At 33.3% G+C, this 72089-nt stretch overlaps 3 protein-coding genes across 4 annotated transcripts; 1 reads left to right on the top strand and 2 right to left on the bottom strand.

Annotated features, from left to right (window-relative positions):
• Positions 1-41795: 41795 nt before the first annotated feature.
• On the top strand, positions 41796-45543 carry LOC139862230 (uncharacterized). Of its 2 annotated transcripts, none has more exons than XM_071850797.1 (4): positions 41796-41952; positions 42784-43043; positions 44106-44557; positions 45164-45543. In XM_071850797.1, exons 1-4 carry the CDS (start codon positions 41837-41839, stop codon positions 45431-45433), a joined length of 1098 nt encoding a protein of 365 aa, XP_071706898.1. In that variant the 5' UTR covers positions 41796-41836; the 3' UTR covers positions 45434-45543. The 2 variants fall into 2 exon arrangements, with proteins under 2 accessions (XP_071706898.1, XP_071706899.1); XM_071850798.1 differs by having other exon boundaries at positions 41841-41956.
• A 4762-nt stretch (positions 45544-50305) lies between these two features.
• On the bottom strand, positions 50306-53941 carry LOC139861124 (F-box protein At2g32560-like). The gene is made up of 5 exons (XM_071849424.1): positions 52666-53941; positions 52495-52574; positions 52222-52400; positions 51399-51473; positions 50306-50699 (listed from the first exon to the last, which is right to left on the bottom strand). The coding sequence occupies exons 1-5, from the start codon at positions 53404-53406 to the stop codon at positions 50512-50514; spliced, it is 1263 nt and encodes a 420-aa protein (XP_071705525.1). The 5' UTR covers positions 53407-53941; the 3' UTR covers positions 50306-50511.
• A 768-nt stretch (positions 53942-54709) lies between these two features.
• Positions 54710-57709, bottom strand: LOC139862261 (pentatricopeptide repeat-containing protein CRR2, chloroplastic-like). Its single transcript, XM_071850835.1, has one exon. It carries the CDS (start codon positions 57657-57659, stop codon positions 54753-54755), a length of 2907 nt encoding a protein of 968 aa, XP_071706936.1. The 5' UTR covers positions 57660-57709; the 3' UTR covers positions 54710-54752.
• Between the last annotated feature and the right edge of the window lie 14380 nt (positions 57710-72089).

The following is a 72089-nucleotide window of genomic DNA, read 5'->3' as shown; positions in this document are numbered from 1 at the left end:
TCCACCCCGAGTCATAGGGTACATAGGTGAATCTAGACTACAACCGGCATATAGACTGCAGTAGGAATTACTTGACTATTTGTGCATTTATACTCGAACTCTTCTATGATATCTAACTCGTATTCGATCTTGATCTTATGTTGATAAATTTTGTTGACGCGCCACCTTGACTTTATGAAGTAATGTTAAATGCACATGAGAATCAGGGTAATATAATTTCCGGGATTATATTACGGTGATTCACATGGACGTTCCGACATTATGACATAAAGAATTTAGGGCGAGTCAAGGAAAATTTTCTCCCTATCCTTATTCCATACTCCGGTTAGTATTGTTGAAAATACTAACCAACGATATTCTTGTGTCTTTAAGGAACAATGGCTCCTCGTCGTGTACGCCGCAATGAAACTCCCGAACAAGCTCTCGAACGGATGATAGCTACCGCCGTAGATGCGGCCATGGCCGGTCACTCATCCAACAACAATAATAATAACAACAACAACGACAACAACAATAACAATGGAGCCGGAAACTCAAACGAGGGATGCTCCTATAAAGCTTTCATGGGGTGCAAACCTCACACTTTTGATGGAACCGGGGGACCGGTCGTGCTCACCCGATGGTTTGAGCAAACGGAAGCCGTCTTTAGTATAAGCGGTTGTCGGGACCAAGACAAGGTCAAATACTCCACTCACACTTTCTCCGGAATTGCTCTAACATGGTGGAACACCTATGTTCAATCGGTAAGTACCGATGAAGCTCATGCCCTCTCTTGGGCCGATCTAAAGGAAAAGATGATTGTTGAATATTTTCCGCGCGAAGAAACCCGAAAGCTTGAGGAAGAACTAAGAGCTTTGAAAGCGGTCGGAAACGATCTTAAAGCTTATAATCAACGCTTCGCCGAACTATCCTTGATGTGTCCTAATCTTGTTAACCCCGAATATCAAAGGATTGAGCTCTACATGCTCGGTCTTCCAAAAAGCATCAAACAAGGGGTGATGTCATCCAAACCCACTACTCATCAAGCCGCTATGAACATGGCTCGCCAACTAATTGAAACGGTTGACGAAATCGTAGTTCCGGCACCTAAGGCCGAGGATAAATCAGGCGGCAACAAAAGAAAGTGGGAACCCTCCCAATCAAGCAACAACAACTTTGCCAAGAAGCCCTTCATCCCCAACGACAAGAAAGGTTATACCGGACACCTACCGTATTGTAACGAGTGCTACAAACATCATTTAGGTGAATGTGGCAAACCATTTTGCTTGAAGTGTCAAAGAAGTGGCCATGTAGCCCACGATTGTAGGAATACCGCTCCCGTCGCCCAAAAGGAGCACAATGCACCCAAGACGGGTGTTTGTTTTGAATGTGGCCAACCGGGTCATTTTAGGAGTGCGTGCCCAAATAAGAAAATCAACCCCAACGCACGCCGTTAAACTTTCAACATCAACGCCTAGGATGCCCGAGACGACGATGGACTAGTCACGGGTATGTTTCTTCTCGAAATTCTCGCGTTTCATGTTTATTCGATTCGGTCACCGTTAGACGTTTTATAAACAAGTCTTTGACTCGTGCTCTTTACATTCCACTTTTTCCCCTAGATACTACTTAGACGATTTAAGTGACCAACGGAAAAATATTGTGTGCCTATAAATTTTATTGGAGGATATACATTAAGACTTTTGACTTGACACCTATAGAACTAGGGAGTTCGGAACATATTCAAAAAAAAAAAAAAAAAAAAAAAAAAAAAAAGTTTCCCCATCGTCTTGTATAGATTATTGTGAACTGAGTAATTTTCGGTTGGAAACCGATACCCTCTCCCTCGCATCCATGACCTCATGATTTCTTGCATGAATCCCGTGTGTATTCCAAAACGACCTCCGTTCCGGTTATCATCAATTGGGGGTTAAGGGAGACGATGTCTCCTGAGTCTTTTCCGAACTCGCAACGTTAGTTGTAAATCCCTCTTAGTACCATTCGATTTATCCAAGGCTCGTCCGTATTCATGAACCTCCTAAACCACGTATGCAACTTATCTAGACAAATCTGTTATCACATTTATAGATGACATCTTAACTTATTCGAGTAAAGAAGGAAAACGAACAACATCACCATCTTACGCTCGAACTTTTGAGAAAAGAGCAACTTTATACCAAATTCTCCGAGTGAGAATTTCTGTTGAACGAAGTCCAATTTTCTAGACCATGAAGTTAATGGTCAAGGCATTACAATCAATCTCGAAATCAAGCCACACGTGATCATGAAACTCTCTCAACTCAGACTTGTATTCGTAAAATCTTAGAACTCGCCTGTTATCACCGAAGATTCATTTCTGACTTTTCTCGTGTTACCCGACTTTTAAACTCGTTAACTCACTAAGGGAAAACTTTAAACCTCCCCGTGTTCGAACCTTGAGCGTGATTCTTCACACCAACATTTCTAGTTAAAATCGTATAGCAACAGATGGAACTCAAACATGGAAATATTTCTACATGAACGCCGAAAGGCATACTCTCTCGACTCAAAAATTAACGTAACTAAAATTCGTTATTTTGCACGAAGAAGTCGAATACTAAATTGTGGATCCGATCAATTTTCTCGTCATCACGTACCACACTACACACCTCTGATATTTCACCGTTACCGTCTGATATTACTGGAACTTAAGATAACACACAATCCAATGATACTTCACTCTTCTTTGACTTAATGTCATTGTGTTCCTGATAATCGGCCAACTATTATTCAACCCCGAACTATACAATTACGTGTACTATCTCGTTTCTCTTTCAGGCTTCATTTTTTTTTTTTTTTTTTACAACTAGAGGCACGTTATGGCAACCTCGAGATGTAAGCTCATCCTATTCAAAGTCCTCATTTCACTCCTATCCTCATCGCTCGCATTTCCGTTAAGGAAACTCCTTGTAACATTTCTCCATGGATAGAGAAACTCCTCATATTACATTAGTATTCGCCACGAGGGTGAATAGTCCTAACGAACATTTTTTCGAACCCTAACTAACTTGTTCAAACGTATCTTAAGAGATTCTATTCCAACACGGTGTATCCTTGTCAAATATTCCGTATCGAAATACTCGTTTCACTTCTAGTTTTACAAGGAACCTTGGGAACCCGCTTAGACATGAGTACCGCGTATCATCCAAAACCCGACGGACCGAACAAACATACAATTTAAGACTTGAAAACCATAATACGAATTTGTATTACCAACTTCAAATTTACTTGAGGAAAGTATTTTCCTTAACCGAATCCTCATACTACAATGATTTTCATTCGAGTTTTAACGTCACACCTTTTGAAACCACATGTGACCGAAAACGTCATTCTCCTTTGTCGAACCAAGTAAACGATGATCAATTCACCGGGGCCGAGGTTATTCATGAGCAACCGAGAAAATTTATTCATACTCAGGTAAAATCCTACGCGACTCGTAATCACCAAGAGCTACGCCGATGTTAGACGTAAACATTTCAAATTCCACGTGGGAAACCGCGTCACGTTAAGAGTCGCACCTTGGAAAGGTGCAATCCGTTTCGGGAAACGTAGGAAGCTAAATCCGCGATATTTTGATCCTTTAAATTCTTGGGGTGTTTTGGACCCGTCGCTAACCGTTTAGACTTTTCCGACTCATTTTGGGTCTCCGTTTATCCTACATTCGATGTATCAACTCAAAGACGTGTTTTGCGAAACGAGAACTTGTTATCTCCTTTGATGAACTCACTATCGACGATAACCCTCACTTCCTAGGAGGACCGGTTGAAACCATAAATCGTGAAGCCAAACCTTAAAACATCGTATGATCCCGACCGTCAAAATTCGTTGAAATACCCTAGAACGTACTTCTCCCTCACTCGTAGAATTGGCAACGCAAGATCTCGAGGAAGAAACAACGACTACTACTTCCAACTAAATTTCGGGACGAAATTTCTTTTGAGTTGTGGATAATGTAACATCCCGCGTTTTTCCGTTAAATTTAATTTTAACACCGTCTTTTTTTTTTTTTTAAACATAATCTTTCGTATTTAAATTAATGGTTTCCGTGAGTAACGTTCATTATATTCCCGCTATTTAATTTTGACATTCACCCGTTTACTCGAGCGTTTTAAAAATATTCGATCGGTTAAATCCCGCACCCGCTTTGAAACTCGAGGGACCGGAGTTGCCAAATGGGCAAACTAGTTGACTAGGTCAACTAGTCAACCCATTTCTCCACCATTTCCATCATCTCCCTCTCTCTCTTTCTCTCTAGCAAGAACACACACAAACCCCAACTTCATAGAATCATCATCTAAATTCGGATCGGGAAGCAAACTTCAAAACAAATTACTTATTCGTGATCCTCTCATCATCCTCTTCGATTTGGTACCAATTTCATCCATTTTGGGTAACATTTCTAAAACACTAAATTTCTCTAAATTCGTTTTATATACTTGAAATTGTGTTAGTTAGTGTCTATGGCTCGCGTGTAACATGAATATATGTTTTGTTTGCTCGATTTGTGGTTTGGAGTAACTAGTTTGAACATTTGAAATGGGTGTGCTAAATCCTTGATTTTGGATGAGTTAATGTTGTTAGATTGTTAAAGTGCATGTTTTAATTGTGTTACTAGTATCTTTAGCTTCGTTATGATGTATAGGTTGATTAAGGAAACATCAAACTCATGACTATTGATTTTTGTGAATTTTCGTTAGAGTTTGATAAGATTTATATGAACTTTTGATGTATCAAATACTATGAAATATTGTTGATAAGTGTTTTGTTGCAATGTGTGTTTGATTACCTTCGAAACGGCATATCATACATGTAAATTGGTTACCCGAATCATGATATGCGTTTTTAGAACTTGAACCTTTGATTATGAACGTTTAATGCGGCTTTGGGTTGTTGTAAGTGTTGAATTACTTATTGAAATGTGTCTAGTCGTTTTCTTCGTCAAAATACCTTTCCAACGGTGTATGATACATGTTTTGGTTGTTTGCGGATCATGAATTGAGTTTGTTTGGTTTTTGGTTCGTGCACTTGTGTTTCAGCAAAACAGGGTCTGTATACTGATCTGGACGCCGTCCAGACTCTGGGACGCCGTCCAGCCCTTTAGACTTGGACGCCGTCCAGACTCTGGGACGCCGTCCAGACCTTCAAACTTGGACGCCGTCCAGACTCTGGGACGCCGTCCAATTGCACTATCAGATTCTGTTTTGCTTGGTCAATTTACGAAAAATGTTTGCTATGCTATGGACCTCCGATTTACATGAAACTTGTTCTAACATGCTCATATATGATTAAAAACCTCAGAAAAATAGTTCGGGACCCAACCCGAACGTGTTGACTTTTTCGTTGACTTTGACCGACCAAAGTTGACTTTTTTTGCCAAACTTAACCAAATGATTATGCAATCTTTCTAACATGATTCTATACTTGCATCTTGCATGAAACTTGACAATTTGATTCACATGCTATATAATGGAGTCGTATTGAGCCATAGGACTAATTGAACACATTTCACCCGACCTTGTGTCGTAACCGGTTAATTGATATAACTTACTTGTTTAGGTCAAGGCTAAGCAACTTTCATGCACACGTTTACTTTGTGAAGTACATTTATACTCGTGCACTCGAGGTGAGATCATAGTCCCACCTTTGCAAATACTTTTATACTTTTAAATCGTGGGCTGAGAAACATATACTTTATATACATTTATACGGTTTATACTTTCATACTTTGGATACAAATGCGAATACAAGAGCAAAGATACAGACGAGTTAGAACAAAAGTCCTCAATCCAATTATCATTAGTTCCACTTGCAGGGTGTAAGTGTAAGCGAGTGATTATGTTGTGTGGCCATACGGGTTTAACGAACCCTCATTCAGACGGTTCGCTACCGTTAGTGGATGAAATATAATTTCAACGTGCATAGTGTATGTTCTAACACTATATTCGAAATTCAGAGGGAAGATTCAGTTAAGTTTTGGTAATTGGGTGCTCGTGATACAGACAACATCCTTTGGGATGTATACGCTTGATATTCACTTTATACTAAATCTTGTGGTTTACAAACACATCTTTAGAGATGTATACGCCTTGATACTAAACCTTGTGATTCAAAATATACTTTTACAAATACATTTATGATCTCACCAACGTTTTCGTTGACAGATTTCTATGTTTTTCTCAGGTCTTGCACGATATGTGATACATGCTTCCGCTCATTATTTGATACTTGCATTGGATGTCGGGTATACGTGCATTTCATGGAGCGTCTTTTGACTTTACTTTAAACTGTGTCGCCTGGATTTCAATCGTACTTATAACGTTGTAACTTAACTTTTGGTTGAACAATTCTTGTAAACTTTGAAACAATCTTTGTTTTGAAATGAAGGCGACATATTTTGGTCAAACGTTATCTTAAAGACTTATAATCAGGTAATGGGACCCACGTAGCCGACGCCGTCACTTGACGATTTGTCGGGGTCGCTACAGATCTCGAGCATTAGGATTGTGATACACTATGACCTGACCTAGCTTGATAGACATTTATTGACCAACATATGTTCTCTAGGTTGAGATCTACGATTATTTGGTAATCCGAGTTTCGATCACATTTTGGTGAACGACTTTATATGCTGCTAAGGTGAGTTTCATTTGCTCCCTTTTTAATTGCTTTTGCAATATATATTTTTGGGCTGAGAATACATGCACTTTATTTTAAACGCAATGGATACAAGTACATACTAAATTCTACACTGAGTTTGAACCGAAAATCCCTTAGCTTTGGTAACTAGTAACTGCCAGTTATAAGAACTGGTGGGCGCGAGTAGTGGTATATGGATCCATAGGGCTTGACATCCCCGTCTGTTCCAGGTATAGAAACTCTAGCCTGAACTATAAAACAGACGTATGCTATTTGAGTTTAGTACACGTTGGTTTGCGTGTATTGTACATGTTGGTTGCATGTATGTTAAAACAGAGATACTTATTATATATACGTTAAAGTTTAGTTACCAGGGTGCTCAATCTTGTAGAATATTTTGATAAACGTTTCTGGATGAAACAACTGAAATCTTGTGATCCACCTTTATATACAGATTATATGAAGCAATAAAAATATGAACTCATCAACCTTTGTGTTGACACTTGTTAGCATGTTTATTCTCAGGATTCCTAGAAGTCTTCCGCTGTTTGCTTATGTGTTAGACAATCTATGTGCATGGAGTCTTACATGACATATTTTTCAAGGAAACGTTGCATTCACCAAATCATCACCATGTATCTTATTTTGACTGCATTGTCAACGGAAGTATTATTGTAAACTATTATTTACAGTGATTGACTATATGTAGAAATCATCAGATGTCGAAAACCTTTCATTTAAATATTCATTTATGGTGTGCCTTTTTAAAAGAATGCAATGTTTACAAAACGTATCATATAAAGGTCAAATACCTCGCAATGAAATCGATGAATGACGTGTTCGTCCATATGGATTTGGAGCGATCGTCACATAAACCTTGCTACAACACTTATAGGCAATGTACCTAATTGTAGAGTAGTGTAGTTTCAGATTTTAAAATTTTAGCGTGTGGGTTTCAGATTTTAAAATTTTAGCTCAAAACTTGCGGTTTTGTGTCACCCACTTGCTAACCTTGTATTAGGAAAGCACACGTCCAGTTTACTTGTCCCGTATATTACCTTTCAGTAAACTTCCGGCCGGTTGTAAAGGAAAGCGATGAACAAGAAACTGTTAAGGCAATGTCCCATGACATGCAGATAATTATGGTCAATAACGTGTCGGATGTAATTACTATCATTTGTAGGAGAAATAGTAAAGATCACCCCATAATTTTTCAGTCTGGCACAAGGTCCTGTCTTCGACCATGTTATGCAACCACCGTTCTTACGGTTGACACCCGATTTGGTTCAGGTGACCTAATGAATTCCGTTGAATTCTCATGATTTTACGTTCAATGGTAATGAACGCATTGAAAATAGGTTTTCAAAAAACAAATCGGTTTGTAATTTTGATCAAAATATTTTCTCGTTCAAGCTCGAGTTTATATATCATTGAATTCCATGAGTTTGTAATTCTCAATCTTTAAAGTCAATCTCAAGGATTGAGTAATATCAGGCTTAAAAGCTGATTTTTAATCTTTAAGGAGATTATCCTTTCTGGGGGTCTGATTCATTAGTCTTATTAAGCTAATTTGCACGGCGTCCTCCCCATTTTACGAGATAGATCCTCTCATGGTTAGGATAAGTCTGACCACATGGCGACCATGTTTGATGCTGAGGTCCGTGGATTTCCTGCTGATTTTAGAGATGACTTCTAGATTTTTCGTCAACCTACAGCTGGTCTGGACGACAACTTCTTGACCTAAATCAAGAAGCGTGTGTCTTTTTCGGAAGACTTTACTTCCTTTTAATGATGGAATTGATTCATCGTGTAGATCCATCTTTTCATTCATTTATATTCCAATTTTACGGGTAAAACAGTTAATTTAGTCCAAAACAAAAGCACTTGCAATAACTTTACAGAAACATGTGATAGGTAGTTTTTAATTGAATAACTTGGTACATTCTCCCCACAATTGGCTTTTATTTATTTCTTTCTTTGCCTTTTTATTCTCCTCTTTTCCATTTTAAATGAATTCTAGCGTTTTGGGTTGTTTCTCCATTTATGTTCTCTCCGAGGTAACAATAATTTTGGCACTAACACCTAGTTTTACCATTCATAAATATGTATAAACATGATTTTGAATTCATTTAATTAATAATTTTTCAAAATTTCACAAAATTTTGGCAATTAAACCCAGTGTAAACCCGAAAAAATTTATAACCCTTCCCAACACTTAAGATCTTGCAATGCCCTCATTTGCAAGAAATCAGTAAAATATTAAATTCATGAGGGTGATTAGTGTAGAAAAGTGATTAAAAATACCCAGTTTGTAATTACTAAGCTCGTCAAATGAAAGATGGCGCGCCTCATCGTTCATTTCTTTTGTTGTAATTTCACATTTTTTTTCGTCTTATCGTCAAAATTAGTAGTTTTTGCTGAACTTAATGCCAGTCTTTGAAAGTGCGATGTTTTACATAAGATAAACTACAAACATATAATATATATATATATATATATATATATATATATATATATATATATATATATATATATATATATATATATATATATATATATATATATATATATATATTTTATAAAACCTTTATTTATTAAAACAATTTAAATGAATAATTTTTTTAAAAAAAAAATTTTGTTTCCTTTTACTTTAGGTAGTTTCGGTATGTTTACCTAGTCCGTCCCTCGACAAAATTTAAAATTTGTCGTTTTTAAAGCGATTGTTTTAAAAGCAAAGATTTTTGGGTTTTTTAATTTTTTTGGTATACTTTAGATCAATAAAATTAAAAATAATGATAACAAAATTTTTCGCCCCGCCCTCGGATAAAGCAATTTCGGTTCCATGACCTAGTCTTCAACTTACGATGAATTTTAGAAATCATTTTTTAAACTTAATGAAATAAAGTAAATTTTTGTTTTTAAATTCACACAAAACATAAATTTAAAAAGCGTATTAATTTCATACAAACCTACAAAACAAAATAAAATTCAGAATGGGGGGAAGAAAACTAGTTCTTTAGTGTCTGCTAGTGGAAAAGACCAATCGAATTCCATTCTCGGAACTATACGAGAACAGAACAAATAACTCTAGACAGCATTATTTCTTAGAACATTTGAATCTTCCCACACTTAGGTAGCTGTGGTTTTGAAATTGTGATTAACTTCATTGTCAATTTCTTTTGGACCATAATCAACTTGCATATCTGTGACTTTTGCTTTAAGCCGTTGGTCGGATTCCTGTGTAATATCCACAAATTCAACTAGTTTCGCTTTTTCTTTAGGCGATAGATTGGATACTAACCGGTTACATAACTTAAAGTTCCCCTTGGTTCTAGCATCGCAAATCCGTTTAATAAGTTTCTTCATTGAACTATTAATAACGGAGTCATTTAAACAGGTAATGACTAAAATAAATAAATGGACTTAATTTTAAAATATGGGATTTTTCTGGATAAAATTATCCATAACTGTTTAGCAATGGACACACCCTGTGAAAAGCGTCGGTAGAAGGAAACAAGAAAAGGCTACTTTTACTTTACTGTATATTGATCATTCAAGTTACATGATTGATTACTTTATAATTATTATTATTATTATTATATATTATAATTAATTCTTACTAGTATTAGATGAATATGAATATGTAAGTTATATATACATATCCTGTGACTTGCACGATTAACCATTTTCCAACCTTATGTGTTGCTGTAGGTTGAGCCACCCAAACACCTTCGCAATTGATCACTAACACCGCCATCCTTGCAGTCAATAATTCGGCCATCATCCACAACCTTCCACCCAAACTCCACCTTTATCGTAGAACCCTCACCATTAACGAAATCACCATACACCGCTGCCACGAACACCACTCTCATCACTACCATCTCTCTCTCTTGTCTTATCTCTCTCTTCTCTCTCTCTCTCTCTCCAAGGTTATACGTATATATACGGTACATATGCATATAGTGATATATACACAAAACCCACTTCACCTCCGGCACCCTCACCACCACCTCTGCCACCGGATCCACTCCCACCACAATCTCAACTAACCACCATATATCTCTCTCTTCTTTTTTTTGTTCTCTTCTTTGTGAAACAAACCAACATCACCTCAAACCACCACGTCAGGCTCTTTTATTCTGCTATAAAATTTATGTTTCAATCGATAACCATCACGAACAATCCTTCTATTTTGATCGAACACCACAACTGAACGGTTGCTCGATATTTTCTGTTTACGGCTGCAGCTACTGCTACTGCCATTCCTATTTCTTTTAACTGTGATCGATGGAATAAAAAGGAGATGATGATATACTGTTAATATTATGACAATGAAGAATAATGATGTGTGGTGATACCAGAGAAGCTATGATGATGATAATCATGGTAATGATAAAGATGATGATACGATTATGATAATGGGAAGATGATGAAGATGTAGTGTGACTGATGATGGTGACGATGAAGAAGGAAGAGAAACAGTGATGATTTTCTTACGGGTTATATAAATATGAGTGGGATATATAACAGATGTGTAACAGCAGCTTGAGTGGTTTGGAGGTTGTGTTGAGAAGCGAGAGGTCGCGGGTTCAATCCCCGGCCATGACAAAATCTTTTTGTTAAATTAACAACAGATATATTGGGCCGCCAGTTTCGATGTTGAGCGGGAAAAACTGATTAGTAACTGGGTCGTAAACCTTGTTGGACCGAGAGCCATATCCTTTGTTACCCAATAACAGAAATTTAGTTAAAATATTATAAGGTGATAGTTAAAATAGAAATAAATGAGTAGCTCAGTGGTTATGGGTATTAGAGGGTGGGCGAGAGGTTGCGTGTTCGATCCCTGCTGGTGGCATTCTTTTTCTTTTAAAACCTACTTACATGAGGTAGTTTTTCTTTTATTACTATTATTATTGTTATTATTATTATTATTATTATTATTATTATTAATATTATTATTATTATTATTATTATTATTATTATTATTATTATTATTATTATTATTATTATTATTATTATTGTTGTTATTATGGTTATTACTATTATTAATATTACAATTATCATTATTGTTATTACTATTATTATTATTAATTAGTAATATTAATAATTAGTATTATTATTAAGTGTAATTATTATTATCATTATCCTAAATATTATCATTTACTTAGTTATTGTTAAAAGAATAAGTATTATTATTGTTATTATGAATACGATTAAGATTATTGTTATTATATATTCATTAATATTAATATTATTATTGTTATCTATATCAACATCAGTAAATGTAGTTTTATTTAAAAATCTTATAATTATTAATACTATCAATATAGGTAATACTATTAACAATATGATTATGATTATTATTATTATTATTATTATTATTATTATTATTATTATTATTATTATTATTATTATTATTATTATTATTATTATTATTATTATTATTATTATTATTATTATTAGGAGAATGATACAAATTATTATTATTTTCATTAATATTAGTACTTGTATCATTTTATAATTATTAGTATTATTAATTATTAATATTGACACAAGTATCATTGTTAATGTTATCATTTTCATTAATACGATTATCATTAATGAGCACGGTTATTATTAAAAATTTATATAATTACTGCTAAAAGTATCAATACCTTAAATCTATATATTTTTAAAAACTATTATTAATACTAACATTATTATTAGTATGAAAATTATTATTATTATCAATATGATTATTCTAGTGTTATTATAACTAGTATTTTGTAAACAAAAAGAGTAATCATATAAAAATACATTTAACAACCATAATTTAGATATACTGATACTATTATCTATCTAAAATGTACAAAATGAAAATATAATAAAATATATAAGTTATTAATATAAAAATTTTCACTAATAATAATAATATAAATAATTGTTCGATTACAAGAATATGTTTTAATACATATATGAATGATATAGGTTCGTGAATCCGAGGCCACCCCTACATTGTTCAGTTTCGACATATGTATTTTTACTATAAAATACAATAGGTGAGTTCATTTGCTCCCTTTTACTCTTTACATTTTTGGGACTGAGAATACATGCGCTGTTTTTATAACTGCTTTATTAAATGCTTTTGAAATATATTTTGAACTGCGAATACATGAAATGATTTTATAAATGTTTGACGAGATAGACACAAGCAAAACATTCCTCGAATGAATTATTATGCAGACAGAAGTTCTGTGGATTATTATTGAATTAGTTGGACATTATAATTGCCACTAATTGTTGTGAATATTTCCCTGATTATTATTGCTTAGTAACCTAAGAATTAGAATCTGGTATGGCCCTAATTCACGCGAATCCTAAAGGTAGCTACCGGGTTTAACACCCCCACCCATAATGTTCACTAAACGGAAGAGCTAGTGGGCGTAGTGTTTAGTACTTCGAGGTTTATATATTATACAGACGAGATGTTCTGTTTTTGGGGATATTATTGATGTGTATTATATGTTAAGGTCGGTTACCAAGCCAAGCAATGAATGAAAAGTGAATGTTATGTATCGAGAGAATGATTTTATACACAGGTTATGTGTATGATATTTTTGTACACGAGATATGTGTACGGTTACTAAGATTTATGAAAATGGTTTCGTACACGAGATAGGTGTACTGTATTTAAATCTTGTGGTCTATCAAAATGATGAATTTTATTGTTTTATGATAAACTTATGAACTCACCAACCTTTTGGTTGACACTTGAAAGCATGTTTATTCTCAGGTATGAAAGAAACCTTCCGTTGTGCATTTGCTCATTTTAAAGACATTATTTGGAGTCAATCATCGTAATGGGACCATATGTTGGCGACTTCGTCCAGATGGATTAGGATGGGGTATGACATGTGGTATCAGAGCGGTGGTCTTAGCGAACCAGGTCTTGCATTAGTGTATCTAACTGATAGTTGTTTAGATGCATTAGTGAGTCTGGACTTCGACCGTGTCTGCATGCCAAAAGTTTTGCTTATCATTTCGTGTCGAAAATTACCTGCTTATCATCCTTAGGAAATTACCTGCTTATCATTCTTAGTCTAGACACGTTTTACTGCTTTGACTGCATGAATAGTGTATAGACAAAATTCATATCTTAACGTATCTGCTAATTCATATCCTAGTGTATCTGTTACGGTAGATTTGCCTGACATATGCCGTAAATTCCTCCGTAATCTACGAAATCTTTTGTTCTATATATATAGATATTCTATGTAATTAGAATACCATCCGATAGCCGAAAATCATTCATATCGAAAAATCCTTTACTCAATCTTATGAAATGGAACTCGTCACTAGTTCAAGTTCTTCGGAACCCGACAGCTATTCTGACATCAATGTTCACCTAAGCTCCGGAAGCAACGTCACCAGAATGAATCAACCTATCAGCCATCTCCAATTCATCTGATGGGTTCGTAGTTGACTTAATCAATGGAGACGCGAAGAAGGCGATCCTTTTCACCAACCGAATTTACCTCTTGGCGATGAACCTGAAGCACTTACCGGTGAACCTGTCCGAAACACCATTTTCACCCTCATTTCCTGAATATCTCACCACGATTATATTCTATCTAAACTTCTAAACCTTATTCATCCGCTCGTTCCGACCGACAATCATCCCGGAATAATGGAAGAAGTCAACGAGCTTCGCGCCCGAGTTGTAGCCTTGGAAAATATGGTGCAAAACATACCAGCTTCAGCAATATCACCGGCACCAACAGTACCATCCGTAACAGCACTCGTACCATCAACAATCCATGCCTCAACATCTCATTTTGTACCTCGAGTATAATCATCGTTCTACGTATCGTTCTACATCAATTATCTTCGTTCTTCATGGCGATTATGCAATCTCTAATGTTTTAGAGATTATGTATTCTAGTTCTAACGGTAAATCAAATGAGATTAATGTTATATTAACTCAATAAATCTATGATTACATCTGAAGAAAATATATATATGTAAGTATATTTTCATAAAGATTGTAATTAAAATTTTTTTCATACAAACGGTTAATGGTGAAAATATTTTAACGGGTAAGTAATACTCGAGGAATATTTAGATTTCACATTAATAAGTTACACTGTACATTCTTCCAATTTGATTCAACAGTCATTTACTATCTTACTTACATCCACCGATATACGTATCCGTCAACATAGAGTAACCATTTTCATTCAATTTCATATTTGGATTTTGACTTCTCAGAATCCAACAAGTGGCATAATGAAGAAAACATTTGACAAAATAAAATTTGTTAGAAACAAACAAATTAACTAAGAGAAAAATTTTGTTAAGAATCCACGCTAACTGTTCCTAGCTAACTGATTACATTTTAATTTATCGCAATTTTATTTATCGTCATTTGATTTCTGTTATTTATTTTACGCACTTTAAATATCGGGACACGTATACAAGGTTTTGACATATCATATCGACGCATATATATATATATATATATATATATATATATATATATATATATATATATATATATATTATTTGGAATAACCATAGACACTCTATATGCTGTAATGCTTGAGTTCGCTATACAGGGTTGAGGTTAATTCTTAAATAATATATATAATTTGAGTTGTGATCAAGTCTGAGACATGTATAACGGGTCACGACACGTATTAATTAATTCGAATATTATATATTAAACTATATAAGAATTTTTGACTTGCTAACTATGGACTACTAATATTGGACATTTAAAATGAATTAAAATATTGATTATAACATATGAAACTAAACAATTTCTTCAAGTTTGCCACTTGATTTCATCTTAAACCTCATTTGTATCTTAACAATTACAATCTGCATTCAAACCTTTCATGATTCTTGAAAGCACCTCAATTGAGAGGATGAACCAACCGCACTTCATCTAAGGAAGAAAAGATCGATACATATAGTTATGCACCTAAAAACACTCGGAACCTGAGTAAACGTTTAACATGTATCTGGGTTAGCTCCTCTGGTGTTGTTATTATCAAAAATAACTTTGCATTACCTCTTCAAATTAGTCAATTTTGTCACGGCGCCAGCAAATCAACTTCGACTTTCATTCAGATTAGCTTTATTATAACCTTGATATAGAAGTTTGCCGTTCGTCTTCGTTACCGGAGAACCTTTTTTATTCCACCATATTACCATCAGCGTTTAATCATCTAAAAACACAATTCTCCTGAAACCACCTCGGATTGATAACCGATAATTCAGATATCGTAGCATTAAATGCAGAGGAAACAGAAAAATTGTAGATGATCTAAACGGCCAAAAGTTTGATGATAAAGAAGGGAGTGTTAGGAACGCTCGATAGAAAAGTTAGTACTGAAAAACAGATTGAGCAAACCATGAAGGAGACCAAGGCCAAATACAAAGACCATACCATATATTCAAAGAATCCAAGTAATTCTGGATCCGATGAAACCTTCAACGAATATCTTACTCCGTACCAATGTTAAAATCTTGCGAAAAATCTTTCTTCATCAACCATCGAACTTAGAAATTCCAAAATACCATCGAAAATACCTTCGATACTTCTGAAGATATTTTCATAAATATTCTCGTCCGAAATTATATACCTCTTCGTGCTATCTGTAATACATTATATTGGAAATTTCTGTAAAATCTAAGTATAAACTATGAATGAATTCTGAAGTAGTGTTGGGAACTGAAGCATGAGTTAGTATAATATAATGACACTTGATTAACATGATTATATTACAGTAAGTCATGTTGAGTTTCTAATGGGACGTGATGATTCACATATCATAACGTCATCATGTACCATGTTACACGACTCTTACATTCAACCTAATCTCCAAACATATCGAGAACATATCTTCCTGATAATTCTATCTTTCTCTTGAAATTCTGGTAATTTGACAAATCAAGAACGTACCATTACAATCTCTCTTAGAACATTAGCCATGTTCATTTGCAACTTTATACCTACGAATTCTGGACCATTACTTGTTGTATTTAAAATCAAGGAAATAAAGGTATAGAAGTGATGAAGATAATGGAACGGTAGAAGTAAATTTATAATGGAGTATCCGACAGGGCAATCGAAACAGATTATCGCATTTAATCAAAGCAGATTCTAATTTCCTTAAATCCCAATGAATCAGATCTTATAGATTTCGAAGATTATCTCTAAATCCCTTGAATTCCGGAATTCAAATCTGACTATGTCAAAAGTTAGAACAAATCTTTATTTCATTCATTTCACTCTTTTGTGACAGCTCCACTCATACGCTTCAAGTAATCGAATCGTTTTATCTATAATAATCAATAATGATAAAACTCTATTTATCAACCCATATACGTCATGAAAACATTTTTATTGTTAGCCATGATGATCCCACCCAAATTTCGGGACGAAATTTCGTTAACGGGTAGGTACTGTGACGACCCGAGAATTTTTGATCAAATTTAAACTTCATCTTTATATGTTTCCGACACGATAAGCAGAGTCTGTAATGTTGAAATCTTAAAAAGTTTGAACTATTTTCATATATTCATGTGACCTTCGACTGTTCCCGATGATTCACGAACCATTGCTTATAAATATGTGGATATATATAAATATGTGTATATATAAATATATGTATAATATATATAATAACATGAACATTAATAAACTATTATATACATTTATTGTTATAAATAAATATGTAAAATAAAATACATTGTATTAAAAACTATTATTTTATATATAATATATGTATATTTCTTGTATATATATATATTGTTATATTTAATTTAATTATTTAGTATATATTTATTTGCGTAGTAAATGTTGTTATTTAAAACTGTTTATATATATACATAGTGTATATTAAATATAATTAATTATGAGCTTAAATGGTAAATGTCTGTAACTTTCGGTTGACGTTTAATTATATTTAAAATAGGTCTAATATATATATATATATATATATATATATATATATATATATATATATATATATATATATATATATATATATATATATATATATATATATATATATATATATGAAGTTTTATAATAAAAGTTGGTCCAAAATTTGATTAAAAAGATAATAGTTTTGATAAGATTTTTTTTACCTTTTCAATCTAAGTTTTTGTACTCCGTATATATAAATTGGAACAGAAAATAAATAATTATCGAATCTTTTTGATCAGGTTTCAAACAGGTAATGACTGAAATAAATAAATGGACTTAATTTTAAAATATGGGAATTTTCTGAATAAAATTATCCGTAACTGTTTAGCAATGGACACACCCTGTGAAAAGCGTCGGTAGAAGGAAACAAGAAAAGGCTGCTTTTGCTTTACTGTATATTAATCATTCAAGTTACATAATTGATTACTTTATAATTATTATTATTATTATATATTATTATTAATTCTTACTAGTATTATATGAATATGAATATGTAAGTTATATATACATATCCTGTGACTTGCACGATCAACCATTTTCCAACCTTATGTGTTGCTGTAGGTTGAGCCACCCAAACACCTTCGCAATCGATCACTAACACCGCCATCCCTGCAGTCAATAATCCGGCCACCATCCACAACCTTCCACCCAAACTCCACCTTTATCGTAGAACCCTAACCATTACCGGAATCACCATACACCGCTGCCACGACCACCACTCTCATCACTACCATCTCTCTCTCTCGTCTTATCTCTGTTCTCTCTCTCCAAGGTTATACGTATATATACGGTACATATGAATATAGTGATATATACACAAAACCCACTTCACCTCCGGCACCCTCACCACCACCTCTGCCGCCGGCTCCACTCCCACCACAATCTCAACTAACCAGCATATATCTCTCTCTTCTTCTTTTTGTTCTCTTCTTTGTGAAACAAACCAACATCACCTCAAACCACCACGTCAGGCTCTTTTATTCTGCTATAAAATTTCTGTTTCAATCGATAACCATCACGAACAATCCTTCTATTTTGATCGAACACCACAACTGAACAGTTGCTCGATATTTTCTGTTTACGGCTGCAGCTACTGCTACTGCCATTCCTATTTCTTTTAACTGTGATCGATGGAATAAAAAGGAGATGATGATATACTGTTACTATAATGACAATGAAGAATAATGATGTGTGGTGATACCAGAGAAGCTATGTTGATGATAATCATGGTAATGATAAAGATGATGATACGATTATGATAATGGGAAGATGATGAAGATGTAGCGTGACTGATGATGGTGACGATGAATATAACAACCCTCACATTTCCATACTTGAATTGATTAATTTGCCCCTAGGGTTGTTATCCATACGTAATATATGATTAAATTCGACGTTGATTAAATATTTATTTTTAGTCAACACGTTTTGTTAACTAAAGTTTACACAAATTATATAAAATAGCTTTAGTTAATATTAATATTAATGTGTATTATATATAAAACTATAAGTAACATAATAATTAATTAAATGATAAGTTATTTTTATCATTTTTTATATTTTTAACATATAAAAAAAATAAGATTTTTTTTATAAATTAAATAATGAGCCCATGAATTTTGACTAAATATTTTCAAAGACAAAAACTTATTAAAAACATTTTTAACATATTTTCTTTTTTTTTCAAAATTGGCACATTTATTTTATTATATTTTTTTTTTCTTTTCACCAACTATTTTTACCTATAAATACCAACCTAAAACTCATATATTTTTTCACATAACTCCTAAATATTTTTCTCCAAATTTTGAAGAAATTTGAGGTACTTTCTTTTCCTTCTTTTTATTTCATTTTTTTCTTTCGGTTTACATAAAATAATATATAAATCGGATTAAATAGTTAAAAATCATTAAAATTAGTAAAAATAATTTTTACAAATTCTATTAATCACATATAAGTTATTAAATTCGAAATATTAATTTATATATTGTTCTATATATTTATTTTTATTTTTGTTTCAGTTAGTATATATATACTATAAATCAATAAAAATTAGTATATGTACTTAAAAAATGGAAAAAAAATATTTTCATAACTTTAAATTAACATAAAAAGAATATTAGAATTGAAATCAAAATTTATTTACTATTTTATATATATATTCTATATTTTAATCAAAACCACACACACACACACACACACACACACACACACACACACACACACATATATATATATATATATATATATATATATATATATATATATATATATATATATATATATATATATATATATAAAATATTACGATCAATAAGAATTGTATAAAAATTAGCTGGAACTATTAAGGAACATGTGAAAATGATTTTTAGAATTTTTGGAATATTATTTATATTTAATTACGAATTACTTATTAATTAAATACGAAAATTATGAAAAATTCGTAATAAAATATTAAACAGTAATAAAAATAATTATATTTTTTTTTTTGAGATTACTATATTTTTATAAACAAGCAAAAATTATAAAAATTAAATAAATGGGTCGATTAGTATTTAAATAGAATTTACTTTTGCATTATTCTAAACCGATAGAAATAATAAAGAAAATATAAAATAAATACAAACGTGTATTAAATCTATTTTTATAAAATTTTTATATGATTAGTAGCATCACTAGATACTGTAAAAAAATATAAAAATTAATTTTAAATTGTTTTTCCTATTTATTTAATTATAGGCCGATTAGAATAGTTAAATAATTAGAAAACATTAAATAAATAATATTTTGATATAAAATTTGATTTAATAATTTTTATAACATTTTTACAGAATATAGAACCTGTAAAAAATATAAAATTATTTATTTAGGTCGATTTGATATTTATTACCTAATTAACTTTGATTTAATCTAAATCGAGAACATATGCAAAGAAAAATTGAAATAAATATAAAAACTTGGAAAAATTATTTTTGTAAATGTTTCTAATGATTCATATACCTAACTAGAGTTATAAAAATTATGAACGTAATTTTTAGGTGACTAATGGAATTAATCAACAAATTAAATCGTATATGTATATAATTCGGCTAAACTAATTAAATACATTAATATTATATTGTTACTATTATTATAAAACATCAAAATAATACTTATAATAACTAATTAATTCCTTTCCCTATTATATTGGATATTATTTATATTGGATATTATTTATAAACCTATGAATTTCACTCAACCTTTTTGGTTGACACTTTAAGCATGTTTTGTCTCAGGTGATGATTGAGCTAGCTGCTACTTGCTTCTAGATAATTGATGTATGCTTTGCTGCTTGCATGGAGTCCATCATTCATATTTATCATGTTATTTAGACATTTCCCATTTACTGTACTCTTATGATGTAAAACTTTGAATAATGCTTTCGCTGTTTATTTAATAAATAAAACGTCTCATTTAGAGTCGTTCTCGCTTATACACTTGTGTTATGATATTAGTTAGTCACAGTTACCCCCGGTTCCATTTAGGGGGTGTGACAGATTGGTATTAGAGCATGATTGTTATAGAGAACCAGGATTGCATTTTATGTGTGCCTTATGTACTAGTTAGGGTACCTTAGCAATCTTTAGGACTATAACCTTTCATGCCTTAGTTTTAAGTGCTTTTCCCTTATATCTTACCTCGTGCTTTTATGTCATCCTTAGAATCATTCTAGTTCTCTTTCCTTCTTTCTTTTAGGATGCCTAACCATAATCCGATCATCATCTCTGACTTCGAAACTGAAGGATCAGTCAAACGTAATCCGATCATCATCTCTGATTCTGAAACTGAAGGATCAGGCAACTCACTAACTTACGCACCTGCTACTCCACTTGCATCACTAGTTTATGTTCCGACTACACCGCCTGCATCACCAGTCTATATGGCCGCTACTCCACCATATTCACCACCTGCTGGAGAATCCCAATTTGATGCTGACTATGATGGAGATGATGATGAAGAAGAAATCATGGAGGAAATTATTGAAGAAGAAGAAGAAGAATCTGAACTCGAGAAGGAGTCTGAGCCCATTGTTGTCTTAGCTGCCTCTCAAAAGAGGAAGGAACCTGAGACACCTATTGTTGAAACCCCTAGTCCCTCCAAGAGACTTAAACACAACTAACTTAGTTATAAAAAAAATCAAGTGTTTTTTCATATAAAGGCTTTGCCTACTCATCGTTTTCTGTGTAATAAGGATAATTTATCCATTCGTTATTAATAAAAGTCAAGTGTTTGTTTTTAAAAATCTTGTCTTATCTCACCATATCTATATGTGTGTGTTGTGTGATTATTATGAATCATAATTGCAAACTTATATTTCTAGCACCATAACTCTTCAATTAATACTTTATTTATGTATTAAAGAAAATGACTAGTGGTGCGCAACCAACGACAACAACACTATTCCCAACATCACTCTCTATGCCGAGCAATTTCAGATACTTTTAGCTGCCGCCCAGGGCAACTACAGCAATGGCAACAACGGTCAACAGAATCTCCCCAAAACTTGTTCATACAAGGATTTCTCAAACTGCAAACCTCCAAGCTATAAAGGAACTGAGGGACCGGTTGAACTAACTCGGTGGTTCAAAAAACTTGAATCAATTTTCCGGATGTGCAATTGTGCCGATGTTGATGGCGTTAAGTTTGCTACAGGATCTTTATCTGGCGGTGCACTGACTTGGTGGACCGTATACTCTCAAACTGTGGGACTAGATGCTGCAAATGCCATTCCATGGACTGTCCTAAAAAGAATGATGACGGACAAGTATTGTCCGAGAAATCAGGTCCAGAAAATGGAAAGTGAGTTCTGGGAACTCAAGGTGAAGGGTACTGACATTGAGGCTTATACCAACCGTTTCTTAGAGTTGGCTACATTGTACCCCGACATGGTACCTACAGAACACAAGAAGATTGAACGTTATGTTGAAGGTCTGCCTGATGAGAGTCAGGGTAATGTGATAGCTGCTGCTAAGGAGACCGTCGATGGTGTGATATTGATGGCTCAAAATTTGGTAATGGCGAAAAGAAGGAAGCTCGCCACTAATAAGCAAACTGAAGTAAAAGCTGCTAATAATAAAAGAAAGTTTGAGTCTGCTCAGAGTTCGGGTCAGGGTTCAAATAAAAGGGTTAGTGATGCTACAAAAAGTGGTTATATTGGAACAAAGCCGTTATGTAATCGTTGTGATAAGCATCATCATGGGAGGTGCACTGTTGAGTGCAGTAGGTGTAAGAAAATTGGCCACTTAGCCAAGAATTGTAAGGTTGCGCTGCCTGCAACCAACACTCCAGCTGCAAAGACTAATCCAACCGTGCCTACTTGTTACGGTTGTGGGGAAGTTGGTGATAGTGCTCCAAATGAACATATATTTAGTAGCAATATCCTCCCAATATGTAAATTATTTAGTTGTAATTGTCCTATTTTAAGTTGTAATCGTTTATATTAAATAAGTGCGAAGACAAAAGGCGAAAACGACGATTTGAAGACGCAAATGATCAAAAAGCTCAAATGTACAAGATACAATCCAAGTGGTTCAATTTATTGATGAGAAACGTCTAAAAATGACAAAAGTACAAGTTGCGGAACGCAAAGTACAAGATATTAAATTATACGAAAGGACGTTCAAAAATCCGAAATCGGGACCTGAGCCAACTATCAACGCCCGACGCAACGGACCAAAAATTACAAGTCTACTATGCACAAGAATATAATATAATATATATATAATTATATAAATTATATATATATTATATATATTTATATATTATGTCGACAAAGAAGAAAACAAGCAAATGTGGCTGGATCCAGCTGGCCATGCGATCGCATGGCCTGGAAGGCAAAAAGCCATGCGATCGCATGGGGCCAAAATCCTGGCCACATCTATAAATAACCAACGAATTCGACGAGTAAAAAACATATATATATAATACTCCCCTAATAATATATATATATATATATATATATATATATATATATATATATATAATATATATATATATATATATATATATATATATATATATATATTATAGTATAGGGTAGTTTTATATTAGATTAGTTTGGGTTATGTAAAGGTTATTTTACGGGTTTTAAAGTCGAAGCTCTGTCCGTGTAACACTACGCGATAAATAATCAATGTAAGCTATGTTCTCCTTTTTAAATTGATGTCTCGTACTTAAGTTATTATTATGCTTATTTAAAACGAAGTAATCATGATGTTGGGCTAAAAATATTAAAATTGGGTAATTGGATTTTGTACCATAATTGGGGTTTGGACAAAAGAACGACACTTGTGGAAATTAGACTATGGGCTATTAATGGGCTTTATATTTGTTTAACTAAATGATAGTTTTTTAATTTTAATATAAAGATTTACAATTGGACGTACCTATAAATAACCATATACACTCAAATCGGACACGATGGGCGGGGTATTTATATGTACGAATAATAGTTCATTTAACCGGACACGGGAATGGATTAATAGCCACTAGAATTATTAAAACAGGGGTGAAATTATGTACAAGGACACTTGGCATAATTGATAACAAAGTATTAAAACCTTGGGTTACACTCAGTCGATATCCTGGTGTAATTATTAAACAAAGTATTAAGACCTTGTTACTGTTTAAGTCCCCAATTAGTTGGAATATTTGACTTCGGGTATAAGGATAATTTGACGAGGACACTCGCACTTTATATTTATGACTGATGGACTGTTATGGACAAAAACCAGACGGACATATTGAATAATCCAGGACAAAGAACAATTAACCCATGGGAATAAAATAAAATCAACACGTCAAACATCATAATTACAGAAGTTTAAATAAGCATAATTCCTTTATTTTCATATTTAATTGCACTTCTAATTATCACATTTTTAATTATCGCAATTTTATTTCATCGCACTTTTATTTATTGCAATTTCATTATCGTTATTTATTTTACGCTTTAAATTAAGTCTTTTATTTATTTAATATTTTACATTAGGTTTTAACTGCGACTAAAGTTTTAAAATCGACAAGGTTACGGTAAACCCCCTTTTATATATTATTATATATAATTATAAATATTTTGTACAAATATAGTTAATTAAAATATAGTGTACAATAAGCCCGCTCCCTGTGGAACGAACCGGACTTACTAAAAACTATACTACTCTACGATTAGGTACACTGCCTATAGTGTTGTAGCAAGGTTTAGGTATATCCCATCTGTAAATAAAATAATAAAACTTGTATAATATTTCGCAATAAAAATAATAGGTATCCCTCCGCTCGCACATCAAGTTTTTGGCGCCGCTGCCGGGGACTCGGCGAAACGCTATATTTTTAATATATATTTGTATACATATATTTATATTTCATTTTTAGAAAAACAATATAAAAAAAAAACCTGGAACCCAGACCCATGCGATCGCATGAGCCGGGTGCCGTAAAACCATGCGATCGCATGAAGCCAACTGACACGCCAGGTTTGACTCTGCAACTGCATTAATTACGGAGTATATTTTAATTATTATTATTAAAACCCTAATTAGGTTTATTAGTTAATTAATATTAATTACTTTAGTTTTATTTATTTAATTTGTATTTTTAAGTTTAATTAGTTTTATAAAATATAAAATTAATAGTTTTATAAAATAAATAATATTTAAATAATATTTTTATAAAAATTGTACTTTTTACAACTTTAAGATTATTTTTATATTTTGTATCTTTTTGTTTGTTTTAGCGTAATATTTGTATTTTATCGCTCGTACTTAGTTTTAAACTTAGTTTTTGCCGTATTTATTTTTACTTCTAGATTTTTAGGCATTGCCGTAAAATCCCTTAAGTGCTTTTTCTTTAGACTAAGATTTAGATGTTTTAAAATTTTGCGACGCCGTTTTTAGATCTTAGTGCCTAATTAAGTTATTGCCGTTTTGGATATAGAATTCCTTTAAGCTTTAATACCTTTAGGCGTAACTTTTTAGATTTAATTTTTAGACTTTTAAGTTACGACGCGCTATTTTCTTATTTTTATTTGTCAACATTTTTTGACGCGCTCTTTTTCTTTCTTATTTCTCGCCATTCTAGTTTTTAGGACTTAGAATTTTCTCTATTTCTTCTCTAATAATTCAAAACGAAAAATTATTTTAAGCGGTTAAATTGATAGACATCCAAATTTTCCGCTTCGTAGTAACAGTTGGATTTGTTAGTGGCTGAGTTGTGAGCTTCCGATTTAAAGGGTTCTGACTCCCTGCTGCATCTATTGGCTATTCGAAACGTGGGCAAAAGCAGAAAAGTTTATTAATTTAATAACTTATATATTTTTTATATTTATAACTAATAGGATAATTAAAATTTTGTAATAAGCGCATTATGAAAAGTCTCGAAGATATTTTGGAAACTCTTTACGACATACGAAATCAATACTCTCAACCGAGTGTTGATGACAATTCGTTCGGTCAATCTTGGATCACGAATGACGAAACAATAACTGGTTGTGAAATCTGTGGAGATTATCACTCAACATGGGAATGTTATTATTACGTTCCTATGGAAAATTATGCACCCATGGAACCTGAATGGAATGATTATGAAGAATACAATTCAAATTGGGATTATTCCCAAGAATATATCCAAACTCAACAACCAGAAGACGAGGAAAATTATGTGCCTGAATTTTTTTTAGATTATATGAAAATCAAACTCGAAGAACTCGATGCTCAAAATGAACAAATGAGAGAGTTTGTAAATCGGCAAGCTGAAACTCTATCAGATTACACACCTGTTGATCTGAGGAGTATTGTGCAAGAAAATCTCATATCATCGAATTTTGATGAATTCGAGAGCTCCGAAATCACCAATTATCCCGATGATACTTTTTATTCAGCTTTACCAATTTCACAACATATCGACACATTATCCTCTACCAATGAAATCATCAATCAATCAATAAATGAAGAAGAAGTAAGGGTGACAAATTGGTACTCTTGGGAAAACGATAACGTTGAAAATTTTACTCCCGAGACCAAAGTGGTGGGACCGATAAGTACCATTAATGAAGAAGAATTTGCTTCGATCCCGAAATTCACCATTCCACAACCTTCCAATCTAATATTCTCAATAGACGAGTCATCTACTGAAGATGAACTACGAGCTGTAATAGATAATGACACCTCGGATTTCACCCAATTAGGTAATAGAGGTGAAACCTTTGATCCCGAGAATGAATGGAAAGAAATTTTAGGAATTGTCCACCCTATAGAAATAAGTATGTCGGTGTATATCGATCCATTTGACCAAGAACCAGAAAAGAGACATTTCCATTTACTAAAAGCTACACTAAAAAAAGAATTAAGTAGTGACGATCGGGTGGTTCTAAACTTTAAACCCATTGATATATTATACACCACCCGAGATGTAAATAACTGGCTCACTATTCTAATTCGTGGAACTTATTCTACCGACTTCACATGTCGTCAGCTAAGTGTGGGGAAGTCTAACCCCACTTAACGTTAAATTAGGGGTTCGGGTTAGTGCATAACTCGTTAATAAAAATGCACGATTAGGGTAAAAGACGCATTTTCAAATATTAGCAAACAGTTCAGAAAAGCAACCGTTTTTGAAGAAAAATATGTGTGATAAAACAAGAAGGAATGAACGATGAGGTGCGCCATCTATCATTCGACGACCTTTGTAATTACAAACTGGGTATTATTAATCACTTTTCTACACTAATCACCCTCATGAATTTATAATTAGAGTCTGATTTCATGCAAATGAGGGTATTGCATGATCTCAAGTGTGGAGAAGGGTTATAAATTCTCTCGGGTTTATACTTGGCTTATTTTCTAAATTTTATGAATATTTAAAAAATTTTCAACTAAATGAATTAAAAATCATGTTTATACATATTTATGAACGATAAAACTAGGTGTTAATGCCGAAATTATTGTTACCTCGGAAATGACATAAATTGAGAAACAACTAAAACGCTTGAATTTATTTATTAAGATATAAAAAGACGCATGAAAAAAGCCAAGTGTGGGGAGAATGTACCAAGTTATTCAATTAAAAACTATCTATCACATGTTTCTGTAAAGTTTATTGCAGGTGCTTTTGTTTTGGACTAAATTAACTGTTTTACCCGATTTATTGTAATACTTTTGAAAGAAAAGATGGATCTACACGATGAATTAATTCCATCATTAAAAGGAAGTAAAGTCTTCCGAAAAAGACACGCGCTTCTTGATTTAGGTCAAGAAGTTGTCGTCCAGACCAGCTGTAGGTTGACGAAAAATCTAGAAAAGTCATCTCTAAAATCAGCAGGAAATCCACGGACCTCAGCATCAAACAGGGTCGCCAAGTGGTCAGACTTATCCTAACCATGAGAGGATCTGTCTCGTAAAATGGGGAGGACACCGTGAAAATTAGCTGGATAAGACTAATGAATCAGATCCCCAGAAAGGATAATCTCCTTAAAGATTAAAAATCAGCTTTTAAGACTGATATTACTCAATCCTAGAGATTGACCTTAAAGATTGAGAATTACAAACTCATGGAATTCAATGATATCTAAACTCGAGCTTGAACGAGAAAATATTTTGATCAAAATTACAAACCGATTTGTTTTCTTAAAACCCATTTTCAATGCATTCATTACCATTGAACGTAAAATCCTAGGAATTCACCTGGAATTCATTAGGTCACCTGAACCAAATTGGGTGTCAACCGTAAGAACGGTGGTTGCATAGCATGGTCAGAGACAGGACCTTGTGCCAGACTGAAAAATCATAGGATGATCTTTACTATTGCTCCTACAAAGGATAGTAATTGCATCCGACACGTTTTAGACCATGAACAAATGCATGTCATTAGACATTGCCTTAATAGTTACTTGTTCAACGCTTTCCTTTACAACCAGACGGTAGTTTGCCGAAAGGTAATATACGGAGCAAGTATACTGGACGTGTTGCTTTCCTAATACAAGGTTAGCAAGTGGGTGACACAAAACCGTAAGTTTTGAGCTATAATTTTAAAATCTGAAACTCACAAAACCCACAAAAATATTTTGCAAACACCGGTGAAGGGTTATTCTGGAAAACTTATCTAGGGTAAAAGCTAGAATGAATTTTCAAAAGATCAAATGTTTTCATAAAGATCCAATTTCCTTAAGGATCTAAATTTTTATAGTCATGTGGGACTGTAAACCACATCGTTACTATCATTGTTTATACCACCGTATCAAAATCACTAATGTATAAAGTGTGAAGAATAAAGAAGTGATTCGTGTGATTTAATTTCAAGTTCTGTATTGCTTGAGGACAAACAACGTTCAAGTGTGGGGATATTTGATAGTGCTCCAAATGAACATATATTTAGTAGCAATATCCTCCCAATATGTAAATTATTTAGTTGTAATTGTCCTATTTTAAGTTGTAATCGTTTATATTAAATAAGTGCGAAGACAAAAGGCAAAAACGACGATTTGAAGACGCAAATGATCAAAAAGCTCAAATGTACATGATACAATCCAAGTGGTTCAATTTATTGATGAGAAACGTCTAAAAATGACAAAATTACAAGTTGCGGAACGCAAAGTACAAGATATTAAATTATACGAAAGGACGTTCAAAAATCCGAAACCGGGACCTGAGCCAACTATCAACGCCCGACGCAACGGACCAAAAATTACAAGTCTACTATGCACAAGAATATAATATAATATATATATAATTATATAAATTATATATATATATTATATATATTTATATATTATGTCGACAAAGAAGAAAACAAGCAAATGTGGCTGGATCCAGCTGGCCATGCGATCGCATGGCCTGGAAGGCAAAAAGCCATGCGATCGCATGGGGCCAAAATCCTGGCCACATCTATAAATAACCAACGAATTCGACGAGTAAAAAACATATATATATATATATATATATATATATATATATATATATATATATATATATATATATATATATATATAATACTCCTCTAATAATAATAATATATATATATATATATATATATATATATATATATATATTATAGTATAGGGTAGTTTTATATTAGATTAGTTTGGGTTATGTAAAGGTTATTTTACGGGTTTTAAAGTCGAAGTTCTGTCTTTGTAACACTACGCGATAAATAATCAATGTAAGCTATGTTTTCCTTTTTAAATTGATGTCTCGTACTTAAGTTATTATTATGTTTATTTAAAACGAAGTAATCATGATGTTGGGCTAAAAATATTAAAATTGGGTAATTGGATTTTGTACCATAATTGGGGTTTGGACAAAAGAACGACACTTGTGGAAATTAGACTATGGGCTATTAATGGACTTTATATTTGTTTAACTAAATGATAGTTTATTAATTTTAATATAAAGATTTACAATTGGACGTACCTATAAATAACCATATACACTCAAATCGGACACGATGGGCGGGGTATTTATATGTACGAATAATAGTTCATTTAACCGGACACGGGAATGGATTAATAGCCACTAGAATTATTAAAACAGGGGTGAAATTATGTACAAGGACACTTGGCATAATTGATAACAAAGTATTAAAACCTTGGGTTACACTCAGTCGATATCCTGGTGTAATTATTAAACAAAGTATTAAGACCTTGTTACAGTTTAAGTCCCCAATTAGTTGGAATATTTGACTTCGGGTATAAGGATAATTTGACGAGGACACTCGCACTTTATATTTATGACTGATGGACTGTTATGGACAAAAACCAGACGGACATATTGAATAATCCAGGACAAAGAACAATTAACCCATGGGAATAAAATAAAATCAACACGTCAAACATCATGATAACGGAAGTTTAAATAAGCATAATTCCTTTATTTTCATATTTAATTGCACTTCTAATTATCACATTTTTAATTATCGCAATTTTATTTCATCGCACTTTTATTTATTGCAATTTCATTATCGTTATTTATTTTACGCTTTAAATTAAGTCTTTTATTTATTTAATATTTTACATTAGGTTTTAACTGCGACTAAAGTTTTAAAATCGACAAACCGGTCATTAAACGGTAAACCCCCTTTTATATATTATTATATATAATTATAAATATTTTGTACAAATATAGTTAATTAAAATATAGTGTACAATAAGCCCGCTCCCTGTGGAACGAACCGAACTTACTAAAAACTATACTACTCTACAATTAGGTACACTGCCTATAGTGTTGTAGCAAGGTTTAGGTATATCCCATCTGTAAATAAAAAAATAAAACTTGTATAATATTTCGCAATAAAAATAATAGTATTTCGTATCCCTCCGCTCGCACATCAGTTGGGCATTTTAGAAACCAGTGCCCTAAGAATAAGACTGCAATAGCGGGTAATGCTAATGGTAGAGCATTTGTCATGACTACCGAAGAGGCCCGTGAGGAAGATGAAGTTATAACGGGTACGTTCCTTGTTAACAATTGCTATGCTACTGTTTTATTCGATTCCGGTGCTGATAGAAGTTATGTGTCTACTGAATTTTGTGCCTTATTCACTGAAAAACCACAAGCCTTAGAAATTAAGCGCCTTGTAGAAGTAGCAAACGGTAAGGTTATGAAAGTAGACAACATTTATAAAAATTGTGATCTGATTCTAGCCGAAAAAAACTTTAAGATCGACTTACTACCAGTCGAATTAGGAAGCTTTGATGTAGTTGTAGGGATGAATTGGCTAACCCCGTTGAGAGCTGCAATCATGTGTTATGATAAAACCATTAATATTCCTCTTGAGAATGGTGAAACCCTAATCATACAAGGAGAAAAGAGTGGTTCTAAACTTAATATCATCTCTTGTATCAAAACCCGTAAATACCGGATGAAGGGGTATCAAGCCATCTTGGCTAATGTTAAGGAAGTCGAACAGAAGAGAAACGAATTGAAGATGTTCCGGTGGTTAGAGAATTTCCTGAAGTTTTTCCCGAAGAACTCCCTGGTCTTCCACCTCAAAGACAAGTCAAGTTTCAAATTGATCTAACTCCCGGTGCTGCACCTATTGCAAAGGCACCATATCGACTAGCTCCATCGAAAATGAAAGAATTATCCATCCAACTACAAGAACTCTTAGAGAAAGGATTCATTCGTCCTAGCTCATCTCCATGGGGAGCACCTGTTCTTTTTGTTAAGAAGAAAGATGGCACGTTGAGAATGTGTATTGATTACCGAGATCTCAACAAGTTAACTATCAAGAACCGTTATCCACTTCCGCGTATTGATGACCTATTTGACCAACTGCAAGGGTCAAGTATCTATTCGAAGATTGACCTTAGGTCAGGGTATCATCAGCTGAGAGTCAAGGAAACTGATATTCCCAAGACTGCCTTTCGAACTCGTTAGGGACATTACGAATTTCTTGTTATGCCTTTTGGTTTAACAAACGCACCTGCTGTATTCATGGATCTTATGAACCGTGTATGCAAACCTTATCTTGACAAATTCGTGATTATTTTCATCGACGATATCTTAAGCTATTCTAAGGATGAGCAAGAGCATGAACAACATCTACATTTGATTTTAGAGCTCTTGAAGAGAGAAAAACTGTATGCCAAGTTCTCCAAGTGTGAATTCTGGTTACGAACAGTTCAATTTCTTGGACATGTGGTTAATAGTGAAGGAATACATGTCGATCCAGCAAAAATCACTGCTATTCAGAACTGGGAAGTGCCTAAGAATGCGAAGCATATTCGCCAATTTTTAGGACTTGCTGGTTATTACCAAAGATTTATCGAAGGATTTTCTATTCTGGCGAAACCTCTTACTAAATTAACTCACAAGGGGAAGAATTTTGAATGGTCTGAAGAACAAGAATCTGCATTTAAGATTTTAAAGGAGAAATTGACCACAGCCCCGATTCTATCTTTACCTGAAGGAGACGAGGATTTCATAGTTTATTGTGATGCCTCGAATCAAGGTTTCAGTTGTGTATTGATGCAACGTCAAAAAGTTATTGCATACGCATCTAGACAACTTAAGAAACATGAGAAGAATTATACCACACATGACCTGGAGTTAGGAGCTGTGGTATTCGCTTTGAAACCTTTACGGAATTAAATTCACGATGTTTACCGATCATAAAAGTCTTCAACATATCTTCGATCAGAAATAACTAAACATGAGGCAACGGCGATGGGTTGAACTACTAAACGACTATGATTGTGAGCTTAAGTACCATCCCGGTAAGGGAAATGTTGTTGCCGATGCTCTCAGTTGAAAGGAACGTAATAAACCTATTCGAGTCCGAGCTTTGAACATGGTTATTCAGACTAATCTTACAACTCGAATCCGCGAAGCACAACTTGAAGCATTGAAGGAAGAAAATGTCCAACTCGAGAGACTAAAAGGTCTTGAAAAGCAACTTGAACTCAAGGGAAATGGAACACGGTAATTTAATAACCGAATCTGGGTCCCAACCTTTAGAAATCTTCGAGAACTAGTATTGGATGAAGCACATAAGACTAGGTATTCTATTCACCTAGGCTCTAGTAAAATGTATCACGATGTGAAAGAGTTTTATTGGTGGCCTAATCTGAAATCTGATATTGCTGAGTATGTGAGCAAGTTTCTTACTTGTTTGAAAGTTAAGGCCGAGCATCAAAAGCTGTATGGTTTACTTCAACAGCCAGATATTCCGCAGTGGAAGTGTGAATGTATCACTATGGACTTTATTACTAAATTGCCCAAGACTTCTAGTGGCAATGATACTATTTGGGTCATAGCGGATCGCCTTACTAAATCTGCACACTTTTTACCAATCAAGGAAACTGACAAGATGGAGAAATTGTCACAACTTTACATCAAAGAGATTGTCTCACGACATGGAGTCCCTATTTCTATCATTTCTGATCGCGATAGTCGATTCACTTCTAGATTCTGGAAAACTTTACAATCTGCTCTTGGAACTCAAGTCGACATTAGTACCGCTTATCATCCGCAAACTGAAGGTCAAACTGAATGAACCATTCAAACATTGGAAGATATGCTTCGTGCTTGTGTTATCGACTTCGGCAAAGGTTGGGACAGGCATCTGCCCTTGGCTGAATTCTCTTATAACAACAGTTACCACTCAAGTATTAAGGTTGCACCTTTTGAAGCCTTATACGGACAGAAATGTAGATCACCCCTATGTTGGGATGAACTAGAGGACAGACAGTTAACTGATCCTGAAATCATACATGAAGCTACCGAAAAGATCGTACAGATTAAGAAATGATTGGAAACTTCCCGCAGCTGACAGAAGAGCTATGCTAATAATCTTCGAAAGGATTTAGAATTCCAAGTTGGTGATAAAGTCATGTTGAAAGTATCCCCTTGGAAAGGCGTCATTCGTTTTGGTAAACGAAGCAAACTAAGTCCGTGTTTTGTTGGGCCTTTCAAGATTACTGAGAGAATTGGTCCCATGGCATATCGATTAGAACTACCTGCTGAGCTTAGTAGTGTACACGACGTATTTCATATCTCGAACCTGAAAAAGTGTCTTGCTGATGACATACTTGTTATTCCTTTGGATGATCTCCGCATTGATGATAAAATGCACTTCATCGAAGAACATATAGAAGTAATGGATAGTGAGATTAAACGCTTGAAACAAAGCAACATTCCCATTGTTAAGATCCGTTGGAATTCACGGCGTGGCCCCGAGTATACCTGGGAACGTGAAGACCAAATGAAACGGAAATATCCCCACCTCCTCTCAACCGCCGATGCATCCGAGAAGTCTACTTGAAACTTCGGGACGAAGTTTTCTTTAACGGGGAGGTATTATAACAATCCTCACATTTCCATACTTGAATTGATTAATTTGCCCCTAGGGTTGTTATCCATACGTAATATATGATTAAATTCGACGTTGATTAAATATTTATTTTTAGTCGACACGTTTTGTTAACTAAAGTTTACACAAATTATATAAAATAGCTTTAGTTAATATTAATATTAATGTGTATTATATATAAAACTATAAGTAACATAATAATTAATTAAATGATAAGTTATTTTTATCATTTTTTATATTTTTAACTTATAAAAAAAATAAGATTTTTTTTATAAATTAAATAATGAGCCCATGAATTTTGACTAAATATTTTCAAAGACAAAAACTTATTAAAAACATTTTTAACATGTTTTCTTTTTTTTTTCAAAATTGGCACCTTTATTTTATTATATTTTTTTCTTTTCACCAACCATTTTTACCTATAAATACCAACCTAAAACTCATATATTTTTGCATACAACTCCTAAATATTTCTCTCCAAATTTTGAAGAAATTTGAGGTACTTTCTTTTCCTTCTTTTTATTTCATTTTTTTCCTTTCGATTTACATAAAATATTATATAAATCAGATTAAATAGTTATAAATCATTAAAATTAGTAAAAATAATTTTTACAGATTCTATTAATCACATATAAGTTATTAAATTCGAAATATTAATTTATATGTTGTTCTATATATTTATTTTTATTTTTGTTTCAGTTAGTATATATATATATACTATAAATCAATAAAAATTAGTATATGTACTTAAAAACTGGAAAAAAAATATTTTCATAACTTTAAATTAACATAAAAAGAATATTAGAATTGAAATCAAAATTTATTTACTATTATATATATATATTCTATATTTTAATCGAAACCACTATATATATATATATATATATATATATATATATATATATATATATATATATATATATATATATATATATATATATATATATATATATATATAATAGATATAAATGATATAAATATTAAAATCATTAAGAATTGTATAAAAATTAGTTGGAACTATTAAGGAACATGTGAAAATGATTTTTAGAATTTTTGGAATATTATTAATATTTAATTACGAATTACTTATTAATTAAACACGAAAACTATGAAAAATTCGTAATAAAATATTAAACAGTAATAAAAATAATTATAATTTTTTTTTTGAGATTACTATATTTTTATAAACAAGCGAAAATTATAAAACTTAAATAAATGGGTCGATTAGTATTTAAATAGAATTTACTTTTACATTATTCTAAACCAAGAGAAATAATAAAGAAAATACAAAATAAATACAAACTTGTATTAAATCTATTTTTATAAAATTTTTATATGATTAGTAGCATCACTAGATATTGTAAAAAAATAAAAAATAAATTTTAAATTGTTTTTCCTATTTATTTAATTATAGGCCGATTAGAATGGTTAAATAATTAGAAAACATTAAATAAATAATATTTTGATATAAAATTTGATTTAATAATTTTTATAACAATTTTACAGAATATAGAACCTGTATAAAATATAAAATTATTTATTTAGGTCAATTTGATATTTATTGCCTAATTAACTTTGATTTAATCTAAACCGAGAACATATGCAAAGAAAAATGGAAATAATTATAAAAACTTGGAAAAATTATTTTTGTAAATGTTTCTACTGATTCATATACCTAACTAGAGTTATAAAAATTATGAACATAATTTTTAGGTGACTAATGGAATTAATCAACAAATTAAATCGTATATGTATATAATTCGGCTAAACTAATTAAATACATTAATATTATATTGTTACTATTATTATAAAACATCAAAATAATACTTATAATAACTAATTAATTCTTTTCCCTATTATACATACATATACTTTATTAATTCATAAAATACAATAATATATATAATAATAAACCTAAACTTATATACACTTAAATAAATAATAAAGATAATCGAATTATTAATACGATAACAATAAACTTATTAATATCATATTATTAAAACATAAATATGTCGTATTTATATACTCACATAATGGGTGAAGGTTATGATCAAAAGATAACGTATGACTTATACGAACTCACCGCTATTTACGGTAAAGTGGATGATGTCTAGGTTGCCATAATGGGAATAAGGTTTTGGATTAAACGAAAGGTTGTAGACTTATAGTCCAACTAAAATTTCCTGACCCCCGGTTACATCTGGTCATCCCGACTTACTTAATAGCAACGAAGTTTGGACGAAGTTGTACAACGTCTTAATGTGGTGGATTATAACCCAAACGTTCTAAAACTATAAACCTGCTTTAAATGGAAACTTTTCAAAAGTAGAAACTCTTACTATAAATTGTCACTATTAATATAATCCTTATATTAATAAACATTCTTTTTGTCTGTTAGAACATAACTGACTAAACGTTATATCTCTAGGTTGAGATCTCCGTTACTTACTTCCGTCATTTCTTTTCTTTGTGGATTATCTCCAACTGCTATTTAAGGTGAACTTCATAGCCCCACTTTTTACTGTTTCATAACTGTTTTACAACTTTTGGGGTGAGTCACATGCTTGCTTTATAACTGTTTTACGCTTAGACACAAGTACTAAATTGTTAACTATGCTGTCATGCTTTGATTCATGCTAAATCCCTACCGTAATATCGTTAAGTGCTACGTTTAAATGCAAACTTAATTATTGTGAGTAGGCCTATTGAGAGTAACGTCTCTAACCATTCGACCGTTGGTCTTTGGTTACATAATAATGATTCCACGACACTGACAGTACAAGGTGCCATAGGGCAAATTGTTTAGTAGCGATATTACAAACTGCAGCAACAATTTTAGATTGATATATCTATATTGATTAACTTTAAACTAAATCTTGTGATCTAAAACTTTGGATATTATTTATAAACCTATGAATTTCACTCAACCTTTTTGGTTGACACTTTAAGCATGTTTTGTCTCAGGTGATGATTGAGCTAGCTGCTACTTGCTTCTAGATAATTGATGTATGCTTTGCAGCTTGCATGGAGTCCATCATTCATATTTATCATGTTATTTAGACATTTCCCATTTACTGTACTCTTATGATGTAAAACTTTGAATAATGCTTCCGCTGTTTATTTAATAAATAAAACGTCTCATTTAGAGTCGTTCTCGCTTATACACTTGTGTTATGATATTAGTTAGTCACAGTTACCCCCGGTTCCATTTAGGGGGGGTGTGACAATGAAGAAGGAAGAGAAACAGTGATGATTTTCTTAAGGGTTATATAAATATGAGTGGGATATATAACAGATGTGTAACAGCAGCTTGAGTGGTTTGGAGGTTGTGTTGAGAAGCGAGAGGTCGCGGGTTCAATCCCCGGCCATGACAAAATCTTTTTGTTAAATTAACAACAGATCTATTGGGCCGCCAGTTTCGATGTTGAGCCGGGAAAATCTGATTAGTAACTGGGTCGTAAACCTTGTTGGACCGAGAGCCATATCCTTTGTTACCCAATAACAGAAATTTAGTTAAAATATTATAAGGTGATAGTTAAAATAGAAATAAATGAGTAGCTTTGTGGTTAAGGGTGTTAGAGGGTGGGGCGAGAGGTTGCGTGTTCGATCCCTGCTGGTGGCATTCTTTTTCTTTTAAAGCCTACTTATATGAGGTAGTTTTTCTTTTATTATTATTATTATTATTATTATTATTATTATTATTATTATTATTATTATTATTATTATTACAATTATCATTATTGTTATTACTATTATTATCATGAAGTATTAGAATTATTATTATTAATTAGTAATATTAATACTTAGTATTATTATTAAATGTAATTATTATTATCATTATCCTAAATATTATCATTTACTTAGTTATTATTAAAAGAATAAGTATTATTATTGTTATTATGAATACGATTAAGATTATTGTTATTATATATTCATTAATATTAATATTATTATTGTTATCTATATCAACATCAGTAAATGTAGTTTTATTTAAAAATCTTATAATTATTAGTACTATCAATATAGGTAATACTATTAACAATATGATTATGATTATTATTATTATTATTATTATTATTATTATTATTATTATTATTAGGAGAATGATACAAATTATTATTATTTTTATTAATATTAGTACTTGTATCATTTTATAATTATTAGTATTATTAATATTGACACAAGTATTATTATTAATATTATCATTTTCATTAATACGATTATCATTAATGAGCACTGTTATTATTAAAAATTTATATAATTACTGCTAAAAGTATCAATACCTTAAATCTATATATTTTTAAAAACTATTATTAATACTATCATTATTATTATTAGTAAGAAAATTATTATTATTATTATCAATATGATTATTCTAGTGTTATTATAACTAGTATTTTGTAAACAAAAAGAGTAATCATATAAAAATACATTTAACAACCATAATTTAGATATACTGATACTATTATCTATCTAAAATGTATAAAATGAAAATATAATAAAATATATAAGTTATTAATATAAAAAATTTCACTAATAATAATAATATAAATAATTGTTTGATTACAAGAATATGTTTTAATACATATATGAATGATATAGGCTCGTGAATCCGAGGCCAACCCTACATTGTTCAGTTTCGTCATATGTATTTTTACTATAAAATACAATTGGTGAGTTCATTTGCTCCCTTTTACTCTTTACATTTTTGGGACTGAGAATACATGCGTTGTTTTTATAACTGCTTTATTAAATGCTTTTGAAATATATTTTGAACTGCGAATACATGAAATGCTTTTATAAATGTTTGACGAGATAGACACAAGCAAAACATTCCTCGAATGAATTATTATGCAGACAGAAGTTCTGTGAATTATTATTGAATTAGTTGGACGTTATAATTGCCACTAATTGTTGTGAATATTTCCCCTGATTATTATTGCTTGGTAACCTAAGAATTAGAATCGGGTATGGCCCTAATTCACGCGAATCCTAAAGGTAGCTACCGGGTTTAACACCCCCACCCAGAATGTTCACTAGACGGGAGAGCTAGTGGGCGTGGTGTTTAGTACTTCGAGGTTTATATATTATACAGACGAGATGTTCTGTTTTTGGGGATATTATTGATGCGCATTATATGTTAAGGTCGGTTACCAAGCCAAGCAATGAATGAAAAGTGAATGTTATGTATCGAGAGAATGATTTTATACACAGGTTATGTGTATGATATTTTTGTACACGAGATATGTGTACGGTTACTAAGATTTATGGAAATGGTTTCGTACACGAGATAGGTGTACTGTATTTAAATCTTGTGGTCTATCAAAATGATGAATTTTATTGTTTTATGATAAACTTATGAACTCACCAACCTTTTGGTTGACACTTGAAAGCATGTTTATTCTCAGGTATGAAAGAAACCTTCCGCTGTGCATTTGCTCATTTTAAAGACATTATTTGGAGTCGATCATCGCAATGAGACAAGATGTTGGTGACTTCGTCCAGATGGATTAGGACGGGGTATGACATATAATATATGTGTTAGTATTCAATACTAATGTTTTCGATACAAATGTTATTAGTAATAAAAGATTATTTATTGTAATTGTATTATACATTAGATAAGTATCAATATTAATGTTATCGACTACTAATTTATACAAATGACGTGCAAGGTACGAGCTCATAAAACTAGTATATAATATAACTATAACCATAACTTAACTATATATTAGTATACTATTATTTTAAAAAAGTACTCAGTAATAATTAGTGAAATAATCATGAATTATTTCATGATTATTTAAATTATAAGTTTTATCGACTCAAAAGTAAGTTTTCCAAACTTGATGCGAATTCATATTCCCATTAGTCATTACAATGAATTACACTTATACTACATTACTATTGCTTTACTACTACTACTTTATTACTATTACTATTATTATTACTTTACTACTTACACAAAAAGATGCCCACTACATTGTAGTTGTCATTCATTGTCGTTTAATAACACCAATAATAAGATACGTACATGTATCATTTAACTTATTATTTAGATTATTATTATTATTCTATTTTTCAACCATGTGCATCTTTACATTTTTTTAATGACGATATCGACATCGAATACTCTTATTTTCCACCCAAACACGCGTAAAGATGAAACCAAATTCGCGACGATGTTGACAGTACCATCGAAGGTCGGGAAAAACCCCCAGAGACCTTTTCAAATTACATTAACGTTGACAGTACCATCAAAGGTTGAAACCTATCTGTTGGAGTAAATCGAACCTGAGTTGTCAGTACCCCAAGTTGAATCTCACCCCATACTACTCAAGCCAAACTTTAATACATTTAGTTTATTATTTTCAAACCTTCTTAATTTTTTAAAAAGGTTTATATATTTTAGTTTTCCTTACTTTTAATTCTAAAAGAGTTGTACAATCATCGATATATGTATTATAACTATGAATCATTGGAACAGTCTTTAGTGTGTATAGTGTAACTACATAGTCATCTCTAAAACTGAAACGATGTTCAAGGCATTAGCGGAATTATTTTTCGCAGCAACACACAAACCGTGTTTTTTTACAGCGATTGGGATCACTCAAGGGGGACTAAACCACCCGTTGCGATCATCTCTTTTTAACAGCGATTAGGATCACTCGAGGGGGACTAAACCACCTGTTGCGATCATCTCCTGTTTCGACTATGCCGATGCATCGATAATAACCTCGCCCCCATCGTTGCCCAGGCAGAAACCTTGAAACCGATCCAAGGGCACAGTCAAGTAAAACCCCCTCCCCTTTACCCCCAAACGATATGGAAAATGTGTCATGGGTGGATACTTCATGACAGAGATGAAATTGTGTTTTTAATATGTAGCCAACGATGGTCGAACTCCTGACCTCCAGTAAAGGAGTCAGGCCACCAACCACTGAACCACATCACATCACAACTTGGGTTTAGACCTAACCGTGTATTACTCGTTTTAATATGAAATTGTGTTTTAACCGTGTATTACTCGTTTTTAGCTATTTGACAAATATAAAAAAAAATTGTGTATTAACAAAACAAGTGTTCATTTGATGATAAGACTTTGTAAAGGCGTTGACATAGCGTGACATAAGACCAAGTAAAACCATTGCCACCTTCTCGACTCATTCATAGTTAATAACACTGAATCAACTCTTTTTCTTGCACGATCCAATATACTCTCATTAGAATATACATTTTAATTTCCCCTATATATATAACATTGTTATATATGACACTTATAATTATATTAATGGTCAACTTAGTTGCATCAATACGTATAGAACAAGACTTGCAGGTTCCTAGATCTAAGTCATTCGTTTGATGGCGAATCAAAGTGCCTCAGGTGGGAAGAAAGTGGTGGTTATTGGTGGCGGAATTGCTGGATCATACGTTGCTAAATCGTTACAGTTTCATGGAAATCTTACACTAATTGATCCGTACGTATGAATATTTCCTTCATCTTGTTTCTCAGAAATGATCTTATATATTTCTTGTAGCTGAAAAGTTGCAAATTTAATCTTGTTACCTTATATGCTGGATTAAAAATATTCTATAATCTTATTTCTATGGATCAATAAATGAGGCACACTCAAACAAGCTAGATGGTTAATTAAGCAAACTAATTTTTGAAAGCTAAAAATCATCATGAATATGTCCAATGTCTTTAAATTTGTCTTACAGTTGAATTTGAAAACTAAGTCATTAATAGTACATTCCATTAATATTTGAATGAAACTGGTGTTCATATATATGTTTTTTGTTTGTTTGTCTTTTTGCAAAATAACTAAGAGAATACAAAAACACGGAAAAACGGGGAAACTCGCATCTCAAAAACAACCATCTAAACAGAACTATCTATAAACCGATAAACGAGCCTCCCCTAATAACCGGAAAAACCTTAAAACAAACAAACCAATACTAAATCGAAAACTACATGATAATAACTAGAACCAAACCAAACTAACTACATGGTGTTTATATATGTTCGAGAAGTTAGCCGATTCAATTTAAACCCCGAGGGTAGCCTAGTGGTGGGGACTTGGTAATCTCTAGTTCAGACCCAAGTTCAACCCCTGTGTACTACACTTTGGGGTCATGCCTTTAAAATTAAGCCGGTTTAGTTTAACTTACGTGTACAGGTTATTTAATTGTAATCAATAGCATTCGAATTGTAGCTAATAGGAAACTGTACTTATCTGAGAAAATTATTGAATAAAGCAACTACAAAGTGGTTAGTTTCTTGGCTTATATTTAACATGTATAAACAGGAAGGAATATTTAGAGATTCCATGGGCAAGCTTAAGAGGAATGGTGGAACCTAGTTTCGGCGAGCGATCTTTAATCCTGCATAAACACTACTTAACGGGTTCACGTCTCATCGTATCCGATGTCATTGAAATACAGGATTCTGAAGTCCTTACATCCGAGGGTCGGTTGGTCCCCTATGACTATCTTGTTATAGCTACTGGTCATGTGGACCCATTTGCACCAAAAGCCAGAGCTGACAGACTTAAACAATACCAAGCAGGTAAAAACAATTTCAACCCAAATCATTATAGAGGTGGTAATTTTAACCCAAATCACTATCTTTTTAACCTGAAATGATTTTGTAATAATTTCTTCACCAAAATTTCTCCTTTGTAGGAAGGTCCTTTGAGAATCAAAATATTCTTTAAAACTGCAATGTCAATGCTATAATTGTATATATATAACATAACACATGGTTTATTAAACAAAGAAGAGGGTGCAGCTAACAGTCATAATTAGTGGATTGCTTATGTGGGTCGGGTAACGGGTCACAACTAATTCACATCAAAAATGATTTTGTACGGGTCAGGTTAGGTTCTAACCCAACCCATTTGACTCGCTACTCATAGAATACAGCCCTAGTTGGCCATTGGCCAGTTGACCCATTTGCATAAGTATACTCAAGGTTGAAAATGACGCGAGATGGGGTCGAGACAGTCGGGACCTTAAAACGTCGAAATGGGGTCAAGAAGGGGGTCGAGAGAGTCTAGACGGACGTGTTGACTTTTATATATATAAATATACATTTACACTTATTTTAAGGCCAAACAACCTTCGTTGACCAGTTTGTACCTATAATCGCTATTATTGTTAATATAATACAGAAAGTAACACTAAACTACGTCAATTTTGATCAATTTGACCGACTTTTGACCAATTTTAACCGAACTTTTGACTTTTGACTGGCGTTGACCCGACCTTTCCCGCATTTGACCTGACTATTAACCATTGACTGACTTATTAGAAGACGGGACGGGGTCAAGACGAGCTAGTCACCAAAACGCCGCAACCGGCGTCACAACGGATGTCGTTTACAACACCGAGTATACTACTACCTCTAGTTAAAATGGATTATAGTGTGCATGGAAAAAGATAATACTAACGCATACAATTTAACCAATAAAATTTCATATTTAATCACTCAAATGATACATCATGTGAACAGTCATAAACTATAACTGAACTATTAATCGAGAACAAATCAAATCAAACCAAGAATCAATCTTACAACTCTTCACTTATATGCTTGAGGCTGATGTGTTCCTTGTTATATTCATGGCAGAAAATTCAAAAATAAAAGCTGCTCAATCAATTTTGATCGTTGGAGGTGGACCTACTGGAGTAGAACTTGCAGGAGAAATTGCAGTTGATTTTCCAGAAAAGAAGGTAACATTAGTGCATAACGGGTACCGGTTACTCGAATTTCTTGGACCGAAAGCGTCTAAAAAGACACTCGATTGGCTCGTTTCGAAACGTGTTGAAGTAAAACTGGAGCAAACTGTAAATTTAGAGGATGTATCAGAAGGAAGCAAACTGTATAAAACTTCATCTGGTGAAACTATCAAAGCAGATTGTCATTTTTTATGCACGGGGAACCCGTTGGCCTCATCTTGGCTAAAGAACACCATTTTAAAGGATAGTTTGGATGTTAATGGGAGTTTGATTGTTGATGAAAATTTAAGAGTCAAGGGCCGCAAAAATATCTTTGCCGTTGGAGATATTACTAATATTAAGGTAAGCTGCTTTGCCTAGCAATATGGGTTGTAGTTGTTATCCATATATATGTGCAAATGGGTCGATTTGGTTTATCATACTTCTTTACTGCATTGGTCAAACGGGTCGATTTTGATAAGAAGGTAATGGGTCAATCTATTTGAACATATCGTAAGTTGTACAAAGTAATATTTAAATTTTATAAAGCGTTATAGATCATTACTGTAATACTACAAGTTCCATCTTCATATTTAACACATTTAATTTAATATGTATAAAATTCAAAACTATAGAGAAAGGCTATTTATGGGTTTGGGCAAATCCAACTCGACCCGTTTTGATGTGTATAAAAGAATGACTCATTCTCACCTCAACTCATTTTAACCCGTTATCCACACCGCCCAATTTTCCAACCCTACACTCATTCATGTTTGATTTAGCTCTTGTTTGAGCCGACGTATCCATTTATGTTAAAAAACGGCTGATTTGGGATTTTTTACATTATGGACAAATTTATCATGCATCTTGATTACAGTTTTGTATTCGTAGCCCAAACAGGGAAAACCTTCTACCTTTTACCTTTTTTTACCTAGTAAGAATTAAATAAGACCTGCCTGTTAATTACAGGAAATGAAGCAAGGTTATTTCGCTAAAAAGAACGCATCGGTTGCAGCAAAAAACATAAAGTTGCTGATAGGAGGAGGAAAGGAAAGCAAGATGTCGAGTTACAAGCCGAGTTTAGCCATGACCATAGTTTCACTGGGACGACATGATGCGGTGGCTCAGTCATCTGTTACTACAATGATTGGACTTATACCTGGATTAATCAAATCTAAAGACCTTTTTGTAGGGAAAACAAGAAAGGAATTGGATATTGATTCTCATGTCATTCATTAAAATGTTGCATCTCTTCTCTAATTTGTGCATCAACTATTTGTTTTCTTGTGTAATTATTTATTCATTGTTTGAATCCTATTGTTTGAAATTTGAAAGAAGTTATATGATAAGTAACCATTTTCATACAAACATACCAAAGGAGACAAAAAATGTTTGTGACTTGACGCAACTTGAGATTAAATGACTACATTCTTAAGATTATAAAATGTGGTATAGATGACCATTAGTTCATGTCCTAGTCAATATTGATTAAAATAAATTCTGATAATGAATTTGTTTTAGGGCAAAGAAATTAATTTGTATTAGGGCAATGAAATTAAATTAAGCGTTAATACCAAAATGACAATCTTAAAGCGCGGGGTTTATAAAATAAAACGGCAGTTAAAGCTTTCATTAATATAGAATAGAGTTTTTCTAACATTAGCCCTAAGGGCTATCTTTAAGAAACTAGGACATGAATTAAATTATTGTACAATTTAAATTTACTCATTGACTTTTAAAAATCACCTCACCCACTAAGAGCACTGAGAGTGGTGACTGAGGTCAGTTGGCATGTCAGGCGTGACTTGGTGAGTCAGAAAAGCGGGGAGTGGTGACCTATGTCACTGGGGCATGCCAGTTTTTATTTTTATTATTTTTTAATGATTTTAAATATAACATAAATTAATAAAACTAACTTTCATTAAAAATATAAAAAAAATTACATTTCCTAAGAAAATAAAAAAAAAACATACGATTCCTAAAAATAAAAATAAAAAAACATTACGATTCCTAAAAAAAAAGAAAAACATTACCAACCTAAAATTAAAAATAAAAACATTACAAGTCCTAAAAGTAAAAAAACAAACCAAAATTTCCTAAAAATTAACTCGTCCGATCGAGCCTTTCACGGGGTTTTAGGACTATTGTATCCCTCATCACTCTAGTTGTGTGGGTAGTGAGGATGTGGGCGGCGGATGAATTCTCGGGACCATATGTGGATACAATACAAGTCGATAGACTCGTCGTTGAGTTTTGCTTTCCCGGCTAGTTCTTTCCATTCTTGTTCAGTCGTGAGAAACTCAAAGGTTTGAGTTTCTGGAACGATCTACATAAAATCCGAGGCCTCGAAGTCGACATGCTCTCGTATGTAGTCGAACAAACGCCCTGTGTCCCACCCATTAACGTCGAGGGACTTGAACAGAGTACATTGCGAGTTGGAATACGATTTCCAATCCTCGCTGAGCTCCCACCGTGGTAAACATTCAATGAAACAATGGAAGAATTCATATTTTTTTAAGTATACTCGTGTGTTTAAATTGAGAAGGGAGAAGAATGTGTGTTTTTTTAAATTGAGAAGTAGTATATATAATAAAAGTGGGGATAAAAAAAAAAGGTCGTTGCATGCGTCGCAGCCTCGACTAACTTGACCGAAACGAGCTCAGGCGCGGGAGTGGGGAGTGGGGCGACTAGCGACTAAGCGTGCGACGTGGGGGTGACTGACCTCCACTCCCACTACTCTAACTTGATGTACAACAAATCATTCATTAAAAAAGCCTCTAACTATAGCTCTAAGGGCTATGATTAGACAAACTAGAATGTGGTAAACAGGTTATAATAATAATAATAATAATAAAACATTAGTACGGCCGTTGTATGGTTAAGGAAATCATGTGAACTTGAAGATATGACCATCACAAGAAACAAACTTTCGGTCAAAAATATAGACAAAACTTCCTTTAATACATATACATACAATTAAGAGTTAATCATAATTGATCATTAAAAATTTCAATGACTTTACATTTTTTCACTATAGTAATAAAGGACAAGTATAAGCATTTTAAGCACTATTTGATTTCGAATATTAGTGTTAGTTCAATTCAATTCAAACCCAAAATGGTCAACACATGTGAATTTCTTAAACCTTAAATTCTGGATGCTAATTGACCACTAATTCCTCAATTCCCCCTTTTTAAGGACACCTTTCTGCAATGCTCTTTTAATAGCCTCACATTACTAGTTTACTACTCGTTCATTACTGACTGTTAAAAACATACTCCTACAACTTTTTCCAATCAAAAATGGACTTTATGTCTTTTCCTTCCTCTTATTACCTTAGTGCACCCACAAGCCCCACTAGTTGCATTTGGTCGAGCCCGGTGCAACCTTTTGACTCTAGCTCGGGTGCAGAAAAGTCCAACAACGATGATGCATTTGAGTTTACGTTCGATACTAGTCGATGGGAGGACCAAGAGTATCGAAAACCAGCTAGAGCGAATTCGTTTTCAACCGTGGGCCAGGCCTTGCCTTTAAAACTCCCTCCACGGCTTCAAACATCGGTCCCTACCTCACCTAAGATGTTAAGCTCACGGGCCTGGAGCCCGTTCGCACAAAAGTGTACATGGAATGACGGTTTTGACCCTTTCATGATTGCTTTAGAGAAGGTTAGTGAGGAACCCGAGGCGAGGGTGAGTGTTCATAGGCGGTCTCGTTCATATTCACCGTTTAGGGCCCGTAGCATTTCACGCAGGGTCGGTTGTGCTGTAGACTGGGACCATGGTCAAGAAAAGGAGCCCGAGATGATGGATCGCAAAGGGTCCATGTATTCAAAATGGGTCAGGAGTCAAACCATGGTCAAGAGCCCAACGGCTCGAACCATGATGAAAACGATGTGGTTGGGCCACGATGAACCTGCGAAGCACATGAAGCGAAGCGAACCTAGTATAGAATCAAAGATGAAAAAAGTAAAATCAGTTTTGTTTCGGTATGCATCATTAAAGAAGGAAACTAGTGAAAGTAAGCAGTCGAGAGAGATTATAACAACACGGTCAAAAACAAGTTACTTCAAGCGATTTAGCCGAGAATTAAAGGCAAATTGGAGGAATAAAGAATCGTTCGAAGGAACCAAGATGGTTATCGTAAAACATGATAAGAAACTGCCTCAATGCTTAAGTTATGCTCCGGTGACTCCACAATGGCTATAGTTCATCGTTTTTAACTATAAAATCGGGTTCAAGTTGACTTCTGAAAGTTTCAACTGTCATATAAGATTTATGGTTAACAACAAAAATGTAACCTGAAGAAGACTTGTAATGGTTACCCTTTAAGTTAGCTCCTTAAAAAACAATGGTTTTTTGTGTATTTGGCATATTTATTTATGGATATTTCTAATGACAATGTTAGAAAATGTTATACGTAGCGGTTAACTATAATTTTTTGGGTGGCGGTTATTCATATGTATGACACTTTTAAGCATATTAATGACAATTCTAAGGTTGTCGTTAGAGTGCTCTCAACCATGACACAATGTCTTCCAGGACTAACCAACCATTCAGCACCACATCAGCACCTCCATCTCACTTCCTTCCCAGGACTAAACCCAGGACTAAACACTCCCAACAAAGACACTCCTCCTTCCATTTTTTTATTTTATTTTTGAATTATTTTATATTATCAAATAATTATTAATATTTATATGATAAATTAAAAATAAAAAACATAAAACTACCATTTCATTAAAATTAAAAAAAAAAATACAATAATTAAAATTTAAAACATTATGACAATTTAAAATTAAAAGATTACGATAATTAAAAAAAAATACTAGAAAGCTAAATAATCAAACTACTCGTCGTCGTCGTTGTTCATGTTTTGCAATTTCTTCACATATTTTTTCTTAATTTTGTCTCGAGCAAGCATTAGCATTTCGTATTCATCGGGAGGCAAATCTCGTGACACCGGTTTGGAAAGAAGCTTCAACCCTTTAAACATAGTCCGCATGTTGCTATCATCTTGTAGCTTTTTCATGGTTTGATTCGCCACATCTTGTGAAGCTTGGACCGATTGAGCAATTTTAAAGCGAGCTTCTTCGGAGGACATACGGCTCGCGGCATCGGATGAGTACGAGTCCCTTTGACTTTTAGCTCGACTTGGTGGACGTCGGATTGGGTCGGTATCCTTTAACAAATTTTCCATTTGTTTCGTTTCGTTTCGTCACGGAGACTAGGATAATAAGGTGTTTGTTTCGTTTGTTGTTGGTTCGGGTAGATTTGAACGTTTTGAGAGAGTTGGTTCGGGTAAATTGGAACATTTTGAGATAGTTGGTTCGGGAAGAGTGGAACATTTTGAGATTGTTGGTTATGGTAGAATGGAACATTTTGAGATTGTTGTTGATGGACGTTTCCGAACATACCCGCAAATGCATTAGTATTTGCAAAACGAGAAAACCCGGTAGTTTGTTGCGAGTTATCGAGTAGCATTTGCATCATATCTCGACTAACCGAATTTGAATCTTGAACTACCGGACGTTGTTTCGATTTTCCTTTGTTTGGTGTTTTTTTGGAACTCATTTTTTTGGTGATAGATGTGAGAAAAAATATTAGAAATGGAGAAGTAATATGAGATAGTTGTGTGAAAAATGGGGTTGAAATGTGGAGTATAAATAGAGTAAAAAAAGAAAAGAAAAAAAAAACATAAATAAAAAAGGGGAAAATAGCCGTTAGAGCCGTTGGGAGTGGAGATATAGCCGTTGGTGGCTCTCAACGGGTCAAAATACCCGTTTCCTACCGCCCTCAATTATGCTAAAAAAAGAAAACCAGCTGGACGAAACAACCTGGGCGGTTCCTGGGCGGTCCCGGTGCCAACGGCGCCCAGGTTGGGAGCACTCTTAGAAAATTCACTTTTTACATTTGCAGGGGTAACTAAGAGGTGGTTTACTTTTATTTTGTGTTAAAGTGTTGTTTCCATAAGAGGTGTCTGATTTTATGTCTCCTACAAACATGCCATTTTTACGATTAAGTTGGATATTAAGTGATACAAAAACAATAATTTTACATAATGAATTACCGAATTAACAGCTGTACAGAAACAATCATTAACCGTCCCTAAAAAAGATCGGTAGAACACAAGGAAAGTAGTTTCACATTTGAATGATAGAATTGTAAGTTGTAACAATGTGGCTGTTTTGAATCTTCAACTAGCCAGGGAATATTTTATATATGTAATATGTATATTTAATTCTACAAAGGGACAATGCATTATACTACTAGTTGCAATTAAATTTGAAGTAAGCTATTAATACATTCAGTTAACCTTTATTATTCCAAGATTTCAGCAGGCCAAAGTTGCTGCCACATAGAGATCTCATCCTTTTTATATAGTTTTCTGATTCCCCCATAAAAACCTTCGGTTTCATTTCCTTCTTCGCGATGGTCTCTCCGGTTGATCATCGTTTGTCTCCATCGTGAACCAGGAGCGTACTGGTTGAATTCCAGCACCACAATATCTATCACCACACACATTTTGTCATCAGCACAAATAATAAAAATGATACTAGTAATAAAAATGAATATTTAAGTATTGATGTTTTAAGTATAAAATTAAATGATGGACTCGGTTTATCGTCACTCCATTTTCTAATTTAGGAAGCATACTTTTGAATTAATGTTTATGGACCTACGTCACATTACAAGTTATTAATATACTAGTAATACAGATCACTAGATCCTAGTGGCTTTTTCGATCATGACTTTATAACATTGGCCCTTAAACTTCGCTTTTGAATTTCTCTTTTCAATATACACCACAAAAGGACAATTATAAATGAATGAAAAGATAATCGACAACATGATTGCAGGAGCAAGTTGAATCATTATTATAAACTCATAACAGAGATTTAAAGGGAACATGAAACTTTTTCGAGTCTGATTGGTGGTCCATACTCATTTGATAAATGTTTCAAAAAGATCATGGCAAATTGATAATGGTACATCTTATGGGACCATTTTACTTTAGAACCAGAGGAGATGGGCTAATATGAAGGTGACATCTGCCTAATAATAATGGATGTTAATCAAAATATGGGCCTTGTTGAGTACAAGTGAACAGAACAACAAAAAGTTTTGGAAAGGAGTATTCAATTCAACACTTGGCCCATAAAGTTGTATGTATTTAGATGGTACAAAAATATTTAAGCAGAACTCACCACTTTCATGACAATGGCAGTAATTTTCATTACCATCACACAATTCTAAGTGGCCTACAACACCATACCACCAGCCTGCAATAACACAATAGTCAACTTTTATCAGGATATAAGATACAAGATAGACATAAATAAGATTATTATTATAATGTTATGTTCAATTTAAATAAAGTTGCACTAAGGTTCATATTTTAAAAAATATTTGATCATTTTAGACAGATCTTTTTACCAACCTTTGAATCACTGGCCATCCTAGGATAAGGAAAAAAAACTTTTATAAATTAAAGTGGTTGTGATTTATTTATTATATTCTAATATAAGAGAACTTTAGAGCAGACAACAAAATGGGTACAACTACAAAGTGATCCCTAAATTAAGTTAATTGCACAGCCAATTAGACAAACGAATGCGTCATGTTGTAAAGGGCATCTTTTTCCTTTTTTTATTAAGAAAAGGAATAATTATACCACAAATGAGAATGTTACCCAAATCATCCAATTAAGTTAGAGGTTGCAGTTTCAGCCCATTTACTCAAAAATGAATCAACATGGTTTTGTTTAATCTCAAACAAGTCAAATGGGTCAAATTACAAAATTCAGAACCAAAGGGGCACTTGTCAGATGGGTCGAGCGGGTTTTATTGTTTATAGATTTTGACGAAACAATATTTGGCGGGTCAACCCAACAAGAACCTACATGTTTTGACCCAAAGTAAAAATTCCCTGTTTCATCTTTAAACCAATCAAATCAAATGACAAGAATAATAACAATCATTTATGTTGATAAAAATGTTGAATCATTTGTATGATTAAAGAAGAACAAACCATATGGGAATTGTTTATTCCTTCTCCATTGAATCTCAATGTGATCTCTTGGACGTAAATCGTTCATACAATCTGAAATATGAAGATCGTGAGGCGAAGTTTCAACTGGTGGGGCCCTTAGCCTATCCCAACTCACCCCGATCTCCACTGCTGCTGCCCTCCTCCCATGAGGCGGGTATCTACACCATATTTTATTAAAAAAATAATATTAAAAATAACAAAAAGTATGCTACATTTTCTTTAATAAAAATCGACCTTCAAGAATCATTCTACCTAGCTTGGAACGTATCCGTATGAGAATCATAGCTGAGATCAGCATCATAGCAAGATAACATAAACCCAACATGCCCATTCTGTATAATCAACAGATTAAACAAAATTAAACAAACAATTGTACCTGATAAATAAATTCATTTCATAAGTTGTAAAAAATCATTATAATACCTCACGGTTGAAGACCTGAGCAGGAAACTGAAACTTCCCGGTCTCAAGGGCCCGATAACACGACACAATCGAATCAATGGACGGCTGAGATGAAATCTTGATCTTCTTGCCATCATCATCATTATCATGATCAACATCATAGCAGATGGAGGTGGATCTAATTAACATAACAGGCCAGAGTTTAGACAAACACCCCAATAAAAGACCTCTTCCATTTTCACCATCACAAAAGTAATTTGATGATTCCTTTTTAGAAGCAATATGCAACAGCCATTCTTTTTTAGCTGCAGAACCAATAATTGAACCCCATCTTTTACTCATATGGGCTTCCCATAAATGATCACTTAAACACATGTCTCTTAAATAAGTACAAACACATGACATTTTACACAGCCCATCAGGTTGAAGCTTCTCAAGAATGCATTCTAATGCCAAATTAGGCAAATCCAAAACAGACATCATATCTTCATCCCCTGTTTTTGGTGTTTTAGTTATCATCATGGTGCTCATACTGTTTTTTGTACTAGTGGTGGTTGAAAAAGTAGTAGTCTTTTTGGTAGTTTTTGCTGAAAACATGAGTTTCTTGAAAAGTTTAACAAAATTAAGAAAGATGGATAAATCTTTCCAAAAATAGAAAGAAAGTAACCTCATCTCACAAGCCCATGGTGGAAGTGGTTTAATGGGAAGTGAGAATCTTAATATAAGGATGAAGGAGAAACAAGTAACAAAGATAAAAATCATCTTTATCTTGTTTATAATAAATTATAAAATATTTATTAAATAAAGCAAACCACTTATCTTTCTTTCTTATGATATAATGATATACACAAGATATGAAAGGTGATTAACACCCACAAGCTAGCTATCTATTTTTGAAATAATCCCAATCTCCAAATTAGATAAAGTTTCTACACATCAAGACGAAGCCCACCCTATCCTATTGTGGGCCTCGTCTTGTTGGATTAAACTCTAAACCAGAATAAAAAAATGGTTGCTTTTCTTTTCTTGTGTTCTTCAATGGAGGTTGAAGATTATTACAGAAAGTAGATAGGGTTGAAGAAGACTTGTTAACTCACAAACCAATGTAAAGTGGAGAGAGAAAGATCTAATACAGTATGAGTTTTCTGACATTAAAATCAGTGAGAAGCATGTGATGTATGGATCAGATTATATTTGATTAAGTTTTTAAAAATGGATGAGAAAGAATCTATCTAATCTAGAAATTATTGGACAAACAGACGACAAGCCTAAAATTAAAAATTAGTTGTAAAAAAGAAAGAATACAGATCAGGGTAGTTGAGATTGTACCAACAATTAGGTGTAACCCAACAACTAATAAACTAAATAAAAAGATATTTAAAAAAGTACTCACACACATATTATGCTATCTTCTGTGAATTGAAGTAAAAAACCTACGGAGTACATAATAAGCAAACATGTCCTAAGAGAATACATGATCTATACTTACTAAATAACCCGCTCATTAACAGCGAGTTGATGCATCGGTGGTAATCTAACTTTTCATCATGTGCTGCAAAAAATATTTCCCTTGTGGTTACCCGCTCATTTCATGGGCCTCAGAGGTTTCGGACGTCTATGTGTTTGAGCCTCATCAGAGGGGGTCTTATCACACGGAATGCTCGTACGGATTCGTGGTGGGGGTTTCCTCTTAAGGGGCGGTAAGACTGTAATAGTTCGTTCAAGGAAATGATCGTTTTGGCGGTTTCCGACAATTCATTCGGACCCATCAGTGACTCCTAACCGCCGTTCAAAAAAATATAACCCGCTCATTTTACTACCAATTATTTACACCGAGTAAAAGCTAACTTAAGTTCAAAAGGTGTATGTGTGTGTTTGTTACGGACACTCCGATTCGTGTTTCTTTTGAAAACCCACCAGACCCACACCGAAAGAGTGTAATAACTAACTGTTGGTATTAGGAATCATAAATATTGGTATCCAGCTTGACTTAAGAGTTTAACTGTTGTTCAAGTGTTTATACACCATAAAATTAAAAGATGAATTTACAATATAATTACATTAGCCAAAGAGGTCACTATACAGACTAATCATATCTGGTGATATGCTCACCAATAGTCTCCACATGAACATACACCATTAACAAAGTGATGAAACCTGTAATTATCTCTCATTATAATCTCCCTCTTTTCAACCATCGATATATACTTGATCGCCGAATGGCAGTCTCCACATACTCTTAAATTCTTAATAATCCTCAAAGGAGTTGACCTCGAAGTACTAATCAACCCAAACGCCAAAGCAAGCTTTTCGCTATGTCCACATAACACCATTTCCTTTTCAGCTTCATCCATATTTTGCATCACAAATTTAGTGTCAGGAACATACCCTTTTTCTTTGATCTTTAACAACAAACTCTCCATCTTTATAAAAACTTGATCCATAAAAGGATGGGAATTATATCCGACAATAAAGCTATAAACTTTCCTTCCAACTTCAATCCAACTACAACCAGGAGTTTTTGTAACACCTTTTTCTTTCATTAAACACCTTATTCTTGATGCATCTTCCCATTTTCCTAAAGTTGAATATATATTTGCTAATAATATATAATTACCAGAACTTTCAGGTTCAAGTTCAAACAAGAATTTTGCAGCATGTTCTGCCATTTCAAGATTCAAATGGATCCTACAAGCACCCAATAATGACCCCCAAATAGCAGCATTAGGTTCAAATGGCATCTTTTCAATGAAGTTTAAAGTCTCTGATAATTCACCCGAACGCGCAATAATATCCACCATACAAGCATATTGCTCCATTTCAGGTTCGATATCATATTTGTTTTTCATCATCTCAAAAATCTCTTTACCTTTTTCTGTTAAACCTGAGTGACTACACGCTGACAAAAGATTTGTGATAGTCACATGGTTTGGTTTTAAACCCTCTTGGCCCGTCATGAGCTGAAACAACTTCAAAGCTTCTAAACCAAACCCGTGCATTCCATATGCTGCAATCATTACATTCCATGACACAATGTCCCTTCTTTGACCAACCAAAAAGTCAAACACTTGGCGACTTTTATTGACTGAGCCACATCTTCCATACATGTCAATAAGGGCGTTGCATACAAAGTTACTAGAGTCAAGCCCATGTCTAATTATATATTGATGAATCTCTCGACCCTGGCGTAAAGCAGCTAGCTTTGAACAAACAGTGAGAGTCGAAATCATGGTTACCGAATCGGGTTTTACACCATTCAAATTCATTTCTCTTAACAAATCTAAGGCCCCAACCCCGAACCTACTTTTCCCACTTACAGCGATCATAGAGTTCCAAATTACAACATCTTTTTTTAAGAGCCCGTTAAAGACATTATAAGCAGCATTTAAATCGTTACATCCGGAGTACATTGCAATAAGAGCACTCCCAACACCTGTTGCCAATTCAATTTTATTCCTAAAGATATAACTATGAATTTCTTTTCCTAATTTTATATTTTTTATTTGCGTGCAAGCAGTTAAGGCTCCTGATATAGATGTTGTATTGGGAGAGATACCTAATTTGCACATTTTAGCAAAGAATTCAAGAGCAGTTTTACCATCACCATATTGAGTGAAGCCGGTTATCAGCCCATTCCAAGTAATAACATCGGGTACGATTCCTTGTAATTCCATTTCATAAAGGTAGTTAATTGCATCATCACGGCAACCTTTAATAGCAAAAGCAGCAAGAATCGAATTCCATGACACTAAATCTTTTTGCTTAATTCTATTGAAGTTATTCCTTGCCCCGTCACCTACATTTATGCATTTAGAATATAAGTCTATTAACGAGTTGTTTACATACAAATTTGAATCCAGTTCTTCATTCTTTATGCAATGACCATGGATCTCTTTACCAAGTCTTTTCAAAAACAAGTTTGTACATGCAGAAACAACACTCGAAATTGTGGTCGAGTTTGGTTTTACACCTGTGGTAACCATCTTCCGGAATATATTCAATGCTTGAACATGATTTCCGTTTTGTACGTTTCCCGTTATCAATGCAGTCCAAGACACAACATTTGGTAGTAAATTATTGAACCCACTGCCCATTTCAGAGAAATATTTAGCAGCCTCCTTAAACTGTCCAACTTGAGCATAACCACTTAGAATTGTATTAAATGTAACCCTATCAGGCATCACACCTTTAAGCCTCATCTGATCAACATATCTCAACGCCCTCTTAAAATCTCGTTTCAACACATATCCAGAAACCATCATGTTCCACATGATAACATCATTTGAATCCATCTGCTCAAACAGTCGTCTAGCGATATCCATCCTTCCACATTTTATAAACATGTCAAGAAAAGCCCTTTTGACAGCATTATTACCTTCAAACCCAATACTCAGCATGTAATCATACACATCCTTCCCAGCTTTATAATCATTAAGCTGAGCACAAGCTTTAAACACTTTCGGAAACACAAAACGATCAGGACGAATCCCTTGGTCAATCATTTGATAAAACAAACTTATCGTCTCCTCATAATCACCAAGCTCACAATACAACCCAATAACCCAAGTCCAACTAAACACATTTCTCTCAGGCATTTTATCAAACAGGTTGCGTGTATCATCAACACAACCAACTTTACAATAAAATTCCAGTAACTGACATCCAAGAAACTCACATAATTCAACTCCAGAAACAATCATACGTCCATGAATTTGTAAACCCAGCTGCAGATTATAAAATTTGCTACAGTTTTTGAGAATAAAAGTGTAGGATTGAATACATTCATCTGGGTTTGTTAAATCGATTGAATGAAGCTCAGTGACAACATTTCTTAGCAATGAGTTGTGTTCGGGAGTTGAATTTGATATGGTTTGATTGGATTTAGCATAATTTGTTGTGGTTGAGAATTGGTGATGACAGCGGGAAAAAGATTGAAGATCTAAGTCAAATATCGGCGGCGGGCTTTGAAGGCAAAAACTGTTGTTGTGATGTAGTAGAGTGAATGTGGTGGACATTGAATCAATTGCTTTGATGATAGTTTACTGCAAGTCTTACTAGAGTTATCTTACATTTGCGTTTTTCCTTTGTGGTGTTCGTTTTTGGCAAGATGAAGTACAAACCGTTTTTTAATTTAAAAATAAAAATATAATTATTTTTAAAAATATTACTCCGTACTTTTTTCAATCACTAATCATTGTTCCATCCATTCCAAATATATATATATATATATATATATATATATATATATATATATATATATATATATATATATATTTTTTTTTTTTTTTTTTTTTTTGAAAGGCAAGCTAGCATCAGTCCGGACCGAAGCCTAGTCATCATTTGCACACACACACGCGCTTTCGGGCAGGAAACCCGAACCACACTCTGAGGATCCGACCCTTAAACCATCCCGATGGGCAGGCGGGCCGGACCTTAGTCCCGGAGCAGGTCGGTAAAACCTTCCCTTTGGGCCACCTTCAAGGAATATATTTCAACTCCTAGAGCGGGTGACGAGGTTCGAACCCGAGACATCTAGCCCTGCGAGTACACAAGTGTAACCGCGGTACCGCTGGACCGAAGATCCGTTGGTTATATATATATATATATATATATATATATATATATATATATATATAGACACGTAGTATATGTCCATTTTAACTTTTGAATCATTTTTCTTCCACTTTTAACTTTAAATTTATTGTTTGTATTTTATATTATTTAATAAAGTTTATATAAATAAATTGATTTTTAAACATGTTTTCATTAATATAATTTTCATCAAAAACTATATAATATAAACAAATAAATTTATAGTCAAAGCCAAAAAATAAAATCTCAAAAGTCACACTAGGACTATAAATTTAATAGAGGGACAAAAAAGAGAAGTCATTTCTCCACTCAGAGTGAAACACTTCAAGAGTAGAGAAAGTCCTTTTTCTCAATGTTCTATGGATAGAGAGATTGTTTACATAAGAACCTTCAGCCTATAAGTAGGTAAGAAAAACAAAAAAAAAAAAAAAATATATATATATATATATATATATATATATATATATATATATATATATATATATATATATATATATATATATATATATATATATATATATATATATATGACTCACCATGAAAATGGTAAAATCAAATTTTCATGGGTTTAAAACCTGCCTAAAATTCAATTTAAGATCTAAGCGGCAGTCAAGTCGCCAATAAATTGATACTTGTTGTTGACTTAATTAATAGAGCCATTAAATTTAAGACGAGGGACTAATACTTTCTTATACACACACAACAACACCTCTATTCTACACACGACTCTTAATATTTTTACTTATTTAACTGCTTTTGTTTAACCTTTCGCAAAGAAGTGATCCGTTACGAGATTATATCGTTGCAACGATCTCGTAAGGATATTAAATTCGTTTACGTTTGAAAGTTGTCAATTAAATAGAAAACAAGAAACAAATGCAAAGTGGGGAATATATTATGTTTATTATTATCTCCCTGACTTACAATACTCAGAAAGTAAATTAGAGGGTGGAGTCGTTGCAATAGACTTAGGTGAAAAGAAACACAGAATGTACCAACTTGAAATTGGGGAATAAATGGTTTTGTTTTATTTTCTCTTCTTTGTGTTACATAGATGTGAAGTAACAAAAGAGGCATATTCAACCTCTGTCTCCTATCTCTATTTATACACCAAATGGAAAAATAAATGAGGCAAATAAAATCCTAGTATAAAATAGAAAGATATCAAGAATCGGCAACAAAATTGTTTGAGAAAATCTTTTCTTGATTTTCTTGCTTCCCCAAAACTTCTCTCAATTCTCTAAATCTTCTCTTGAACCATTCTTTATTTTTCTATATCTCGGAAGTGGTTAGACTTGATCCACCCGGATCAAGAAGACACCTATGGGCGGATGAATGAAGAACTGGCCTTAATTAATGTGTTCATATTCATATTTAGTTGTGAACGAGAGTATCATGATCAATTCCAATCAACATGTTCATACATGTCTTGATATGAAGGCTATCATTTTGTGAAAATATGATTATGCAGGTTTCTACCATTATTTTATACGGCATGGCATGTCCTGTGAATAAACTGGACTTAGGTGAAGAAGTTGATCCACTAAATGTAGGCAAGTAGTGGGGTGTTTGAGGCGTCTGACTCATACTCGCCCAGACTTGTCTTATTCGGTTGGCATTGCAAGTCGATTTATGGAGAGATCAGTAGCCGAACTTGAGCCCGATTATGATGGGGCGGTTGTCCAAACTTAATAAACTTTTCATTGGCATGGGTAAACACTAATAAAAATCATATTTTTTAGTAAATTTTTAGTGTAATTTTTTTGTTTTAAATCCAGATGAGGCGAATGCCCCTACCGTCTTCACTATATCTCGCTCCTGGAGAAACCAACACCTTTATTTTTTCAGATTGTAAAGCGTGTATTAAGGTATGTGAGAGGTACTATTGATTAAGGGCTTAATTATGAAATAGGTCAAAAAATCGAGCACTTGGTTAGGTTCTCTGATAGTAATCTTGGTGGTGACTAGGTGGACAACAAAAGCACGAGTGGAATGGCTTTCTAATTACTTGGCAATCTCACAAGCAAAACATTGTGGCGTTATCTTTATGTGAAGCAGAGTTTATGGCAGCAACATCAGAGCATGCCAAACTATGTGTCTTGAAAACCTCGTGAAGGAACTAACGGGTTCACCAGGTTGAGCCATTGCCTTAATGTAAAATCATGTTTTTCATGGACGAACTAAGCATATTAACATTTTTTTCACTTCATACGGAAGTGTGTTGAGCATGGGCAAATCATTGTGGAACATGTCAACTCGAAGGTGTTAGTGATTTTAGTGGCATCATTCATTTTGTGTGATAAGGTGATTTACTTGAGACAATTGAATTTCTATTTAAGCTTTATTGCAAGTTAAGAGAGTGTGGAGTGCACGCTTGTTTAAGCTAACTAGAGTCAATAAGATGAAATATTATGTATATTAGTTTGTGTCTTTTTGGTCAAAAGACATAATTATTCATGAAATGGTTTAACTTTTATTGAAACCTTTTTGCTAAAAGGTGTGACCTTTCATGGAAATTTTTACATCAAAAGATGGAATTTTTCATGGTGAAAAGATATAATCTTTCATACTTCTATATATAGAGGATACTTGTCTTATTTTTAAGATGATGAATATATGAACACTCACAATATATAAATTATCTGTGTTATTGACTCTAATTTTTAATGTCTATATTGGAGTTGTGTCTTTGTTTTATTTCAATAAAGATTTCGTGTAACCCTAAAGCAATATATTAATATAGGGTCGAAATACTTTATTAGAAAAATATTTACACGATTCAAAGATTTATCCAGGATTATCAAATTACAATCCTATATCCAACAAAGGAATTAGCTCAAGACTTAAGCGCACACAATTCGGGCTATTGGTGTGGGATTGAAGTCCGTTAAATTTTCCAAAGTGAGACACCCAATTTTTATCTAGTAGAATGCTAGGAGTTGAATGCACAATTCGGGCTATTGTTTTAGATATTTTATCACAATTATGTTTATTATTATTACTCTCTATATTTTTATATATAAATAACATCGAAAACATAGGTTGTTGAAAAATTTTTGTTTTTTTTTCATGTGGTTTAGGCCTTGCCAAGTAAACAAAGTTTACCTCCAATGACATTATGGTAATTTTAACAATAAATGAGACTTTTATTTTGGGGCGTTTTGCAACTATCTCATGTTAAAAGCGAGGTTGAACTTTGATATTAATTTTTTTTTCTTTGATTTATTAATTTGTTTAAATTTTTAAAACTTACACCATTCATTCCATATTAATAGTCCACTATTTCACCTTGAACTGTTTCAAAATATAGTAATTACTACAAAAAAATATTGGTTTTTTGACGCTTATTACATTGATTTTTTACGCTTAAGATTGCAAGAAATAAAAATCTTGACGCTTCTTGTCTGTATGGAAAATATGGGTGTCAGAAATAGTTTGAAAATTGTGACGCTTTATTGTATCTAAAACAATTCCTTTTTTTGACGATTTTGTACGTTAACATGGAATCAGTTTATAACACTTCCACATGTTATACAAGCATCTCAGTTTTTGACGGTTTCGTATGTCAAAAAAGCTATATTTTTTTACGCATACACGTGTTAAAGAAGCTCAGTTACATCACGCGCTTGATTAATTCTACCTTGACACTTTGACAAAGCGTCAAAAACTTAAATTCACATTTTTAATATATTTAATATATACCGATTATTAAATATGTATTATATTATATATTGTATAATATACTAAAAATCATAGCAGCAACATCTGAATTATATATGAACTAATCTATCAAAATCTAAAAATCTAGTTACATATATATAAAACAGAGAACTATTTTGAAATTGGTTTATAGAGAACGATTTTGAAACAGAGAACTACATCATAACAAAGAAACCCAATTTTCATCTCATAACAAAAACTCAATTTCATCTCATAATAAAAGCAACTCAAATGTCTTAAAATCTCCTTTACAAAAATTCACCATATTTATTGTCACGTAACTGCATCCCACCTTATTACCTTGCATCAAATAGAAAAAATTATAAAAAAATGTCTAACAAAGCATATATAATAATATATGAACTATCAGAATAGAAACCAAATAGTCAGAATTTAAGCTACTGCAATACAAATATAAGCAAACTTTTCATTCTAAGAAACAATTTCAAACATTACAGGGTGATGGTTGATCCACTTGCAGGTTGCAAGAGAAACAATTTAGGCAAATCTGAAACTCTTAAAAATGTTGGATTAAGAGTTTTGGCATCAGTTATGGTCACAACTTTTCTCAAATTGTCCAAGCATCTATTTAATGAGAACTTTGAAGCTAAGCAAGTGCTTTCGTAAATACGATATCCTATCATTTACATTGACATATTGTTTGGTACAAAAAGAATTTCTAACCTGAACAATATGTGACCTGCAAAGCTGCTCGCCTAATCAATTCTAACGCGATGCACCACTAGTCTGAAAAACACAAAACAAGTGATAGATTAACCAAAGGCTACATGACATCATTCTCACAAACAAGAAATTCATATTTACGAAAAACATATAACAAGTTACTCAATGTATCTAAACCATCCAAAAACTGAGCTGTGAATATTTGACCTAGTGTATCTAAACATGTATTTTCATTTTTCAGTAAGACAATTAAAGATTAAAAAAGTTACCATTTAAATCATGTAACAAGACAATCAAACATCTATTTTATGTAACCACTTATCATTCCAACAGTCAAGCTAACTATGAGAGATGATATTTCATCGACACTTGCAAAACCTAAATGGTGTGCTTAATCCAAAACTCATTTTAACCGACTCAAATCCGACCCAACCCAATTGCCAAGTATATAAAAACAACCATGAAAGATGGCCATGAACAAGAACATTTATAAGAGTTTCTTTTGCAAAAACTTATTTACTAATGTCAAATTTACAAAATTCAGTGTAGAATCAACAATTAAAGTACCAGAAACCAAACACTTACATCAGTTAATGCTAAATGATGCATCACTTAAGTGATTTCGGTCCTTCATTTATATAAATCAAAACAAATACAAGTAACAAAAACCAAAAATTTACAAGGAAAATAAAGACATCTATTCGCATCCATGACAATCAAGCTAACTATGAGTTTTGATCAGTCATCTATTACACTTTATTACCTCCATTTCAACCTATTAAAATATAGCCTAATATCGAGTGAACATTGTTAAGCATTAAGCATTAAATATATAGTTAAAAAGTCTAACATGTGTTCCCGATATTTCTCCTCGTAAGCTATGGAAGATATCCCCCGATGTAGAAGCACCATATGCGCCTTGAAAAGCAGTTCTAAACACCCTAAGCTCTCCGTACAATCATCAATTTTTTTGTTCCATAATCTTCATCTGTCTTCTTTTTATTTCTAACTGTCTGCTTTGCATTCTATATGTTTATTTTGCATTTCCATCTGTTTTCTTTGCATTTCTATCTAGTTATTTTGATTTTCAATCTGATTGTTTTGATATTCCACTTTATCCAACAAAAAATGATTTTTTTCTTGTTACAGCATCACCCCGCATACTTCTTAACTCAAATCCAAATTTAGTAACTTGAATTTTAGTCACCCCAGGTCTACTCTATCATCACTTTTCTTGCAAAATTTGACTGCTTTTCGGGATTCATAGGTTCGGATTTCTCAAGAGCCAATACCTTTTTTGAAATTCGAACACTTGCCTTGTTCCTGAAAATTTAAAAAGTTCCAACAACAAAGATATTAACTTTATTTCAGTGTACAATGATGTCTTACTAAAAACCTATATATAAATGTACTTTACATACCACGAGCTCTCTTGATGTGTCTGTAACATATGACCCATCTTCTTTTTCATAAACATATTGAAAGAACTCAAGATCATTAGGCTCTCTACTGTGTATCAACTTCTGTAAATCAAACAAAAATAATAATGAGTGTTCAAACTGCAACAAATATATGACAATATTGTAATAAAGTCGAAATTTTAAACCATATAATCTTAATTACAACATTGAAGACGACATTTAAGTAACTTTATGACGACCCTCAATTTTCCATTTCTGTTTCTACTATTCTACTATTAGGACTTTTTGTACTCATAAACTTTATTTTAACAATACTTTGATTAAATAGTAATTTTTGATCAATATTCCCTATTAAAATAAGTTTATATTTTGTGTGATACTTATATATATATAAACTACATGTAATAATTAATTATGACAATTATAAATTAAAAACTATTGAGAAGTAAATTAAAATTTAAAAAGGATATGGACAAATAATGTAAATTAAATAAATACAACTTATTTAAAATAAAAGAAACATTTTAAAAAAATATATAAAATATAAATTATATAAATAAATAAGTAAATGCCAAATAAATAAAAAATAAATATATGTATTAATATAATAAAATCGGCTAATAAAAAAATAAAGAAAGAAACTTGATCCCTAAGCTAATGTAATCCTAATCCATCTCTAATACTTGCATCCTAATCTTGATCCATCCTTGATCACCAAGTTTCCTAGTAATTCTAATGGGATCACAACTCTTGATTAGTTCCCTATTTAAAACCTCATGATTTTCCATTATTTGCACTACAAATTAAATCACAAAAATCTCCTTTTTGTTGCATTTAGTCGATAGATTTCCTGCAGCCCCTTTCCTCTTTTCAGTCGACTAAAACAGCCTCCAAACTTGTTGCTGCAGTCGACCTTAATCACCACCCAAAACACCCTTCAATCAGCTTCCAAATTCGTCACCCATCCAGCCACCTTCTGCAGTCCAAACAGCCCCTCTAGTCGACTTTCTGCTGCAGTTTTTCCTGCTCCCGTTCCTGCTGTAGTCGACATCTGTTACAGCCCAAAGTGCTCTTGTTTATCTGCTTGTGTTGCTGCTATTTATCTGCTGCAAATCGTGACTCAAACAGCCCATAATCAACCCTAAGTTACTGTGGGTTTTTTTTTCTGTTTCTGCGTGACAAAAGAGACCCAAAGCCTCCTGTTTTGGGTCGTTTTTTTCCTGCTGTAATCTGCTCCTGTTTCGGTTCCAATCAACACCTAGTTCTTGATCTCTAATCTTCATAAGGTATCCCTAAACCCTAGCTACATGTTACTTATAAATTTATTTACTTTAAGTAGTATGTTAATAAGATTATGTATGGAGAACATGATTAAAAGATAATGAAAGTTTATAATGATGATTAATAAGATTGTAAAATTAAGAGTATTATGGTTAAGTATGATTTATGTACATGAAGTTTATGGATAATAATTAAGGTTAATGAGTTAATAGGTTATGATTATGATTAAAGGATAAAAGGTTATGAATAAGATTAAAAGTGATAATGAAAAATTAAGTATGATCATGAATATTGTGTATGAAGATGATAATGTTAAAAGATTATAAACATGAATAATTATTATGATTGATGATTATGATATAGGTTATGAGTTAAACTAGATAATTAAAAGTATATGATTATGATTAAATAGATAATGATTTTATGTACATGAAAAGATTAGTGTTAATATTTGAAAGTGGGTTAAAGAATGATAATGATAATAATATACATGCATGCATGCATACGTACGTATGTACATGTATACATTGTAGATATATGTGTGTGTGTATATGTAAATATATACATACGTGTATAGGTATGTGTATGTATGTATGTATATGTACGTATGTATGTATGTATGTATGTATGTATGAGTGTGTATGTATAAGTATATAAGGTTAGTAAACCATAAAAAGAAAAGTAGTAACAAGTGTATATATATGTACCATCTTTTTATTTATATATATGTAACACTTACATATAATATATACATATATATCATATAGTTATGAACGTATACATGTATTATAAGAATAAAGAATATATATATATATATATATATATATATATATATATATATATATATATATATATATATATATATATATATATGTATCACATATATGTATATTTATATATGTAACACATATAACGATAAGATTACATAATAGTTGATTAACTAAAAGTAATTAGAATAACAATATTATTATTATAACTTGTAAACCTATCTATATGGTAACACCTTAATCACAATAAGTTATATTATCACCTATATATATATATATATATATATATATATATATATATATATATATATATATATATATATATATATATATATATATATATATATATATGTATAATTATCAAGTACATTAATAATGTGTTATGTGTATACACCTATAACGTGAAGGTTATAATTAAAGATAACGTACAAAGTCTACAAAACATCACCGCTACTTGTGGCCTAGTGTAACGACCCTGGATTTTCCAATATTTATTTATTAATAATTATTATTATTAATACGTGTGATTAAACGAATGTATGTAATTACATTTACATGTTGCCATGATTGCCCGTACTTGACTTTTAAGTGCCCGAAACGTCTTTGTGACACACGAAACTTCACGAATAATATTTTTAGATATTATTTACATTTATGATTAAATTTATTAATCATTTTAATTAACTAAGACTATTAGTTAGTTACTTGGGCTTTAATTGGTTTAACTTGTGATTTATTGAACTTGGGCTTTGTTTAATGTTAATGGACTCATGGTTTTGGGCTTATAAGCCCACCCTACACCTTATTGGACTAACTAGTCCATTACTACTACTTGTAAGTATCATTTGAACATGAACTAGTTGGTTAACTTGTTTAGGAATCTAGTTGCATGTAATCCCCATGTAATCACCTCTTTTACCCAACTTTTGTAAGACTTTTCATGCTTGTAACCAAAGAACTACTCCCTCCCCCCTTGTGAGCTGCTGTAACCGTGACCTAGGGAGGGTTACAAGGGATTCAAATCTTTTTTTTTTTACTTACTACTTCACTCACATTCTCTCATTCACTACACACACTTACTTGCATACATTTTTTTCTCTCTTTTCTCTCTCATTTTTCTCTCTATCTTGTAAGTGTTTTGAACAACTTGTCCTTCTTTTCTTTCTTGATGAAAACCGAATTCAAACACCCCACAATCATCATCATCATCTTTTGTTATTTGTAGTTTGATTACTTGTTGTTAGTTTGTTACATGTAATTGTTAGTTATTCTTTACTAGTTACAAGATCAAACTTACTAGTTTGATTCTTCATAATATCTTGTATTTATCAAGAACACAAGAACATAAACTTACTAGTTTATGATTCTACTTTTATTGTTTCAAAAGTTTGTAAGTTCTTGTGTTGTAACTCATACTTGTAGTTCTTGAAGTAAACTTAAAGTTTACTTTACTTAAAGATCAAACCTTGGTTGAATCTTTAAAAGTATGAACAAACCATGAACCTTTTTCTTGTTTACTTAGTTTATTTAGTTACTTGCACTTTAATTTTATGTTTGTTGGTTATTATTGGTCAAGTGTTACTAGTTAACCTTGATCTCATTAATCTTGAACTAAAAGTTAACTTGAAAGTTCAAGAACATATAAATAAGTTTTCTTTAAATATAACTTTGTATACTTATGCTTGATCTAGACTTTTGAGTCTTGGATCTTCAAGATCTAACTAAGAACTATGTTCTACACCTTAAGATCTTGATTAGTTAGCTTACTTTCAAGTTTATAGTTCAATATTAACTTTTAAAGTTCATGTAAGTGTTAGATCTAAGACCTTGATGTAACTTTGGTTCATCAACTTCATATAACTCTTAAGTGAGTTGTGCTTCATGTCTTAGACTTGCACTTGGGTTATGATGGTCAAAACTTGGTAAAGATGATGTAGACACATCAATGAGTTGTACACTTGAAGCTATATGCATCAAGGATGAGAACCGTGATGAACATCAAGCACCAAGACCACCGGAACTCACTTAAACTTACTGTTTCTGTCCAAACCCTACTGACCTGCTGTTTCTGTAACAGACCAGTAGACCTGGGCTACTGAGACCAGGATTTTTAGATAGAACTTTTCGAGTAGATAACTTTTCATATAGGACTCATCTTAATCCGAGTCACGGTTTAGGATTTATGGCCCTCCGATCATCACTATGTCCTTTTAACGTTGTGCAGAAATTTCTGACCTACTCGCACTTAGACCGTCGCCACGGTCAAAAAAAGACGAGTTTGCTTCTGGAAATTTTACCACACTTAAGGGACTCATATACGGAGCCATGGCCACTGGTCTCAACTTAATTCAGTAAGCGTAGAGGCCGTGGTGACTGATCGAACTCAGCCTTTGTTTTAAACTACTTTCATAAACGAAACCTACTTTACGCCTTTTGTTTGATGATGAATGATGATGACCTTTATGACCTTAAATTACATACTTTTAAACCTATTAAGACGATTTACTGACTTAGTACTATTTGCCTTAGGTTGAGGACCTTCGGACCGTTTACTTGCACACCTTTACCGGACCGACTTTACGACTACATTATCATTGTGAGTTATAGCATTCCCTTTTTACTTTAACTTATTTTGGGAACTGAGAATACATGCGGATTTTATGTTTTACATACTAGGCACGAGTACTTAAACTTATATATGTGTGGGTTATACAACGGCATAAACATTCCCTTTAGCTCGGTAACGTTTAATCATTGGTTTTTGAACCGTGAACGCGAATCTTAGATATGGATCCATAGGGTTTGACATCCCCACTCGGGCTAGTAGCGCTAGCATTTAACGAGTGTTTAATACTTCGTAGACATACGCACTTGCCAAGTGTACTTTCAGGGGGTATAAACGTTAAGTTAGTTACCAAGTGCCCACGGTTAACATATACTTTATCATACTGTTTTGAAACGCTCTTTGTAGCACTGAAATCTCGTGGCCTACCTTACATATTGTTATACTTAAACTATAGCTCACCAACCTTTGTGTTGACATTTTTAAGCATGTATTTCTCAGGTGCTTGAGGTTGCTTCCGCTGTCTTACCTGTTGTGCTGTAGACACCCGCTGCTTAGAGTTGTCCACGCATGAACTACTTTACTTTGCATTCAAACATTAGTACTTTTGAACTATGACCTGTAACGACCATTGTGGTCACATACACTTATTATTTGCTTCTACTTAGTGAAGCATACTTTTGAAATGTAAAACATTTGATGTCGGTTATGACATCACCTTTTTATCGTGAATGCAACTTCTTTAATTACAGCATATAGTACTTAACCTTGTAATGATCCTGTTGTTGATGGTCCGTACATGATGATTTAGTACGGGGCGTCACACCTAGGGTGGTCCTTGTTGTCTTATGGGAACCGCTTGTGGATTTTGAATGCCATGACTTAGATTCTGGTCAAGAATTCTGGGCGCCCGGTAACAACAGATCATTCGAGTGACATGCATGATAGCAACGAAGTTTGGGCAAGATTGTACAACATCTTTGTGAAAAATTATAACCCGAACATACTAAAACTAGAAACTTACTATAAGTGGAAGCTTTCCATAAATAGTAGGTTTCCAAAGATAGAAACTTTCTAGAAATAGGAACTTTTCTCGGAAACCGTCACTGTTAATATAGTTTCTATATTAATAAACAAACTTTATGTCTGTTAGACATTAACTAATTAAACGTTATATTTCTAGGTTGAGATCCCCAATTCCGATGGACACGTAGGCTCTACGGAGATTCCAGCTCCGTCTGCTCCCGGACCCTCGGGGTCACAGCCCCACATCGGTGGGATTGAGATTCCCGCAGAGTTCGGGGAAGGGCCATTTCGTAACCATATGCGCACGCCTTGCCGACGCACTCCCGACGGATGTTTAGTGCCGATTTCGCCAGGCAGACACAAACAGATGTTGGCCGCCTTCGGACTGCCAGTTGAGCCACCCGTGTCGCCACCACATGATTCAGACGACGGGTCTTCCACTAATGCTCCATCAGACGACACCTCTTCGGATGACTCCAGCGATGATGAGGATCCTGCTGATAGACCTATTCAGGCACCCTCCACCCCGCCGAGGAAGCAGTACCGTTTCGACGGCACCGTCATTCCAGGGGTGAATGGAGGTCGTGCTTTTACTGACACATTTGGCCATCGTCGTAGGGTTACTGCTCATAAACGAGTTGTGCCATACCCTGCCGACCCACAGATACGTAAGGTTCCCCGTTACATATTGACTATTCCTGGAACCGTACCACCTAGATTTAGATACGGACCACTTACATCTAGGGACGTACCGTCTACATCCGGAGCCGGACCATCTACATCAGCACCACCGGCACCACCCGTACCACCCGCCCCACCTGCACCGCCTGCCCCACCAGCTCCCTCTAACTAGGAACTGATGTGGGAGATTGAGACTCTCCAAGCTCGAGTCACTGAGCTCGAGGAGCAGTTGGCTCGAGGAGCAGTTCACCCGCCTTCACCGTAGGACCTTGTATTTAGATTTCATGATGTAATCTAGATATAGTTTCATGTATTTCATATGTATTGTACGAACTTATTCAGATGTATGAAACTTATTATTATTAATGAATGGAACTTTGCATTATTTAATTCTTGCACGATATTCTATTTACATTGATGTACGATGATTCTGTGGTATTTGTACCTAAATGCATTATTTAATAACATGTGATGTTTTGATTCCATGTTGGTTACTATATACTGTATTATTACTATTTGCATACTGGATTTTGACTTGAGTCAAAATGTTTGTTTAGAATACCATGGCTAACGGAAGAACCACACCTACCGCAGCCCAGATTGAGGACATGATCAACGAACGGGTCGCTGCAGCCCTAGCAGAAAGAAATCTTCAAGCTCCACCGCCACCACCACCAGTTATCCCACCCGTTCGAAATGGGTGTACTTACAAGGAATTCCAGAGCTGCAAACCACATAACTTCAGTGGAACCGAGGGACCGGTTGGTCTCACTAGATGGTTCGAGAAACTTGAATCAGTATTCCGAGTTAGCAACTGTTCGGAGGATAATAAGACTAAGTTTGCTTCATGCACGCTATCTGACGGCGCGCTAACATGGTGGAACACGTTAGCTCAAGCGAAAGGCATTGACGAGGCGTATGCTACGCCATGGGAGGAATTCAAGGCTGCAATGATTGATGAGTATTGTCCGAGAACCGAAATCCAGAAGATGGAAATCGAATTTATGCAGTTAAAGGCCGTTGGGAACGACCTTGATGGTTACAACAGGAGGTTTCTTGAGTTAGCTCTTATGTGCCCGACAATGGTCACACCGGAATTCAAGCGTATGGAGAGATACTTCTGGGGACTCCCTAAGTCCATCAAGGGAAACGTCACATCGTCCAAACCACCGAATGTTCCCGAAGCAATGCGCATGGCGCATACCCTCATGAATCAGATTCTTATTGATGAGCCGGAGAAGGCTAAGTTTGAAGCTGGTAGTAGCGAAAAGCGAAAGTGGGATAATAACAACAAAAACAACAACCACCACAACAACAGGGGGAGAACCTATGACCAGACCAACGCCAAGAGGCACAACAATGGTGGAAACCCCAACCCCAACAACAACACCAACTCTAACCCGAACTACAAGGGAACCTTACCACAATGCAAGAGGTGTTACAAACACCACACTGGATATTGCAATGTTGTTTGTGAGAAATGCCAACGGGCTGGGCATATCGGAAAAGACTGCTAGGTCACCACTTTGAATGGGAAGCCGAACCCCACAGGGCCGAAGAAGTGTTATGAATGCGGGCAGACGGGCCATTTTAGAAACGCGTGCCCAAACAAGTGAAAAGACGGAGGACCACCCCGAGGTAGAGCCTTCAATGTTAATGCAAGGGATGCACGCGATAACCCCGACTTGGTGACAGGTATATTCACAATCA

The sequence above is a fragment of the Rutidosis leptorrhynchoides genome, chromosome 8, assembly GCF_046630445.1.
Source record: "Rutidosis leptorrhynchoides isolate AG116_Rl617_1_P2 chromosome 8, CSIRO_AGI_Rlap_v1, whole genome shotgun sequence".
Taxonomy (NCBI): Eukaryota; Viridiplantae; Streptophyta; class Magnoliopsida; order Asterales; family Asteraceae; genus Rutidosis; species Rutidosis leptorrhynchoides.
This window is presented reverse-complemented; position numbering and strand designations above follow the sequence as displayed.

Coding starts and splice junctions, on each gene's coding strand:
- LOC139862230 (XM_071850797.1), top strand. CDS start 41,837: ATGGCGAATCAAAGTGCCTCAGGTGGGAAGAAAGTGGTGGTTATTGGT. Junction 41,953..42,783: donor AATCTTACACTAATTGATCC/GTACGTATGAAT, acceptor ATGTATAAACAG/GAAGGAATATTTAGAGATTC. Junction 44,558..45,163: donor GAGATATTACTAATATTAAG/GTAAGCTGCTTT, acceptor TGTTAATTACAG/GAAATGAAGCAAGGTTATTT.
- LOC139861124 (XM_071849424.1), bottom strand. CDS start 53,406: ATGATTTTTATCTTTGTTACTTGTTTCTCCTTCATCCTTATATTAAGA. Junction 52,575..52,665: donor CTCAGGTCTTCAACCGTGAG/GTATTATAATGA, acceptor TTGATTATACAG/AATGGGCATGTTGGGTTTAT. Junction 51,474..52,221: donor GAATAAACAATTCCCATATG/GTTTGTTCTTCT, acceptor GTGTTATTGCAG/GCTGGTGGTATGGTGTTGTA.
- LOC139862261 (XM_071850835.1), bottom strand. CDS start 57,659: ATGTCCACCACATTCACTCTACTACATCACAACAACAGTTTTTGCCTT.